Genomic DNA, 72,089 nt, shown 5'->3' with positions numbered 1-72,089 from the left:
TAATGCATAACCCAGCAGCTTGGAGCAGAAAAGTGAACGGGCTATGCGTTAATCCAGGCCATCAAGTCTGCCAGAGGGGAAAGGGGGTTGCCCCATTTGCCCTCTCTTCTCTGGTAAGAAGGATGGCAGCCTCATGGGAGCCTTGTGGACAGCAGGTATGAGCCGGGGGTGTGGGGGCGACTAAAACCTCATGGGAAGGGGGGCGTTCCGGTCCGTCCTTCACACCCTACCGAGGTCACCAGTTGCCCCCCGCAAGCGGTTCTCCAGCACGGCCACGGCCCCAGAATCACAAGGACTTAATGCAGAACCCAGCAGCTTGGAGCAGAAAAGTGAATGGACTATGCGTTAATCCAGGCCATCAGGTCTGCCCGGAGGGGAAAGGGTGTTGGTCCCTTCCACCCTCCTCCCTCTGGAAAGAAAGATGGCGGCCACATGGGAGCCCTGTGGACAGCAGGTATGAGCCGGGGGTGTGGGGGCGACTAAAACCTCATGGGAAGGGGGGCGTTCCGGTCCGTCCTTCACGCCCTACCGAGGTTACCAGTTGCCCCCCACGAGCGGTTCTCCAGCACGGCCACGGCCCCAGAAACACAAGGACTTAATGCAGAACCCGGCAGCTTGGAGCAGAAAAGTGAACGGACTATGCGTTAATCCAGGCCATCAAGTCTGCCGGAGGGGAAACGGTGTTGCCCCAGTCGCCTTCTCCTCTCTGGAAAGAAAGATGGCGGCCGCATGGGAGCCTTGTGGACAGCAGGTATGAGCCGGGGGAGTGGGGGCGACTAAAACCTCATGGGAAGGGGGGGGCGTTTCGGTCCGCCCTTCACGCCCTACTGAGGCCACCAGTTGCCCCCCACTAGCGGCTCTCCAGCACGGCCACGTCTCCAGAACACAGAAACCAATTTCTTAACTATCTGACTTTCAGTAGAAATACTTCTGACTTTCAGCAGAAATCCAAAACCAACATATAATTCTTGAACCCAGCTGTAGAAAGCAAATCACTTCACAATGCTTTTTCAGCATGTCTGATTTGGGGGGGGGGGGGGGTAAACTCTAAATAATAGTGGTGAATCTTTTATTGAAACAATGAATCTAATCAAAGCAGATAGAGTGTTAACTAGAATTCATCTGCCTCACAGGGACGGGGAGGGGTGGGGGTGGGGTTTTATTGGGGTTCTTCATGGTAAAAAATAAGTTTTGGTAAAGGGAAATGTGTTTGATATTTGCATGACTGAGACCTAAACCTGAAAGCTTTGTAACCTTTCCCATGGTGATTCAATAAAGAATTAAAAAAAATAATAAATAAATGAACTTCTTCATTTGTCTACTGGACATCTGTGGGTCCTCTTTGCGGAAAAGGACTGTTCGTCTCTTCTCAATTTTTGATGGGGTTATTTTTGTTGTTACTGCTGAGCTTTCTACTATTTACATTTTGGATATTAGCCCTTTATCAGAAATATGGTGTACAAATATTTTTTCCCATTCAGCACACTATTATTTGTATTTTGGTCTCTTCTTTTGCCATGTATAATAGAACCTGGATCAAAGCTAGGTTAGCCTCATGCAAGGCAAGTGCCCATCCAACTGTACTATTGTTCAGACCCCACGATGGTCATTTTGATTTTTTCCAATGCATGAATATGGAATACTTTTTTGCTTCCTGGTGAGAGACTCTAACCCTGGCACCAAAAGATCATGGAGCACTGCCAGGTGTGACCCTGGTATCACCTACCACTGCTGGACCAAAGAGCATCACACAGAAGGCCCCACCTAGGGATTGAACAATGAGCTTCACACCTTTGGGTTGGATATTCTCAGATGGGTCCCCATGGCCGATAACTACTGCTATTGGTACCCAAAATAGAACTATTAAATGTGACTCAATTCTATTTCTGAGTATTTATTAAATAAAAAAACACTTAAAAAGAGATGCAAGTCATGTTTATTGAAGCATACTCGATTAATTATAATGATTATAATGATACACATGCACATTGACACATAAACACATATACACAAAGGAATATTATTCCGTCTTTAAAAGGAAATCCTTTTATTTGCAACAAACATGGACAGCTTAAATAAAATGTCAGCGATTTCACTGATATCTTGGATCTTGAAAAAATAAAATAAATTGGGGGGGAAATGTTCATGGAATGTCAGAAAACATCATCTTTGACTATAACTAAAACAAAACAGGGGCCATGAGATAGCACAGAGACTAAGGTACAAGCCTAGCATGCACCCAGCCCAGGTTCGACTAGTGGTCAGAATATCCCCAGCACCAAAGGGTTAGAGGAGCTTTGTATCCTCAGGTGCTCACACTGAACCCCTCACTCAATTGATTGAGAATCACCGGTGGGAGCTCAGGCCTTCTGAGCACTACTTTGGGGGCCCAAAAAACAAAACAAAGCACAAAATCTCACAAGTATAGACAGGTAGTTACACGAAGTGCGGATGAAGACAAGGGTTGCAAAATGGGTGAAGGTACAAAGGTGCAAACTTCCAGTTCTGATTAAGTGATGGACATGGACTCCAGAGCATAGTGACTAGAGTCGTATTGCTTGGATTATAAGACTGGACAGTTGCTGAGATTGTACTCCAAGAGGTTTCACCTGAAGAAAAATGTTGGAGCTATCCATGATGATGGATATTAACTAGTTACGGCAATTATTTTGCAATATATCACTGTCACTGTCCTCCCGTTGTTCATCGATTTGCTTGAGCGGGCCCAGTAATGTCTCCATCGTGAGACTTGCTGTTACTGTGTTTGGCATATTGAATACGTCATGAGTAGCTTGCCAGGTTTTGCCATGCAGGCGAGATACTCTCAGTGACTTGCCAGGCTCTCTGAGAGGGGCGGCTATATACAAATATCAAATCGTGAACTGAACTAATACTGTATTAGTGGTCCATTAGTTGGGGCTGGAGTGATAGCACAGCAGGTAGGGCATTTGCCTTGCACGTGGCCGAGCTGGGTTCGATTCCTCTGCCCCTCTCGGAGAGCCCGGCAAGCTATGGAGAGTATCTTGCCCACACAGCAAAGCCTGGCAAGCTCCCCGTGACGGATTCAATATGCCAAACACAGTAACAACAAGTCTCACAGTAGAGTCGTTCCTGGGCCCGCTCGAGCAAATAGATGAACAACAGGAGGGCAATTAATTTATAAACAAAAAATACCATTCTGAATGAAAATGCAGTGAATTTAGATATTAATTTGGGAGGAACTATTTAAATATTAGAGGTTTTCAATTTCGTTTTCGGGTGAGACTTCGCAATGCACAGGGAACACTCTCGGCTCAGCTGTGTTCTGGGTCCACTCCTGCCATGCTTGGGGACCAGAGGAGGTTCCAGGATTCAAATCAGTTGGCTGCAGCTGCACGCTAGGCAAGCACCTTGACCTTTGTATTATTTCTCCCGCCCAATATTAGGTATTTTCATGCAGGAAAAATATCCCTCCATTGTGATTCAGGATAATTCAGGCTTTTTTTTTTTGGAATTTTTTAAAATTATTTTTTTATTTCGAATACCCATCCCTCCACCAGTGCCCATTTCCCACCACCACGGATCCCAGTATCCCTCCCTCCCCCCATACTCCCATCCCATCCTGTCTCTGTGGCAGGGCATTCCCCTCTGTTCTCTCTCTCCTTTTGGGTGTTGTGGTTTGCACAAGAGTTAAGCCTGATTTTCAAGGAGAAACGTTGGATGATTTACTTTCCATTGATCACTTTGTATATATAAGGAGATGTCGCAAATGTCCTGGTTCCTGCATGCCCGAGCTATGCTTCTAAAGACTCATGGTCACCAGGGTTCCATCTGGAGAAGGCAGGATGCGGCACCTACCCCATCTGGGACCTCCTCATGGGTGAGATAGGCTCTGTTTGGGACCTGGAGCATTCTTTGGGAGCTGTGGTGCCCTCCAGCGGTGTTCTTTGTTCTGATTTAGGCTTTTAAAATGAGGATTTGTATCTATATAGGCATTTTTTTGACATTCATTAAACTTATAACAAGAAGTTCAATGCTGTGTCACTACTTCAATTTTTTTGTTACTTCAAATACAGACTGGAAGATCCACTCCTTCAAAAGTTACTATTATCCAAAATTTTGTTAATTTTGACCTTGCTCTTTTTATTTTTATTAGTGAATCGCTGTGATGTACAGTTCCAGAGTTACAAACTTTCGTGCTTACGTTTCAGTCACACAATGATTGAGTGCCCATTTCCCACCACCACGGATCCCAGTATCCCTCCCACCCCCCATCACCCCCACCCTACCCCGCCTCTGTGGCAGGGCATTCCCTTTTGCTCTCTCTCTCCTTTTGGGTGTTGTGGTTTGCAATAGAGGTATTAAGTGGCCATCATGTTGGGTCTATAGTCTACTTTCAGCACGCATCTCCCATCCTGGCCCTTGCTCTTCTTTCATGTTACCAGCTATCTATCCATAATACACTTAGTTTTTAAACTTTAAACTGATATTCTAACATGCTTTTACACTCCTTGTGGTCCTGAAACTACTGTAATTGCATATAAGTAACATGTATTCATTTTCACCAATCTGACATTAAATTGTATGACTATGCTATAATTTGCTTATCCATACTGCTGTAGATATTTCAATTGCTTCCGATTTGAGACTGTTTTAAATATTAATCCTAGGGTCACCGTTGCACCTAATACCAGCAGACTCGTGTGTTAAGTTTCCCTCGATGGCCAGAGATGACACAGTAGGATGCTTGCCTTGCATGTGACCCTGGGTTCAATCCTTTCCATTCTCTAGGGTTTCCCAAGCACAGCCGGGAGTAACTGCTGAGTGCATAGTCAGGACTAAGCCCTGAGCATTGCTGGCTGTTCCTGCCCACCCCGCCTCCTGCCATCACCCCGTCCGCCAAAGAGCTTCCCTCCAGATACAACTTTAGGGTGCAGTAAAACTAATTTCTTTTCAATATTCACCAATTTATCTAGCCCTACAAGCAATGCACTTTGGGTGGGGGGACATGATTTCTATTACGGGCCTCTTGCTCTATTGACAATGTTTTTTTTTCATTTCCCCTCTTATATTTTTTTACATTTTTATTGAATCACTGTGATAGACCCTTACAGAACTACCCATAATTACGTTTCAGTCCTACAGTATTCCACCAGTTGAAATTTCCCAGCACCAATGTCCCCACCAAGGTTCCTTCACATCAACTTCCCCACATACACTTAAAATTTCAGCGTTTTTGTTGTTGTTGTTTTTTAAATAATCCCTGCACAGATTAGAATCTCCACTTTCAAAGGCATGCTTGCATTTTACCCCCCTCAGGAACCTGAAAGGAGTATTTTTAAGATTTCATCATGATGAAATCTTTCTCTAATAGTCTTTCCCTAATGAACATCTTTTATTATCTTAAGGTAACATTAATGAATTTTCTAACCTCTATGTGCTATTGCTATCACATAATTTTCCCTTTACCTATTAGTGTGGTGAATTACATTGATTTTGTATTGTTAAAGCAATCTGAATCGAAACATACTCAACTTAATCACAAGACATTCACCTTTTACAATGCAGAATTGATAGCTAATATTTAGAATATCAGCAAACTTAGATTATTTTTTTTTCAATTGGTAGTCCTGGATAAGATTAGGCTAACTTTTTCTTTCCAGTCTTTTATACTAAGATAATTGTTAAACTTATTAGAAATGTTCTTTCTTCAGGGCCAGAGGGATAGTATAGTGAGTAGAGTATTGCAAACAATCAAACTGGGTTTTATCCCTCACACCACATCAAGTCCTCTGAGAGAAGAACCAGGAATAGACTGAACATTGTCAGGTGTGAACCAAGAACAAACAAAAATCTAAAGAAACAAAAGAAATATTCTTTTCTCAATCTCCTTCTTGTATTTGGGGTGTAGCACTGCAGCACTGTCCTCCCATTGTTCATGGATTTGCTCGAGCAAGAACCAGTAATGTCTCCATTATGAGACTTGTTACTCTTTTTTGTCATATTGAATACATCACAGGTAGCTTGCGAGGCTTTGCTGTGCGGGCGAGATACTCTCGGTAGCTTGCCGGACTCTCTGAGAGGGGCAGAAGAATCGAACCCAGGTCTGAGTGTCTTTATTTCTAAAATAACTTTAGTTTTGTACTCTATTCTTTAATAATTAGAAACCAACCAGTTTCTGACCCTCCTTTATGTTTTCTTTTATTTAACAGTTTCAAAATTCACACAGGTCATTGCATAACCATGACAGAATATGCTATTTTTGTCTTCTGACAATTTTTCTATTCCATTTTCTTTTGAGGATTGAGTTTTAAGAGTCCTTAAGTAATACATGTGAATACTTATACTTTTTGTGGCTTTTGTTCATTTCCTTCTCGTTATAACTTGCACCCCTGCCATCCCCTATATAATCTTTTGTTTGAATTTAAATTAAATGCAAAGGTTAACTTGGAGAAAAATTCACGTTCATGTTAAAATTTCCTATTTATTAATATGCTAGGTAAAAGTTTCCATTATTTTGTTTCCTTTTTGGGCCACACCTGGTGATGCTTGGGACTTACTCCTGGTTCTGCACTCAGGCATTGCTCCTGGTGGTGCTTGGTGGGCCATATGGGATGCTGTGGATTGAACCCTGATGGGGCCTGTGCAAAACACGTACCCTACCCACTGCACTATCACTCTGGCCTTCTTCATTAATTTTTTCCCTAGACTTTGTCATTATATTGCTATAGATTTTCTTAAATATCCTACTTAGTACTTGATGTGCAGACTTGATTTTAAGTTCCAGGAATTTCTACAATTTAGAAAATTCAGCTATTCTCTTTAAATAATGCTTTCCACTCCTTCCCACAGTTTAAATATCTCTTTCTCACTATCCTACGATGGCAATGTTGGATGTCACATTGTTTTATTTATTTATTTTTGTTATTTCTTACATCTTTTAGTCCAACTCTGTAAGAGCTTCTGGGTAATTTTCTCAAGTTTTTCTTTTAGGTTACCAGTTTTTTCCTCAGATGTGTCTCTATTTTTATTTCTAGAAGTTCAACTTGGTTCTTCAAATCACGGCTCTAAACTTTATTTTGCTAAAATCATGTTGGCTTTTATCCACAGCTTTTCTTGTTCAAAGAGTTATTGTATAATGTACTACATCTAATTCTTCGAGCATAGATTTTATTTGCTACTTGGTTCACGCATCTTTTTCTCTTTGTTTTCAACTGAGATCTTCCCTTCAGTCAGGCATTTTCTTCTTCTTATTTTGGGTTTCAATTGGGCAACTAGGGGCTGGGGGATTATTCCTGGCTCTGTGTTCAGGGATCCTTCTTTTGAGGGCAGAGGGGACCATACGCGGTACCTGACTGGCTGCATGCAAGTGCCTTACCCCTGTGCTAAACAATTAAGACTGTTGGTTGACTCGGCATAACTTCTAACGCATTCATATAATAGGGAATTAATTTAAGATGTGTTTCAGAGTAACAGGCACTAACTCCTATGCCTCTAACAAGAAGAGGCAGATCCCTTCTCTTGCTCATTAAAGATTATATTTTGGTTTCAATTTCTCCCACTCTACCATATATATATATATATATATATATATATATATATACAGTCTAAACTCATCACACTGGCTTTCATTTCTCTCAATCTCCATATGCAAAAACATCTTAATGAAAACATATGCAACTGATATATTCTGAGTACAGTCCATACATTTCCAACTTCATTTCCTAGCTCATGTCATTTCCTCTCCCTGGAAACTCCACTTTTGGAGAAAAGCGCAGTTGTATCGCCAATAGAAAGATAAAAATGCATGTGGGGAATGGAGCGGAGGGTCGGTAAGATAAAGAAGGAGAAGGTAGCGGGATGGCAATAATAGCTGGAAATGATCACGTTGGACAAGAACCGAATGTTAAATGTAGGTAAAGGGATATACCTGCTAGCCTTTCAGTATCTGTTTTGCAAACCACAATGCCCAAAAGGGGTGGGGGTAAGGGGGGGGGGGGGAGAGAGGGAGAGAGAGAGAGAGAGAGAGTCATAGTGTCATAGAGGCAGATGGGCGGGGGGGGGGGGTCAGGAAGGAATCTGGGGACACTCTTGCTGGAAATATGTCCACTGGTGGAGGGATGGGTGTTGGAACACTGGATGGCTGAAACCTAATCATGAACAGTTTTGTAAGGGTCTATCTCATAGTGATGCAATAAAAACACTGTTTTTAAAAAAATATGTATATCTGCCATGGGTGTGTGTGTATATATATATATAAGCACAGATAAAAACAATTTTTACATAAAATATCACAGAACTCACACTATCTGCATTCTGCAGATTCTAGATTTTAAACAGAGTGGAGGGCAGAGGACGTGGCTCAGCAGTAGAACACTTGCGTGGCAAGTCTGATCTCCAGGGCCAACCAGTCTCCTGAGCATCAAGCCAGGAATAACTCTTGAGCACAAAGCCAGGAGCAGCCCCTAGTACCACAGGTAAGAGCCAAACACAAAATAAAAATTAGTGGAAGAAGGAATCAACAAATTTGTATGCAAACATATAATAGAATATAAATTGAAAAAAGTACCCATAGTAGTCTATAAAACTTTGTTGAAAGGAATTGCTTAAACATACGACATAATAAAAACACAGATTTTAAGTATTTATTTACAAATCTCTTACTAATACAACTGCTTTCAAAATATATCAATAAAGGGTCATTTACTATTCAAAGATATTACATACATGGCATAGAAAATAAAATCTATGTAGCCCAATAATAAAGCAGATAACTGAAAATTGTTAAATGACAATTATAGATTCGCAGTGCTCTCTGAACAGATACAAAATAAAAATGCATTTATTCATAGAAAGCTATTCTTATACTACTAATTACCAAGAGAAACGGTTGTAAAAGATAACATCAGGGCTTAAAAACTATTTTACAAAAGCAAATGGATATACTTCCATTTTATATTTAATTATATAACCACAATACAAAGTTGACCACACACATGTTTATACATTTATAATTATAGGTGATTAGTGTCACTGGTGCCAACATTAGAATTACTTCAGAAAGAATATGAACAATCTTTACCACAATTTCACCATGGTCTTATCCTTCAAAATAAAACCCCACGTACTACCCAACTAAACTAGGACTTGCTAGCAGATGCTACCACTATGCATAAATCCCCTCTGAAACAGCTATTAAGTATAAACCAATGTCAAATTTACGCAAAATATACAGTATTTTTAAATCTCTTTGTCTGTATCTGCACTTGTAAAAATATTCTGAAAGAATCTCCTGTGACTTACTTAGTAAGGTCAAATCTCTTTTAAACACATACAGATCTTAACATTTGAGAACACAATATAGGAGCAGCTAAACACTTCGAACAGCACAGGTGAAACAAGATCCCACCAACTTAATCCATGTAGATTCATATCTAGTAAGTACTGTAATATTACCTAATTTCTGCACAAGCAGGAATATACAAAAATGTAGTTCTAAAATTTCATTCATGGGCATTACACAACTACAGTACGACACTACACAGCAGTGTTTCACATTCACCAGCAAAATTTACTCTACCAGGTTGCAGGTACAGACATTACAAATAACAAATTGTTGGCCTCCAAATGAGGGATCTGAGTAGACATAAGTTAAATCAAAATCAATTTTGTTTACCTGAGCTTAACTTAAAACAAATTTTTTTAAAGAAAAAGTCAAATGGCATCGTTTAGTGTTACCAATCTTCTGATTTTCCGCTTTGACCAAATGTTAGTAACAAGTACCATTTAAAAATTAGTTTCTTATTTGAATGTGAGGTGTTTGTAAGTTTCTATAAATTAGAAGTTCTTGCAAGCTTCATATCAAATGAGTTGTAGATCTACTTAAAGTATGGCTTCGTCTTTCGAAAAAGGAAGGAAGGTTGACAAGTGAGGGAGATGGAATGCCCTGTGTAAAGACAAGGAAGCGACATTTAGTTTTTTTCTCTTAAGAAACTTTAACATAGTTCAGCATCATACATATCGATTTTAATAAATCAGCACAGAAATTGATTAAAAACACTTTAACGTACCAAACTTCTTGATTAAATACAAGAAATTAAAATTAGGGAAGCAGGTGAGAAGAGAGCAAGTGAAACTATCTTAGTCTCGAAAACGAATGGCTAGACTAGTTGACTGCATTCACTTAGGTGAAAATTAGTTACTGGGGGGCTGGAGCGATAGCACAGTGGGTAGGGCGTTTGCCTTGCATGCAGCCAACATGGCCAACACAGGTTCGATTCCCAGCATCTCATAGGGTCCCCGGAGCACCGCCAGGAGCGATTCCTGAGTGCATGAGCCAGGAGTAACCCCCTGAGCATCGCCGGGTGTGACCCAAAAAGCAAAAAAAAAAAAAAAAAAGAAAGAAAAAGAAAATAGATACTGGCTTGCTGTTTCAGATTTTTGTTAAATTATAAATTATTAAAGATGCTTTGAAGCTAAAAAATAAGAAAATCCAAAACACCCTGGTAGCTTTCTTCTTAATAATATAAAAAAAATTAAGAAATAACTTCATGGGAAATAATCTTCTAAATTTTGAAGTCATATATTCCTAGAAACTTTTTGTTATGTGTGTGACTGTGGAAATGTGTATATAGTGCATGCATGTGTCTGTGTGGGTGTGTAATTTTGCTACATGTAAAATCTGATCAAGATGTTACTAAAGCAGTGACTGAAGCCACATACATGAATGATTTGATGCTATTTTGTCTTTTTCATGTGTACAGGTATAATCAATCTCTTTTTTTTCCCCCCTCTTGAATTTTTCTTGATCATCATTACTGGTATTGTAAATCACTGTGTCTCAATAAGTGAATAATGCAATAAGTGCAATCACATCATTTGTTGGCTAAGTGGACGGACCTGCAGAGTCCCATGATGAGTGAAGTTAGTCAGAACCAGAGGGGCAGACACGGAATGGTATCTCATCTGAGGGACATAAAGAATACTAGTAGGGAAATGACAAATGTCCAAAGGTAACAGAAGCTAAAAACGGGTCTTCGATAGGAAACGTATCAGAGGGAAGAGTTGAAGGAAAGGGATCCGGGATGATGAAGAGAGCAGACACTCTGGTGGAAGACATATGGTGCTGGGATGGTCCATGTATCAATAGTACTAGTAAGTATTCTGTAAACCATGGTGCCTAAAATAACACAGAATTTTTAACTCCCAGTTAAAATAACTCCCAGTATCTCAATAAAGTTATAAAAGAAAAAATAAAGAAAAACTTCTTTGGACCAAAAAGTTCTTGAAAAGAAACTTCTGAAAAGAAACATTAATTTGTTTAGCTGTCTAAATTTACTGTTTCAGATGTCAAAGCTAAACATAACTAGAATATGTAACAATAAGAAACATGCACAAGAATACAAACACTTAAAAACCACAGTGTGTAAAGAAAAAGAATTAGAAAGGAAGGTTTTATTTTGTTTTAACATATACGAATGAATAATTGTAAACTTAAGTGCCAAAAAAGTAGCAGGGCTACAAGTAATCAATGAAATAGTAAAATAAAGTGTTTATAGAGTCAGGTTGGTATTGTCATTCAAGTGATAATATATTGTTAATTTAAGTAGGCATTACAAAAATTCAGATTTTTCCTAAGGTGAAAATTATGACTTGTCATACTAAAAAAATAAATTTATATAAATGTCACAAATCAAAAATTAAGAATATGTTTTGGACTATAAAACCTTATTTAAAAGAAAATCATTACTTTTTAAAAATGGATCACTTCCATAAATAAAAAAAAAATCTAACGGAACTGAATTTTTTTCTGGACTTAAAAACAAATTACTGAGCAAAAATATTTTTATGTGCCAAGAGGCAAAAAAATTCTTTTCAGACCAAGTTGTTGTGAATTCAAAGCAGTCATAAAGTTAATTCCAAAGTCTTCACCCACCTAAATAATGATTCTAATGAAAAAGCATACTTCCTATTTTTAAAATATAAATTTTAAATAGCTAATAAGCTCACATTAAACTTCACGAGGCTTGTTTCCATTACTGGCTGGCATATCTCCTAATTCTTCACAAATATCAAAGATGACTTGGATAGATCTTTTTTTGAGATTTGAAAAATTAACATTTCCTTCTAGTATCTCTGAAAGGCTAGATCGTGAGGCAGAATGGCGTACAGATCGAAACCAGGATTTTTGAGAACGCCCACAAGTAGAGTTTGAATGCTGAATATAAACATGCTTAGAAAATCCAATTACACTGCTTGTGGAAACAGAATGTGTAATCTGTTAGAACAGAAATAAGCAATTGAGAAGAGGACCTGAATGGCTTAATTTCGGTACTACTTATGTATATTGTCTACATACATGTGACAAAAATATAATATGATTTTCTAAAATTATTCCATAAAACCCAATTATCTTTACTTGAAAAATGTTACAAGTTACTTCAGATGTATAAAATACGTACGTGATAGTGCATTTTATAAAACTTATAATCTGATCTTAATGAATTTATGCTCACTTAAAGTCAATTTTAACATATTTTTAACGGACCAGATTTCTTGATGTATATCTATATTACCAGCTGAGTACAACTCTCCCATTTGGTTAAGATTAACCTTGATCAAAAGTCCGTATAAACAGACTCAAAGATTTATCTTGAATTCTGGAGTATTACTTTTTTTTTTTTTACTGTAGGAGTACTGCCATTGATTCAGCCACTGACTAAGCAGATTGAACTGGGCATGAACTCCACATCTGTGCATTACTTAAAGACAACTAGCTTCTTAATAAAAGCATTTGACTATCAAGTATAAATTTTATAACATAATAAGTAGCCACTATAAAATAAAACTCACAATGGACCAGGTACTACTCAAAGCAGTTTACATGTAGTAATCCTTATAATTACTATCCTAGATTCATTTCAAGACAGGAAACGAAGAGAGAAAAATCACAGGGACTGGAAAGATAGTACAATAGGTAAGGTGCTGATCTTACATGCGGTCCACCTGAGCCCACCAAGAGTAATCCCTGAGCACTGTTGGGAGAAGGGAGAGAGGAAAAGAGGGAGCAGAAGAGTGAGAGACAGAGATCGAGAGAGACAGAGAGAGACACGGAGAGAGAGAGAGAGAATACAACTTGTAAACAACAGAGCCAAGATGTGAACACTGAAGTTCAAATGCTACTACTGAACTACTACTCAAACTGCTTTTTAGTATATAAATCAAATAACATCTGTGGTATGTGCAAATGCATGTATGAGTACGTTTACTTACAAGAACTGGTTTATTTATCCCTTTCAGTAATAATAAAAAATAAGCAATATTAACTTTTTTCCTTTCTCATCTACAAAAATAGGAATAACAATAAGAAAATGATTGAGGGTGACCTAAGTCCTAAGTGACAGCTACCACTTTCTTTTCTCCTTTGGGACCATCTCCAGCAATGCTCAGAGATCAGTCCTGGTGGGGCTTGGGGGACACGGAGTGCCAGGATCAAAACCAGGTTGGCTACACACAAGGAGAGTGACCTGCGTGCTGCACTGTCACTCAGGCCCCAGTAACTCCTCCTCTTACCCTTGGGAGGGTAGACTGAAAATTTTATAAAAAAAAAGAGATATATTACTATATATATATATATATATATATATATATATATATATATATATATATAACTGTACTATCTCTGGCCATGAAACATGGTTCTTTTCTACAGAATTTAGAACATATCTCAACCCCAGTACAATTTCACAACAAATCAACTACAAATGAATAGATTTAGTTCATTGAGGTTTTTCTCAGCTGCCTGTCAAACGATGAGGTACTTCACGGGCTGGGGCACTGAGATTCGGAGGCATTGGGATTTCAATCCTAAAGACTTGAACAACTCCATGAATCTAAGTTATTTACCCTTTAAATCAAACTGACTTACGGCTAACGATGATGTGCTAGACAAACGACTCAATACATGCTTGTCACTGCCGGGAGGACTTCTTCCCTCCACAGAACTTTGGGATGTCAGAAGAGCTCTCCGTAGGGCTCTTTTGGGTGTTTTGGAAAAGGAGAAGGCTCTTGTCACCTAGAGGATAAGAAGACTTACAGTGAAGTGAGCTAGACACCTAGCTGGTAAGAATCACACAAACAGAAAGCCAAAGATCCATCATTTTTTTTCTACCAACGATCTATGACTGAATTTAGACAAAGTAGTGAGAAACTGCAGTATAATGTAGGCCGTTCCACCATGCATTCACAGAGCACAACAAAGACATAAAACAGAAGGAAATAGGATCAAGGGAGGAGAATTTGGGTTCTTGCTTGATTATGCTACAAAAGAGTTCTGAGACGCAAGTGCAAAACCACTTAAACTCAATTTCTTTATTGATAAGGTACAGAAGGTCATTTGAACCATCATTGAAAGTTTTTATCTAGTATCATTCATGCTAAATGCTGGGAAAATATAAAGATGATTAAAATAAAAGGCCTCCCTTTGAAAACAAAGAAAACAATAAATTTAAGTGAACCCAGCAGCAGAACAATGACTGCTAATCTTTCTTGAATATTTAAATTCTAGTTCTACTTTTAAAAAGCCCTGATGGTAGCATTCTTATGTTGCCTTTAACAATTCTGAAAAAGGTAAACAGGAATGTTCAACATTAGAAGGAAAAAAAAACACACAACAATAGCTTCAAGGTTTCCTGATTTTGTTACAGACATTTTGCTGAAAAATACCAAATATTTAAAATGAACGGACACATTTTTAACTAACTAGTACATTCCTACAATTCTTTACTAAAAACCATTAGCACATTCCTACAAAAGTATAATGCATAGTAGTATCACTATAACAAGAAGATGAGGGACAAGAACTTATAATTACTGTTCAAAGAACGCACTGAACAAAACTCATTAACTCCACAGGTCATTGCCTGAAATCAAATAGCAATGGTAATTTAATATGCTCTGAAAAATACATATTGGAGATATGGTAAATAATCATTTCATAAGACTCACTCTTTTTGAAGTCTTCTTTATTGCTCTAGACGCTCTACTCAATGTACTATCCATATCTTTTGTATTTACTTCAAAGGCTTCAGGATCAGCAGTGTAAATAAGGTTCTCCTGTTATAAAGTTTAAAAATAATTTTAAAATGTAGAAAGAAAAATACACAACTACCTCTACAATCAAACCTTTAAAGCACTTAATAAGATCCTCAGGGCTGGAGCAATAGCACAGCAGGTAGGGCATTTGCCTTGCATGCAGCCAACCTGGGTCTGATTCTTCTCGACACTGTTTTGATTCTTCCGTCCCTCTGGGAGAGCCCAGCAAGCTCCCTGTGGTGTATTTGATATGCCAAAAACAGTAACAACAAGTCTCAAGATGGAGACGTTACTGGTGCCTGCTGGAGCAAATCCATGAACAATGGGAGGACAGTGCTACAGTCAGATCCTCATAAGGGTATTTATAAACTCTACACAGTATTTTTGCTGATATTATTTGTGCAACATGCCATTAGTCAACACTGATAGATTCTAAACCAGTGGTTCTAGATAGAGAACAATAATTCCTAGAGTAGCAATGGACAGAAATTAGAAGTTTAGGTAGCTGCTTCCGACCTCAAAACTTGGTACAAAATTCTGTGTATACATACGTGCAAAGCGCATTATGGAGGCAAGGGTAAATCTGAGACAATATTAATCTCTTGAGAAAGTTAACATATTGAAACTTATACTTGGACTTTCGGGCTGGAGCGATAGCACACCGGGTAAGGCCTTGCACACGGCCGACCCGGGTTCGATCCCTCCATCCCTCTCGGAGAGCCCGGCAAGCTAGAAAGAGTATCCCACCCCCCACAGCAGAGCCTGACAAGCTCCCCCTGGCGTACTGGATATGCCAAAAGCAGTAACAACAAGTCTCACAATGGAAACGTTACTGGTGCCCTCTCGAGTAAACTGATGAACAACGGGAGGACGGTGTTACAGTGCAGTGTTACTTGGGCTTTCAAAAGAAACAAGTTAAATGACATGCTTTTGCATATTCCTATAGTCAATTTCACTTTAAATATATAAATCTATGCTATTAATTGGCAAGCTGCCTCACTATTCTAACACTATGAATTATTTTCTTGAACTGCAATTCTATGACTTGGAGAGGATTTTATACAACCTGTGATTATTGGTTTATCTCAAAATTTTCTCATCTACAAAATGTAGAAAATTCCTAGTATACTCAACCCATAGTAATCATAAGGCTAAAACAAGATAAGACACCAAAGTCCTTTGAAATGAAAAGTTAAACTCTCTTATAAACACAAGATGTTAAACATTATACTTTGGGTCTACAATTTTGCCTTAGTTCTCCACCACTAACACTCAGGCAATGAACCTTTTTTTCTTTTTCTTGGTTTTTGGGCCACATCCAGTGGTGGTCAGGGCTTACTCATGGCAGGGTCCAGAGGACCATCAGGGATGCTGGGGACCAGAACCAGATCATCACATGCAAGGCAAGTGACTTACCCACTGAACTGTCACTCCCTCTCAAGAGTCTCAGTTTCCTAAAGCTTCTCTAATTTCGCTGGAAAATCAAATCCCCCTGGCTGATACAGGTCTTTCTTACTTGATTCATGTGTTAACTGACCAATGGTTACTTATCTAATCCTAACCAAGCAAGAGTTCAGCACTTGCCATCGATAGTTTTTTAAAATGTCATTTAAAAAAAAAAAAGTAGCCACATCCCAAGGTGCTGAGGACACAGATACCCTGGGCAGCAATACTCAGGTACAGGGGAACAGGCCTCTTGGTTCAGTGCTGTGCCTTCAGAAGTACTCAGGGCCACCAGGGTGGATGGTACTGCTTGAAGCTGGAGTGACATGAGTGCCAGGGATCAAACGTGCCCTATGGATGCTAGGCATATGCTCTATCATTTGCCTCATTTCCCTAGCCCAAAACTACTGGTTTTTTGTTTGTTTTTCAAGTTAAATAAAACACGAGGGGCCAGAGCAATAATACAGTGAGTAGGGCACTTGTCTTGCATGTGGTCAACCCAGTTTTGATTCCCAGCACCTCGTATGGTTCCCCAAGCACCACCAGGAGTAATTCCAGAGCCAGACGTAAGTCCTAGGCATTGCCAGTTGTGGCCCAAAAACAAAAACAAAAAAGGGCTAGAGAGATAGCACAGTGGGTTAGGTGTCTGACTTGTATGCGCCTGACTTGGGTTTGACCCCTAGCAACCCCTATAGTTGCCCAGGTCTGCCAGAAGTGATTCCTTACTGCAGAGCCAGGAGTAATCCCTGAGCACCATTGGCTCAGGCCAAAAAAACAATACATACATACATACATACATACATACATACATACATAATGCTTTAAAACACAAGAGGAAATTCTGCCATTCAAAGTAGTTGGTAATTACCAAGATGTGGGCTCAGGAGGCTGAAGACAGTAGTGCACCCTTAGCATAGAACCAGTAATAAACACTGAACACTAACAGATGTGTACACCCGCCTCATCCTCCCCCCCCCCCCACGCCCCCAGATGTGGGATAAGCTTGATTTGTAAAGAAATATATATATGTTCTCAGGGGCTCTTCCCGGTGCTTGTGGTCACCCTCTAGCAATGTCTTAAGGGACCAGGGACCAGGGATGGAAGCTGGGCCTTTGGCATGTAAACCATGTACAACAACGCTGCGATCTATCTCCTTCACCCCTCGAGATGATTCTTCAACTACCCAGAAGAGTAGGGGAATAGAAGCACCGCTTAAATACATTTGGTCATGGGACTTCCGCAGAGCGAGCATCTGACCTCGGGCGATGTATGGAGCGCACAATGAAAGATCACAGCTCAGCAAGAGATCAAAAATACGTATTCTGAGAGAGAAAACCTTGTAACAGATTAGAACTCTGACCTTCGATGTGAAGTGACAGGACACAGAACATCACATCCACAAGAAGAACAACTATTCGGGGGTTTAAGCAAGGATACCTCTATTCTAGTCGTTCAGCTGTTGGCCGTAGTTTCACGTGTAAAGCGAGACTAGATTGTTTCCTTCCAAACTGAAATCGTTTGGGGGCCACACCTGCTCAGGGGATCTCACGCAGCAGCAGGCAGAGAAAGTACCTAAATCCTGTACCATCCTCTCTTCAAACCACGTGTGAAGTGTTCTTTCACGTTTTTCTTAAAAGGACGGCCATTTACCAAGTTACAGATAGTTGAATTTCGGGCGTAGGTTCTAGCGCCCACGCAAGGATCAACTTCCCTCCACGGGCGTTCCCAAATTCCTCTCCATGCCGTCGTCCCCTCCACCAGGCCCTGCCACACTCCCAACAGCCTGGGACCTTGACGGACACATTTCCAAGTCTGGTGATTGTGCTGTCTGGTGTGGTTGAGCCTGTGGTCTGGAACACTCGCCCACATTACCAGTACACCAGAGGCCCTGTACCTCCTTTCCCTCCTTACTTTATTTTTTTAAATTTTTTATTACACGCACAGCGGTAGGGCGTTCGCCTTACAAGCGGCCAACATGGCCGACCCGAGTTCGATTCCTCCGCCCCTCTCGGAGAGCCCGGCAAGCTACCGAGAGTATTCGATATGCCAGACACAGTAACAACAAAGTCTCCAATGGAGACGTTACTGGGCCCGCTCGAGCAAATCGACGATCAACGGGAGGGCCTTTACCTTTACCTTACCTTAATTTTTTATTAGTGAAACACCCTGAGGTACAGTCCTTACTTTCTTTTATCATCTTCTTCCTCCCCCACTTGATTTCTTTCCTGCTCTGGCCGGAAAGGGTGACCTAGACAACCCCCTCTTAAAACAAATAGGAGCAAATGCTCCTCTGAGCAACTGAAGCCACTGAATGTACAACTTACTTCTTAAAGAAATAGATTTTACCATCAAAAATATTGTCATTTAATCCGAACATTGTTAAATGTCTGCTGCCATCTTGTGGTTAACGCTGTGAATTTTTTTTCATTAGCTACTCATATTTCAGTTCTAAAATCACTGGCCATGTTGTGACTAGTAATTCAATAAAATGTATTTGAGAGGAAATTTCTTTGAACTCTATAGACTTCAGTACTGTAGTTATAAATTTGGAAAGAACTGCAGTAGCCGTCTAGCTATTGGCATCCTGATAAAGGCAGGAGTAATTCTGCAAAGGCAGTCCCTCCTTATATACAATCCATTTTTATAGAAAGAACTAAGAAAAAAATGTGAGCTTGACTGAAGGGTGTAAATTTTATAACAAAAGATGTCTGCATCATTTTTCTAGATACTTTTCTACTGCATATGCACTAGAATTAGTTTTCTCCATGAACTTTTTAATGGAACAAATTCTAATTTTTATCAATATTCTTGACCCTTTTTCATTTTTTAAAAACAAGTGAAAACTCTGACTGTTCTAAACACTTAAAGGCTCTTAATAAACGACGATCTCCTACATGTCATGAATAGTGCGCTTCAGTACCTTCCAAGGTCAGAATTAACTATGATAAAAATAAATACTTATTCCCCCAGCAAAGTTCAACTCAATCTCGGTCATGGTATAACGCTGTCCTGAAATGGAAACTCATCTATGCATTCTAAAGTTATGTCACCTGTGCAAAGATGAGGGGTTCCTATGTGACACTACAACATGGACAAGACATCAAATTCCTCACCTAGAAGCCTAAACTTCATTCAAGATTCAGTACAAATTACCTGATTTCTAGCAAGTCATGTAACTTCAATAATTTGACTTTCTCATTTATCTTCACTTCACTCTGTATTGAGTAAATGTAATCATCTATTTATGATGGCATTTGACTTCAAAGGTTGGACTGAGAAAACGAAATTGGCAATTTGTCTGACAGGAAGAGCAAACTGCTACAACTCCTGAATAAAAGAATAAACTAGGGGGCTGGAGAGATAGCACAGCGGGTAGGACGTTTGCCTTGCCCGCGGCTGACCTGGGTTCGATTCCCAGCATCCCATATGGTCCCCTGAGCAATGCCAGGAGTAACTCCTGAGTGCAGAGCCAGGAGTAACCCCTGTGCATCGCCAGGTGTGACCCAAAAACAAAAAAAAAAAAAAAGGGGGAAGAAAGAATAAACTAAATACCCTCCATTTTATAAAAAGTGAGGTGGTCAAAGACCAGCAATGAAAAGCACCTAGCATATTACAAATCCCAGAAGCCTCCCTAAATGAGAGCCACAGGAGCAGTACGACTGTTAGGGCATGCATGTAAGCAAGACTCTCAAAGGAACCTTCATGTTTCTACTTCAAAAGCCATTCAAATCACCAGTTATATCTCCTTCAGATACCCATAGCTAAAACTCTCCTGCATTCGTAATTAACAACTCTTAGAAACATACAAGTTTACTCCTTACGCATTGCCGCAAAGTTTAAACTTCCATTATCACAGGGTTTTAAGAACTTACAGCATCTGCTTTACAAATGGTGTTGGCTACATGTCGACAGAGCATCTTCAGCCAATTTTCCTTTGGAAGTTCCTCTGATATCATCTGGAAACTGAGCAGCACATTCGCTTGCTCTGTTGGTGGTCTCACAAGCAGAGCAAACGCATTACGGCAATCTAGGGTTGCAGAATAATCATAAACATTAAGTTTTACTCCTTGGAAAATGGCGAGATTTACGCTAGCTCCCAGAAAGCAACAAAATTCCAATGAAACTATCTCTTCTCTATTCTCACCCTCTCGATTTTTGGAGAGAGAAAAATCATTATATCAAATTGAAACACTGGAAAAAATTTAAAACAGGAACTACCACCACATGACCATGTGAGAAAACAAAAATGACAATCTGATGCCATTAAGTATGCAGTACTTTCTCCATGGCATTTAGTAATTTTAACGAAGCTTCTTGTATGTTTTTGTTCACACCCAGAACTGCTCAGGACTTACTCCTGGCTGTGCTCAAGGACCTCTCCTGTTGGTGCGTGGAGGACTTGGTGCCAGGGACTCGAAATGCCAACTCGAAAAATGTTGGCCCTAGAACTACGTTTTTGGCCCCAATGAAGCTTTTCCTAGGTTTCTTACAATGTGGAATTTATGTTTTAATTCAACATGGCATTATAATATTTGAGTAACTGAATCTACTTACATGAAGTTCAAAGAAATAAAATAACTAAATACTAAAACTGCGACAAAATGTTTTGTGTTCGACATGCGAAAATAGAACCTACTGTAAAAACTAAGTTTTTATAATTGCTAATTCCCCACAACGGATTTTTAAAAAATGATTATGTAATCCTTATTAAATCTCGTATTTAACAATTATGTACAAAGATAACAGTGTGAGTTGTTCAAATTTCTTATGAAATACCAATTTAAAGATACGTGTACTCCTATACTCAGAGTAGCACTCTGCAAAACAGCAAGAAGTATAACAGACGCTTACCAGAACTGTGTGACTTAAGCAAACAATTTCAAGGTTGAAAATTAAGTAAGGCGGTAAATCTAACCTACAGCGAATGTGGACAATTTTCATTTCCCAACGGTTCATCCAATGAGCATACCTTCTGTCTCTCTTATATCCAATACCTTCTTAATTTGAGAAAGCGGCATTAAATGAATATGCTTGAGAGAAGCCGTAGGTCGGGTATTGCCATGAGGACTCCTGAAAGTGCCTATAACTTTGTGCCGTTTTCTTGCTACCTGATTATTAGGGAGAAGAGCAGTCAGTAAAATGAATTTAAAGAAATACAAAATACTTAAAAATGGCATTAATCACAAATCTATATGTTCAACTGACAACTAGTCATTGCAGAATTACTGTTAAGAAATATACAGTAATTTCTTACAGTACTGTTAGCATGTGACAAAAACTCACAGAAGTCTCTGTGTAGCAGAAACGTACATATTTACATGAAAAAGCTCAAAACTAGAAAATAGGAGTAGGGTCTGCAAAAGATCTCAAAGTACGAAATGACTTAGAAGCATTGTGAGTGTAGTAGGAAGAAAGGAAAATTCAGGAATTGTTGCTCTGGGATCTCTCTCTTAGGTTCAAAACATAATTGATTTCAGTTTAAGAACAGAATTCACAATTATCTCGGATCCTCTTCAAGGTTCTGTGGATTAAGAAGTATTACATAGAAATAGTTCAGATTCTCAGTTTATTTACAACTAAGAAAGGTTAAAGTAACTAAAGAGTACACAGAACACACGAACAAATTCTAAATTTAAGGTGTTCTATTTAGCATATATGTTAAATAGTCAAGTCTCATGAAAGGAAGAGATCAAGTAGAGAAAGCCAGCAAAATCAGTAACTTGTGATTCATGATCTATTTTTCTTCTCTGAATTCTGTAAGGTTACTTAAATTATTTTTCCTTTCCATGAAAGCCTTGCAAAAAGCACTTTTTCCCCCAAGGTTACAAGTATCAAATCAAAAACATTAACACAAATTATTTAAATTAACTTAGTCAATGAATTGTGACTTGTTACATCATGAATATGACAAAATATGATGAAAAATGTACTACCTTGTATTAGCTAATGAGAAAAGGTCAAAAGGAAAAGTGTCACAATCATATTGAAAAAACTTACATAGTATGCTATATATCACTAATTTACAATAACAGTGAAAACAGCAATCCTCAAATTTTCTACGGTAATATTTTAGTATATTCTTGATTCTCTAGGTGCGGTAAGCAAATTGAAGATTTTATTATTTTTTTTATGCTATCCAAGTGGTGCTCAGTCGGTCCCACTAGTCAATGATTTTCAGTTAACTGGGCTGACGAGTCAATAAAGGGGCATGAGAACACTGCCCTGCTCTAGCTGTGGTGCTGGGGACTTCCCAGATCACCACAGTGATGCTCGGGGCCTCTGCAATGTGCCCAGCAATGCTCAGAAGACAATGTGGTACCAGGATTGCCAGGCAACCTCCCAGCCCTGAAAAGCTGATCCTGTTAATACTGATAACAAAAATGCTAGTAGGTTAGAGGAAAAATACAAAACTAATATAAATATAGAAAGGAGACTATAACCTTAAACCAAAAGCTAGTTTCTGATCATCAACGGTCATATAGACTTTATCCATTTTTCATGCTAAAACACAGCATCTTTTTAAAAAAAGTTTTTTGGAGCAACAAAATAGTAAACCAACACCCAAGAGTGGCTGAGATTAGTACCAGGAGGTTTGCTCCATGGCTTGGAGGCCAGCCACACATGCTAGGGGAAAAGGGAGCTCTGACAGAGAAGGGAGCACCAAATAAAGGGTGTTGGGAGGATCCTTCCAGAATGGGAGAAGCATGCTGAAAGTAGACTATAGGCTGAACATGCTTGCCACTCAGCGCCTCTTTTGCAAACCACAGCACCCAAAAGGAGAGAGAGAACAAAAGGGAAGGCCCTGCCACAGGGGAGAGGTGGGGTGGGGGGTGGGGGGTAGGAGAGATGCTGGGAGCATTGGAGGTGGGGAATGGGCACTGGTGGAGGGATGAGTATTTGAGCATTGTATAACTGAAACCCAAGCACAAAAAATTACCGTCTACAACGGCACCTCATGGTGTTTCACTAATAGTAAAAGTAAAGTAAAGGCCCTCCCGTTGATAATCGATTTGCTAGAGCGGACCCAGTAACGTCTCCATTGGAGACTTTGTTGTTACTGTGTCTGGCATATCGAATACTCTCGGTAGCTTGCCGGGCTCTCCGAGAGGGGCGGAGGAATCGAACTCGGGTCAGCCATGTTGGCTGCATGCAAGGCAGACGCCCTACCCGCTGTGTACTCAGAGGGACTCAGAAATCACTCCTGGGAGTTCTCTGGTGACCTTATTATTTCAAATTTACTAAAGAATTCTCTAAAAAAAAATAAATCACATTCTCAATTTAGAAAATCATTGTGAAATCCAGGTTCAAGGTTAAAAATAGACCTACTAGGGCCAGAGAGAGAAGCAGGGGCGGCGAACGCTTGCCCCGAGAGCAGCTGCCCCAGTTCTACCCCCGCACTGCTCCCCGACGCCCCACCACGGGCGATCACTACTCAGAGTCAGAAGCAAGCCAGCGATGATCCAAATTACCCACTCCAACAGGGAAAACATTAAATTAGATGGAATCTTAAGATTGGAATCGTGGCAGCCCATCTTATAAACTCACCACTCACTCTAAAATTTGCTGCTAAAGGAAGAATCGGGGGGACAATCCATAATAAATAACCAAAGTTTGTCTCTGGCTGCTTCTCTTCTGGAAAATTCTACTTCTATTTCAAAATAAAAGGCTCATACTTATATTTCAAAATTTAGATAAATTTAGATACAAATTCTTAAAATTCTCAGTCTAAATTTAATTATTTTAAAATAAACTAAATGTTCATTTTTACTTCGATTTGAAGTCAGAAACTTATCATACATTTACCTTTTAGGTTTTCACCTAATAGTATTCTGTTAATAGCCCAAGACCAACTTTTATCAATTAAAATTCACTTAAACCTTATAGTAAACATGAGTTTATTTTACACATTATGTGTCTGAGCATGGCTTTAAACACAAATGAGCAGTGTTTTTATGCTATAGGAAGAACAATTTTACCTCCAAGCAATCATTGAAGAGAAAGAGAGTCACTTGTTCTCCTCGGTCGCAGGGGTGCTCACCTAGGGAAACTGTTTCTATTCGTTGAACTAAGCTTCGGTGGGAAGATAAAAGGTTAGCCTGTCGAGATTGAAGGTATGGATGAAAAAGATTACTTGATGGCAAGTTTTAAAAGTTGCAATTTAAATTAAGCAGTGCAAAGATGCTGTTTATATTAAAACTGAAGACTCTAGCAAAAAGAGAAAATAATAAAAATGAGAACTTACCGGGCATCCGTCTACTTCATAAACAACATCAAAAATCTGTTTCTGGGCTTCAGTTTTTCTTTTATCCTCATTAATATGCCTAAAATTAATAAGTTTATTTAGCTAAGATTTAAAATAATATAAAAACACATATACGTACATTTCATGTTCCCCAGAAAAGTCCTTTATGCTAGTGTATGATATGTTTCCTGAAAATATCCCACTACATTAAAATAAACTCCAAGAAATGATTTAGATGTTTTAATATATTCCATATTATACTCCATTTTTTTACCGTATATACTCAATATACACAACCTAAAAAGCCCTAAACTACAAATTTTATAAGCTAACGGTTATCCAGACCCTGAAGGCAATTCCTATGAGATAGTGAGCAAATAAGACAAACCCAATTACATACTGTCTGTAGAGACACACTTTAAATTCAGACAAAAACAAACTGAAAATACTCTATACCACAACAGCACATCTCTGCTTCTCAAGAATACATGGGAGCATTCTTAGAGTAGGTCACAAAATAACCTCATAAAGTTTGAAATGATCGAAAGGCCACAAATATCTATATTAACAAAGCAGAATGAATTCAAAATTAGCTCTTAAAAAGGAAACTTAGAAATTCATAAAATGTCTGAAATAGGTAGAGAAGAAATCACCAGGGAAATTAGGAAAACTTTTAGATAAACAAAAGCATCAAATATAGTATACCAAAATTTACACTCTAAAGCTACAGTAGTTTTTGAAGGGAAATTTATAGCATAAATGGGAATTTAAAAATATTCTCAAATCAGAACCACCTTTTCACTCTAATGAAATCAGTAACTGTCCATTTTAACACTCTGGAAACAAAGAGCAATCTAAATCTAAGGCAAGAAGAAAATTACAAACTATTATGACCAGAGTGAAAATTAATCAAAGAGAATAAAAGGGAAAAAATCAACAAAAGCAAAACTTGATGTTTTGATAGCTAAGATCACAACATTTCACTGTGCAACGGTTGTATCCTCTTTTTTAGAAAATACCAAGACTATTAATAAAAACTAACTTTACATAATGGCCAAACCCTTTTGGCAAAAATTGGATGAAATCTGTGACAGAAAGGAGGGTGGTGTCAGGAGATAGGGTACATGGTAGGCACCCTACCTTGATTCAACTCCCAGCACTACCTGCCCCCCGCTCCTCTCACGAATCCCTGGGGATGGCCCGGGATGACCAAAGCAGCACCCCAGATTGGACCTCCACACTGAACTGCTGGTCTCCTTCCTCCACTAAAATAAAACTCCATGATCATTATGAAGTGAAGTGTGTATAGATGGTAATCCGCTCAAGTTAGAAACAGTTTCCTACGACACTGCCACAGCCATGCTGATGGAACCCGTGCCAGGCTGTTTCACTGGGGCACCCCAGAGGGCGGTGGATAAGGATCCTCCCTACCCCTCCCTGCCCCCAAGGGACCCAGCCCTGGCAGCCACAATCCTGGACCCAGCAACCATTTAGTTCATACATCGCACCACTCATATTTTAAGAGTAGCACACCATATTAGATGGGGTTTAATTTAGCAACGTATTAGTAGTATCTTATAGATGGGCTTAATGGCCCTTAGGTGAAATATGATACTCTTCACACACCCTCCCCTAAGGTAAGTTTTTGGGGAGCACTTTCAGTGGTCTATTTATAACAAACACTACAGAATAAATTATTTCGGTTCTGCTTTGGGGCAGGGGTTGGGGTTGGGAATGGAAACATTCAAAATATGGTAGTGGGAAGGAAGGGTGACGGTGGTAGGATTGGAAATATTGTAAACTACTTTATAAAAAAGAAAATAAAATTTAAAAATACATAAGTGGTTTCCTTTTATTTTAAAAAAAATCACATATTACACTGCTGTATGAATCAAGTCATTCCTACCCCCAGGATTTAGGCTAAGAGAAATGAAACAATGTGCACATACAAAGGCCAGTTCATGAGCCTTTGCAGCATTTTTATTGATAATATCTAGAAATAGGAAACACCATGTGTCCACCAACACATGAATAGACAAACGGTGCATGTCCATGATACAGGAAACAATATAAGGAAACTAAATATTGCTAAAAGTAATTTTTTAAAAATTACAAAATACAAAATTACAGAATTACATCCAAAATAACAAATGTGGCAAGAGAGGGACTGTCCTTCACTGCTGGCAGGAATGCCAACTGATTCAGCCCTTTTGGAAAACAGTATGGACGATTTTAAAGAAATTAGAAATAGGGCTCCTATTTGACCCAGCAATATGACTCCTGGGAATATATCCCGGAGAGGCAAAAAAGTATAGTCGAAGTGACATCTGCAATTGTTTGTTCACTGCAGCACTCTTTACAACAGCCAGAATCTGGAAAAAACCTGAGTGCCCAAGAACAGATGACTGGTCAAAGAAACTTTGGTACATCTACACAATGGAGTACTATGCAGCTGTTAGAAAAGATGAAGTCATGAAATATACATACAAGTGGTACTACCTGGAAAGAGTCATGCTAAGCGAAATGAGTCAGAAAGAGGGGGACAGACATAGAAAGATTACGTTCAACTGGAGAATATATAATAACAAAATGGGAGACTAACACCCAAGAATAGCCGAGATAAATACCAGGAGGTTCACGCTATGGCTTGGAGGCCAGTCACACAAGCTACAGAAAAATGCAGCTCAGATAGAGAAGGGAGCACACCAAGTAAAGGGTGTTGGGAGGATGCTCCCAAAATGGTAGACGCATGCTGAGAGTAGACTATAGACTGGACATGATTGCCACTCAATGCCTCTTTTGCAAACCACAGCACCCAAAAGGAGAGAGAGAACAGAAGAGAGTGCCTTGCCACAGAGGCGGGGTGGGATGGGGGGGGGGGGGGGAATGGGGGTTCGGAGGGATACTGGGATCCGTGGTGGTGGAAAATGGGCACTGGTGGAGGGATGGGTACTCAATCATTGTATAACCGAAACCCAAGCACAAAAATTTGTAAGTCTACAACTGTACCTCACGGTGTTTCCCTAATAAAAATTTAAAAAAAAAAATTACAAAACAATATGCTAAGTTAAAAAAAATGGCATAAAACAATATACTATGGGGGGGGGGGATGAGAGGGATACTGGGATCATTGGTGGTGGAGAATGGGCACTGTTGGAGGGATGGGTGTTCAATCACTGTACAACTGAAACCCAAGCACAAAAATTTGTAAGTCAACAACTGTACCTCATGGTGTTTTCATTAATAAAAATTTAAAAAAATAATAATAATACACTATGTGATTTCATTTAGATAAGTGTGAGGAAATGCCAATTAGAGGGATGGGTGGGAAAGGAAGCAGCAAAGAAAAACGATTCCTAAAGGGTCAGAGCCAACTCCGGGAGGAGACGGACATAGTCCTCAGGTTGACTGTCAGGATGGCTTTATGGCAATTTCTAATTGCTAAATTAATCACATTATATTTTTTAAAAAGTGTTAAAAACATACTTAAATTATTAAAGTATATATCTATTAATGAATCAAAATGCTAATCTTCAATAACTAATGCTATTGGAATCCAATTTTAGTGGGCTTGTTTTGTTTGCTTAAATGGAAGAAACTAGCTAATTAAAGCGCTCATTTCTTTTATCTAACAAATTATGGTTTTAATAAACCATAGTAAGCATTAATAATTGTTTTCATCAACTATATATATAAGCATTCAAGAATTCAAACATGGTAAAATCCTACATTTATAAATCAGCACAGTCCAATATTAAATGGTAGATTCTTGAAAATCTACGGTGAGGGGCTGGAGAGAGAGGTCGTTTGCCTTGCATGTGGATGATCTGGGTTCGATTCCCAGCAACTCATATGGTCCCCTGAACATTGCCAGGAGTGATTCGTGAGCGCAAAGCCAGGAGTAACCCCTGTCTATCACCGAGTATGACCCAAAAGTAAAAAAAAAAAAAAAAAAGAAAAAAGAAAAAAAGAAAATCTACTGTGAGCATGGGAGTTTGGGTAGGTATCTATAAGATTATAATTTCTCAGAAAATTTGCTGAATAAAGAAATCCTTGTACATGTCTTATCAACCTGGCTTATACCTAGAGCAGCCAGTGTGACACCATAATGAGGTGACATGTCAAGGACTAGCTTATTTTTTACTTTAGATTATGAAATTATCTTTTTCTGGACCACAATGTTATATCTAAGTAATAGCATATTCTACCATCAAATAATAATGGTAGAGTAATTCTACACACTGAAAAAAATAAAACTGGGCAAGTAATATGCCCTCAGTTTCTTTGTGAAAATATGGTAATACCAAAGTCTAACTTCATTTGTTTGTTAAAAGGACTAATGGAAATAACATGATAAAATAAAATAACCATGTGGTATTCAGCAAAACTATTGCCCTAGCCCACAAAATAATAAATAAAACGCAAAAAGTCTGCCTGATAAACATGAAATAATGTCAAAACATACCGAATGCCCTGAACAAACACCATGGCCCTTTAGCACCTGCATTGCAAATCATAACACACAAAAGGAAAAGGAGAGGGAGAGAGAGAGCAAGAAGGAACGTGCCTCCCACAGAGGGGTGGAGGGGGAGGTGGAGGGGGACGGTGGCAGGGAAACAGGGGACACTGGGGGGTGGGAAATGCACACGGGTGGAGGGATGGGGCTGGATCACTGTAGGACTGGAACCCAATTATGAGCCCCTTTGTAATGCTCTATCTCACGGATAGCCAATCAAAAATAAATGTTTTTAAAAAGTAATGTGGAGTTCATGCCCAATTCAATCAGCTGAATAAGTAACAATACTCCTGCATAAAATGTGTGTGTGTATATATATATATATTTAAAAAAAATCAAGCCATTATTACCTTCGATTCATAATAATCAAAAATATTCAGAAACGTTCCTTATGAACAAATTCTTTAAATATTTATTTTAATACAATATTGTAGCACTGTAGCACTGTCCTCCTGTTGTTCATTGATTTGCTTGAGCGGGCCCAGTAAGGTATCCATTGAGAGACTTGTTACTGTGTTTGGCATATCGAATACGTCACAGGGAGCTTGCCAGGCTTTGCCACGCGGATGATACTCCCGGTAGCTTGCCGGGCTCTCCGAGACGGACGGAGGAATTGAACCTGGCTCGGCCAGCCTGGCCTCGCGCAGGGCAAACGCCCTACCGCTGTGCTATCATATTAGCTAAATAAATTATTCTATTGATATTTCTCAATTTATAACTTTTATCAATCCATAAATTAGTTATTTTAATAAAAATTTGCCATTGATATTTTTTCTCTAATTTATGACTATTCTATTGATTCCATTCCAAGTTTTACAAACAACAGATCCCAGAAATAATAAACTTACGTCATGACTTCCTTTAGTGATCCAATAGCTTTTTCGAGAGTGCTTTTGTCAGGATTTTCTTCAGCTGTATGCTTCTTAAGATCTGTATAGAGTAAAAAAAAATTTTTTTTTGCATGATTAAGAGATCTTGAGACATTTGCTAAGGTCTCCACATCAGTTTTTAACAACTTTCAGAAGATATAGTAGATTTTAGAACAGAGATGCAATCCCTTACAGTAAAGTTTAGGATCTCCTTAAGTCTTCAAATTCTCTCCACATAGAGCTGAATGAAAACTCCACATAGAGCTGAATGAAAACATGAAACTCAACTAGCTAAAAATCATTATATATGTTATATATCATATTTCCATGACACAAATCATTTGATGTTTTTAAAAGCAGATTTGGGAGGTTCATGAAAAGCGTATATTCAGCCTCTTCTTATCCAGGTTGTTTATAGTGTTTCCTATATCATGTTCTACTTAATATATTGCTCACTAGTCCCTATTTTTTTTAAAAACAAGAAAAAGGCTGAGAGCAAATTTGTTTTCAAAAATATATGAGGACTGCTTATAACGCTGAATGAAACAACAATGAATATAAGAAAAAAACTAGTAAATTATAAAGTTAAATTTGCTTATTCATATATTCCTAAAATCTCTAAACTAGAACAGCTTTAAAGAATGGAAAAATTTTATAAGCTACTAATCCTAAACTGCTTTAGACAGCCTCAAGGTTACTATTACAGTTCATGTTAATAAAAAATATTATAACAAAATAGCTCAACAATAAACAGTATTGTTAATTGCTTATATATATCTACACATATAAGTCTCCACATATATATGTGCATATATAACTGACATTTGTTTTTATACTAAGTATAAAGATATAAAAACTAACATGCTGAAAGTAGACTACAGACCAAACCTGATTGCCACCCATTGCCTCTTTTGCAAACCACAGCACCCAAAAGGAGAGAGAACAAAAGGGAATGCCCTGCCACAGAGGCAGGGTTGGGGAGGGGGGATGGGGATGGGTGGGAGGGAGGGATACTGGGATCTGTGGTGGTGGGAAATGGGCACTGGTGGAGGGATGGGTATTTGATCATTGTATAATTGAAACCCAAGCGTAAAAATCTATAAGTCTACAACTGTACCTCAGTGTGTCTCACTAATAAAAATTTTTAAAAAAAGAAAAAAAAACTAACACTGTGTGAGAAATATTCACTAGCTTAGTAAACCAAATACAAACATATACATTTGATTTTCTTGTATCACAGGCAAAATTTATTCATAAAAAATAATTTTGGAGGTCTGGCGTATGCAACTGCAGAAAAAACATCAGCCTCGTGAGGTTGTGATTCTGATCCCTGATGCTACCCGGCGTGGTAGGACCAGCAGCTTAACTGTCAGAGACACAGAAAAGAGTCAGCTCTCTGGTACAAAGCGAGGTGTCTGGAAACACTCCAGCACGCAGATAAGCACTCCAACTAAAGCTCCAACACCTGGCAAGTAGTGCCACTAAACATGTCCAACCCCCCCACCCAGCAAGCATATGCCCGAGCACCTCAGCACTGTGTGCGAGCACCCCAGTGAAATGGAACTGGCCTGGGGGAAGTTCCTGTGTAAGCAATGCAATGAAGTGTGGAACTCCAGTAAGTCCCAAGACTCACCGTGCTAGAACCGCAACCAGACACGTAAGACACGACTGTTACCGTAACAGCAGCAACAAAAGGAAAAGGGGGAATCAATGAACCCTTTGCTGAAAACTCCCTTCCAATCTCTGTAGATGAAGGAAGGAAGTAAGGATATCTATGTTTCGAGAGTTTTCCATATACTCTAGAAGAAGATTCTATGGAAAAGGTGGCAGCATAGCATAAGAACAAATATATACAACTTTAAACCTAAGAAAATATTTCATATGAGAGTTCCAACTACCTAAAAACAAAAAAAATTTTCATAAAAATATGCAAAAGTGGGGCTGAAGATAGCTTAAAGAAATGAACACAAGCACTGCATATAAAAGATCTATCTGGGTTCTATCCCTGGCATCACACAGTCTCCCAAGTACCAAAGGGCTAGGGGTAATCCCTGAGCACTGCTGGGCATGGGTCAAAATACATAAACAAACAACACAAAATACTCAAAATATTGGACAGATACCATTTAAAAGTAATACAACACTGGGTAACCTCTGAACTGGTCGGATAAGAAGTTCCACAAGGCTTTGTCGTCCACATTCTGGCTTAGCTTGATTTATCTGCAAAAAAAAAAAATGTATTGAAAATTTTTTTTCAAAAGGTATTCTGCAAAGATCAGACATCCTAAACTATTATGTTCCACCCCATAACCAGAGCCCTAAAAAAAAAAAAAGGGTAATAGAAGAGGTGGGATGATCTAACAGTAGCTAATAGAGGAGGCGAGGTGCTAGTGGTCTATTACTATAACGAAATTGTCTTTCAAGGCCTGAAATGATCGCCTGGAAAGTCAAAGGGTTTAGCATTTCTTAAACAGAGCGTTTTCTACATACTATTCAATGTCAGTTCATATTTCTTTCAAATATACATCACTGATAAGCACTGTAGTTCTGTCCTCCCGTTGTTCATCGATTTGCTCGAGCGGGCCCAGTAAAGTCTCCATCGTGAGACTTTTTGTTACTGTGTTTGGCACATCGAATACATCACAGGGAGCTTGCAGGCTTTGCCATGCGGGCAAGATACTCTCGGTAGCTTGCTGGGCTCTCCCGAGAAGGGCAAAGGAATCAAACCTCGGTTGGCTGGGTCTGCCACGTGCAAGGCGAACGCCCCACCCGCTGTGCTATCACTCGAGCCCCACTTATAAGAAAGGTTTTAAAATATTAATATTGTTCAGACTATGTAAAAAAAGGCAGTAATAAAAGATCTTTAAAGACAAAATAAAATACCACTGCCAAAATTTCAGGTGTTTGAAAACTAAGGTACGTAAAATGCAATGTAATGCAATGTCCTCCCGTTGTTCATCGATTTGCTTGAGCGGGCCCAGTAACATCTCCATTTTTGCGACTAGTTGTTACCGTGTTTGGCATATTGAATATGTCACGGGTGGCTTGCGAGGCTTTGCCATGCGGGCGAGATACTCTCAGTAGCTTGCGGGGCTCTCTGAGAGGGGCAGAGGAATAGAACCCGGCTTGGCCGGGCTGGCTGCACGCAAGGCAAACGCCCTACTGATGTGCTATCACTCCAACCCAAGGTACGTATAACTTAAAAATATTAATAATAAACATACACAACATTCTTATCTCAGCTGCCTCTTGGATTCTATTCCACAGTACATCAAATTTGGTGTTAAATATTATGACTGCCACACTAAGGTACAGCTAAAACCATCAAATAACATCAAAGTATTCATACACAAATACATAAATTTTTACTAACAATATGAATCTCTTAATAATTCTGTGATTTGTATGTGGAAGAAATATCCATTACCTTCAGAAAAGCATGAAATCTTGGTTTCTGTTTTTCACATTTAATAATTGTTTCTTTGCTCATTTCAAAGAAGTTTACAAAGGGAGGGTAAGTTTTCACCAAATCTTTTGACTAGGAAGAAATAAGAGAAAAAAATAACGCATAATTCATTATGCATGCCAAGCCTAAAAATTAAAACTTGAAGATGAAAAATCACAATCTGACATACTGGATGTAAAATTTTAAAACACATTACTTATAATAATGTAAATTAAAATATACAGGTTTAAAACAATAAGTTGCATATTTTAAATCTTCAACCACCCAGAAAAAAATAATTGAGGGCTGAAGAGAGAGCTTAATGAATTATAGCACATTCTTCACCTACAAGAGACCATGATTCAATTACTGGCACCACACGTGGTTTCCTGTGCACTGCCAAAGTATAATCAAAACACAAAAATGAAAAGAAAAAGAAAAATTAAGACTATATGGTTAAGGTTAGAAGGAGGCCCCCAAAAAACAAAATCTGTGTGAAAAATCCAAGGCTGTGAAAATTATAAATCCTATTTACAATACTTCCTTCCAATGAATTTAACTAATGTATGTAGATATCATCATCATAAAGAAGCAATTTATTAGAAGTCTTTATGTACAGCACATAGTGACATCAATTGAGAAGAGGGGGAAAAAAACAAAATTTAAAAAGAAATCATTGTGCATGGCCATTTATGAAGGGCAAATGATTTCATATATAATAATTAACATCAACAGATGATCAGTATTCCTAATGATGACTTAGGACTAATAAGAAAATGTTACTTATATAGAAAAAGGCTACTTTAGAGGATTAGAATAGAACCAATATATATTATAGGTAGAACTATGTCAAATTCTTAAAAACTCATTTATTTCATTATTTTTATGTGTAGATGGTGCCAGAATTGAACCCAAGTCTCATGCAGACAAGGGATGAACTTATACTACCGAGCCAAAGCTCTTATTAAACAGGTAACCATAGGGGCCAGAGAGATAGTACAGAGGGTAAGGGGCTTGCCTTGCATGTTGTTGACCCAAGTTCAATCACCAGTGATCCCACATAGTCCCCCAAGCACTGCCAGGAGTGATCCCTGAGTACACAGCCAGGAGTAATGGCCTCCAAACAAAACAAAACAAAAAACCAACCAAACAAAAAAAATCCCACGTAACTTCATTTCCTGCCCTTAATGAGACATTTCAATATGAAAACTTACAAATTACTTACATATTTAAGAAAAACATCACCAATGCTTTTGCTTTCATCCCAATTAATAATAAGGTCTTCAAGATCATCCTGAAAGAGAAAAAAAAGTCAAACATTTAAGACTGCGCTTGGGCTGGAGTGATAGTACAGCAGGTAGGGCGTTTGCCTTGCATGTGGTCAACCTGGGTTGGATCCCCAGCACCCCATATGGTCCCCTAAGCACCACCAGGAGTAATTATTAAGTACAGAATCAGGAGAACCCCTGAGCATGGTCAGGTGTGACCCAAAAGCAAAAAAAAAAAGATTGTGCTTAACAGTCCCTTAAAAATTTTTAATATTATAAAAACAGCCATTTGAAATAAATATTTAAGTGTCTTTATTTAATGTGCTAAATAATAACACATTTTCTCTTTGGTAACAAACTTAACTTTTGACTCTCGTTAAAAAGAATTTAAGAAGTAGGGTCCTGAGATAGAGCTTGCTTTGCACATTGCCAATCAGGGTTTAATTCCCAGCACCCCATGTGGTCCCCCAAACCTCACCATGAGTGATCCCTGAGCAAAGAATGAGGAGTAAGCCCTGAACACTGCCAGGTATGGCCCCCAAACAAAAACTAATTAAAAAAATACGAAATTACAAGTAGTATCATTACCAAGTCAATAAGATTAAGCCTAACTCTCCAATAAGATGTGATAAGTTATTTTGTCCTCTTTTACCACTAAGAAAACTTTCAATCCTGCTACTGATGCATTTTATGCAACATCAGAAACTGTTGTAACCTATCACTTGAGGGTCATCGATAAACTTTAAAGGGTAAAATGGTAAATATCGTCAGGCTTATAGGCCATTTGATCTCTGTCACAAACACTGAACTCTTACAGAGGAAGCAGCAGCAGTCGTAACAACTAAGTGTGCCTCTTTACCAAAATAAACAAAATATTACCAAAATCTAAAACTGGTTGGATCTGGTTCACGGATAACAGCTTCCAAATCCCCGGTCTACGTAATGCATCTATTGTCATCCTAAAATGTTACATATATGTCACATGAACAGAGATGTTCAAATCTATTATTAGGTATATGGAAATCAAAATCACAATTAAATCACCTCATCACTGTCAGAATAGCTAGTGCTGAAAAAGCATCAAGTAATGGCAAGAACAAAGAGAAGAGAAAAATCACATAGTCTGCCTGGTAGCAATGTAAATCTGATGTAAACAATATAGATAAGAATATGGTAACTTCTCAAAAAGAACAACTTATGGCCAGCTATCCCACTGATGGGTATTTACTGGAAGGGTCAAAAACAATATTCATCAAATAAAATTCCAAGTGAATTAAAGAAGAAACTAATCAATAAGTTCTTATACTGGAGGTTGTCAAAACAGCATTAACGTAACTCCCCAGATACATTTTTCAGTGGGATTTCTAACATTGAAACTATTGTCATTATAACATTTAAACATATTTGACTTTCTAATCCTCTCACAAGTAGTCAACAGTTTTCTAGAGGCTACATGGCATATCAAAATATAATTGACTGAATTCAGAAGCAGACATGAGAAATGGTCTTCTATTTAGCCAGAGAAAAAATTGTAAATGATATGATTCTTCACATTGTTTTAGAAATTTTTTCATAAGTGTTTGATTACCATATAGCACACTATTATTATATCAAATGACAGTATTTACAATGCGTAAATTTAGGACAGAAAATCCAAGCAGTACTCAAAAGTCCCAGGAGCTGGTCCTGGTGAGTCTCAGTCAACCTCGCTGGGATTGTCCGGGTCACTTGAGCAGTGCCGGGGGCATTTCCTAGGCCATTAATGTCCAGAACTGAGCAATGCTTAAGGACCCAGGTGCCAGGGAACAAACCTTGGTCAGTCACATGCAAGGGATGATGCTAACCCCTGATATGATCTCTCTGGTCCCAGCAGTTATATATTTTTAAGCATATATTCACATATAAAAGATCAATTCTCACGCTGTGCATGATCTGTAAGGCAATATTTGGCAGAGGGCGATGTGGTCAGGATTTGTATGTGAGACAGGGACCGTGACTGGGGTGCGATCTTTCTTTATGTATCTATACCCTTAGATCTGCTGCCCTTTTGTCCCGATTGTTGGTCTTACTGAGTTGTAAGAAAGAGTACTTTCTCTGTGAATTCTAGATAACTTGGAAGCGTTTTCTATAAATTCTAGATGAAAGAATCCATTAATGTGTTTTACAAATATTTTTTATCTTTTCACCCTCCTTGCCATTTTTGGGGGCTGGAGCGAGAGCACAGCGAGTAGGGCATTTGCCTTGCTTTTCTTATTTTTATTTTTTTTTTCTTTTTGAAGAAACCACTGGCCCTGGGCTTTTGTTCTTAGGGCAACTTGATTACTACTTTGACTTCTGTGCTTGTTCAAATTTTCTGTTTTCTTCCTGTTTGGAATATTGTGAGTAAAAGATGTTTCATTCTTGGTTTTCAATTTTCATTTGGATATACTTTTCATTTAAATATTCATATTAATCTCTTATTCTTTGTATTTATGTAAAGAATCATAGCTATTTTTCATTTCTATTTTTTATTTTTATGTATTTATTTATTTGCTTTTTGGGTCACACCTGACGATGCACATGGGTTACTCCTGGCTCTGCACTCAGGTGTTACTCCTGGCGATGCTCAGGGGACCATATGGGATGCTGGGAATCGAACCCAGGTCAGCTGCGTGCAAGGCAAACGCCCTACCCGCTGTGCTATCTCTCCAGCCCCGCATTTCTATTTTTTAATAAGGGTTCATTCTCTCTTTTTTTGTATGACCATAGTCAATTTTATTGATTCATAAACTGCTCTTGCTTTCACTGATCTGTTATATCATCTTTTATTTTCTATTCTGAAAAATGAGCACAGCAACGATTCCTAACTCTTAAAGGATTAAATTAGCTCATTCATGTACAGTACCGAAAAGAACGCCTAAGAAGTAGTAGTACTCAATAAGGTCTTGTTAACTATGATGTATCCATGTGTTTCAAATAAAGTAGGAAGATATTTGGAAAACTGTGACACAGGACCAAAAAAACATCTCCTTGAGGGGCAGGCCAGGCCTGGGAGAAGTTAAGGAGTCCCTAGAGCGACACCTGGGTGAGCTGGGGTGAGGGTGGGGCCACGCAGAGAGAGGGACAAAACTCGGGTCTTGAACATGTTTTTAAAGTGTACACAACTCCTACGCAATAACGGTATGTATCAACACAAGAACACTGCTATCAGGAAGTAAAATAACCTCTTAAGTACTGGAAAAGAGAGTCCACTCTTTTGTGGTAGACCTTTAACTCCTAATGCTTGTTGATTAAATAAAGATTTCTCAATTAATCAACTGTTAGCAAAGGAACTAAGTAATACAGGAACCAAGGCTCAGGGAGATTAAGAAATTTGCCTCAAATCAGAGCTGCCAGACCAAGATTCAAACTCAAGTTTGTCAGACTCCAGATTCCATTGAAACTGTGCCACAATTCCTCATTAGAAGTGGGGAGTGGGGCTTGAAGAGCCAGTCCAGGTGTTCTCCCTTCAACATGCATCTCGCTTGCTTGTCTCTCTACTTGCTTTTTCCAGAGTTGGAAAAAGCCTGTATTCTCTATTGAACACACTGTTTCCTTTCTTTCTCTCCTCTCACATCTTTCTGCACTGCACTGCACTGCCCTCCCATTGCTCATCAATTTGCTCGAGCGGGCCCAGTAACGTCTCCGTCGTGAGACTTGTTGTTACTGTGTTTGGCATACTGAGTATGTCTCAGGTAGCTTGCCAGGCTTTGCTGTGCAGGCGAGATACTTTCGGTAGTTTGCCGGGCTCTCCGAGAGGAGCGGAAGAATCGAACTCAGATCAGCTGCACCAGCCGCGTGCAAGGCAAACGCCCTACCAGCTGTGCTATCGCTCCACATCTTTCTAAATTGGGGAAAAAAGGGGGGGGGGGGGTGGCGAGAGAAAGCAAAGAAATGGGAAATGAGGTGTACAGCAGGCCTCCAAGAGCATTATTTATAGTGCTACCATTTTAAAAATATTTTTGTTGGAAAAAAAATCTTTACCCCAGTTTAAAGTCGGTCACTGTATTCTGTTGGCTGAATAAACATTGATGACCTTTAAAAAATATAATTCATACAGAGAAAGAGAAACATGATATAATTCACAATATAATACCACTTATGGTAAAATAAAAAAAGCAAATGGATGAACAAAATAAACTCAGACTACAAAAACAAAACAGTGGTAGGACCTGAGGAGACATAACAGCGGGAGGGCTGTACTATCCCGGGCATCTGGGCTCCCCTAGACCATCAGGAGTGATTCCTGAGTGCAGAGCCAGGAACAATCCCCAGCACTGCCGTGTGACCCCTCTGCCCCCACGCCCCCCCACCTAAAAACCAAACCAAACAAACAAATCCAAAACAGTGGCAGTTACAAAAGGGGAGAACAGAGCGTAACTTGGGTTAAATTGATGGAATTATAAGGTGACAGATGGAAACCAGACTTTTGATAAAAAAAATATAATTTAGCCTCTCTGGGCACGCGCAGCTAGAAACAGCCCCTAGACAGCCGGTTTTCAACCCCTGATCCGCGTGGGACGGGCACAGAGGCCCAGCTCTGGGCAACAAAGCTGAACGGCTCCAATTCCAACAGGTACAGCCCGCCCCCAAGAGCCTGGGTTCCTCTCTGGGCACGCGCAGCAAGAAACAGCCCCTAGACAGCCGGTTTTCAACCCCTGATCCGCGTGGGACGGGCACAGAGGCCCAGCTCTGGGCAACAAAGCTGAACGGCTCCAATTCCAACAGGTACAGCCCGCCCCCAAGGGCCTGGGTTCCTCTCTGGGCACGCGCAGCTAGAAACAGCCCCTAGACAGCCGGTTTTCAACCCCTGATCCGCGTGGGACGGGCACAGAGGCCCAGCTCTGGGCAACAAAGCTGAACGGCTCCAATTCCAACAGGTACAGCCCGCCCCCAAGGTCCTGGGTTCCTCTCTGGGCACGCACAGCTAGAAACAGCCCCTAGACAGCCGGTTTTCAACCCCTGATCCGCGTGGGACGGGCACAGAGGCCCAGCTCTGGGCAACAAAGCTGAACGGCTCCAATTCCAACAGGTACAGCCCGCCCCCAAGAGCCTGGGTTCCTCTCTGGGCACGCGCAGCTAGAAACAGCCCCTAGACAGCCGGTTTTCATCCCCTGATCCGCGTGGGACGGGCACAGAGGCCCAGCTCTGGGCAACAAAGCTGAACGGCTCCAATTCCAAACAGGAGACATTCCCAACTCCTCGCCCAGTGCCAGGGACTCTTTCCGGAGCCGCGGCCGCGTTAGCGGCCGCGAAATATTTTCCCACTACATATGCCATAGGAACCATAAGCTAACTTCTTAGATGGAAACTTCTCTATTTTAGCTCAGCCACTAGAAACACAGTTGCCAATAACTCATAAGCCTATCTTAACTCACACTGCATATCAAGCAGAATAGTAACACTGAACGTGAAGGACTAAACCACACCTCTCACAATGGTAAAGCAACGCAAAAGCCCACCAAACATTCACATTGAAGAGTCTAGCCCAGATGACACCAACAGTACTGTAGTGTTAGACAACCTCTCTGACAAGGAATTCAGAAGGGAGCTACTTAGGATGCTTAGGGAATTAAAAGAAACAATGGAAAGCAATGCCAATAGAAGACAAGAGGATCTGAAGGCAGAAATGAGGAAAATGCAATCAGAAATGTCAGACCTGAAAAATCTCGTAGGCGAATTGAAAAGCTCAGTGGAAGGCCTCAGCAGCAGAGTAACAGCGGCTGAGAACAGAATCAGTGAGCTCGAAGATGAAGTTCAGAGACTCTCCAGAAAAGAGCAGAAAATGGAAAAGAGACTCACAATTCGGGAACAGATGGCAAGAGAAGATCGTGATGAAGCCAAGAGGGGTAACATAAGAATTATTGGAGTCCCAGAGGGACAGGAAGAAAACCTCGATGAAGAAGAAACTGTCAAAGACATCATTGCTACAACATTTCCAGAGCTGAAGAAAACTTGTGACCACATTCAGGAGGCCCGAAGGGTACCAGCTAGAAGAAATCCGAATAAAAATACCCCAAGACACATTCTGATCAAAATGACCAAAACCTTAGACAGAGACAAAATTCTGAAAGCAGCAAGATCGAAGAAAGAAATCTCTTACAAAGGAGCATCCTTAAAATTCACAGCTGATTTTTCTGATGAAACCCTCATGGCCCGAAAACAGTGGTGGGACATAGTGAAAAAACTCAATGAAATAAATGCCTCTCCAAAAATACTTTACCCAGCGAGACTCTCATTCATAATAGAAGGAACAACACACAGTTTCACAGACAAACAACAGCTCAGGAACTTCATAGACTCAAAACCATGGTTACAAGAACAACTAAATGGGCTACTTTAAGGCAAGAAAGCCCCCTCAAATACACCAAATTTTAACAGAACAATGGGACAAAATCCCATAACAATAATCTCTCTCAATGTCAATGGGCTAAATGCACCAATTAAAAGACATAGAGTGGCAGGATGGATTAGAAAATTGAACCCAACATTCTGCTGCCTGCAAGAAACGCATCTCAATAGTCAAAGCAAACACAGACTCAGAGTCAAAGGCTGGAAAACAATTCTACAGGCAAACAGCTCCCATAAAAAAGCTGGGGTAGCCATCCTTATATCAGACCACATCGATTTCAGAGTGAGGAAGGTCATAAGAGACAGTGAAGGCCATTTCTTAGTGATCAAAGGATCTGTACAACAGGAAGAACTTACAATAATAAATGTATATGCACCTAATGAGAGACCAGCAAAGTACTTAAAACAACTACTCATAGATTTGGAAAAAGACATCAATAGCAACACAATACTAGTGGGAGACTTCAACACCTCTTTGTCACCTCTAGATAGATCAATCAGACTCAAACTTAGCAAGGACATACTTAATCTGAGGGAAACAATGGAATGCTCATCTAATCTTTGATAAAGGTGCAAGTAATGTGAAGTGGAGTAAGGAAAGCCTCTTTAACAAATTGTGCTGGCATCACTGGACGGCTACATGCAAAAAAATGGGCTCAGAACTCTGCCTAACACCATGTACAAAAATAAGATCAAAATGGATTAAAGACCTCAACATCAGACCAGACACCATAAGGTACATTGAAGACAAAGTTGGCAAAACCCTCCATGACATTGAGGCTAATGGTACTTTCAAAGATGCCACGCCACTGGCCGAGCAAGTAAAAACAGAGATAGATAAATGGGACTATCTTAAACTAAGAAGCTTCTGCACCTCCAAAGAAACAGTGACCAAAATACAAAGACAGTCTACAGAATGGGAAAGGATATTCGCCGAATACACATCTGACAAGGGGTTGATATCCAGGATATACAAAATACTGGTTAAACTCCACAAGAAGAAAACATCCAACCCCATCCAAAAATGGGGCAATGAAATGAACAGAAACTTTCTCAAAGAAGAAATCCGAATGGCAAAAAAGCACATGAGAAAATGCTCTACATCATTAATCATCAGGGAGATGCAGATCAAAACCACAATGAGATACCATCTCACACCTCAGAGACTGGCCCACATTCAAAAGAACAAAAGCAACCGATGCTGGCGTGGATGTGGCGAGAAAGGGACACTCCTTCACTGTTGGTGGGAATGTCCATTGGTTCAGCCCTTCTGGAAAACAGTATGGACGATTCTCAAAAAATTAGAAATTGAGCTCCCATTTGAGCCAGCAATACCACTCCTAGGAATATATCCCAGAGAGGCAAAAATGTATAGTCGAAGTGACATCTGCACTTGTTTGTTCATTGCAGCACTCTTTACAATAGCCAGAAACTGGAAGAAACCTGAATGCCCAAGAACAGATGACTGGTTAAAGAAACTTTGGTACATCTACACAATGGAGTACTATGTAGCTCTTAGAAAAGATGAAGTCATGAAATTTACATACAAGTGGTACAATATGGAAAGTATCATGCTAAGCGAAATGTGTCAGAAAGAGAGTGATAGACATAGAAGGATTGCATTCATCTGGGGGATATAAAGTAACAAAGTATGAGATTAATACCCAAGAATAGCTGAGATCAGCACCAGGAGGATTACTCCATAACGTAGAGGCCAGCCGGGTATCCTAGAGGAAAGGGCAGTTCAGATAGAGAAGGGAGCACCAAATAAAGGATGTTTGGAGGATCCTCCCAGGAGGGGAGATGCATGTCGAAAGTAGACTATGGACTGAACATGTTTGCCACTCAATGCCTCTTTTGCAGACCACAACACCCAAAAGGAGAGAGAGAACACAGGGGATTGCCCTGCCACAGAGACAGGGGGGAGGGGGGGATGGGGGTAGGAGGGATATTATCCATGGTGGTGGAAAATGGGCACTGGTGGAGGGATGGTTATCTGATCATTGTATAATTGAATCCAAAGCACAAAAAATTGTAAATCTACAACTTTAAAAAAAATAAAATAAAGGGGGAAAAAAAAAAAAAAAAAAAAAAATATAATTTAGTAATGAAAGATGAATTCACACACTAGAAATGTTATAAACTGATGAAAAAAACATAAAAAATTTTAAAATTTCACAACAACTTTTATGCCAGATACAGTAACAACAAAGTCTCCAATGGAGACGTTACTGGGCCCGCTCGAGCAAATCAATGATCAACGGGAGGGCCTTTACCTTTACCTTTTACAACAACTTTTAAGTCAGGTATCACTACACCCATTTTAGAGAAAATTTAAAATAGTCACCAACTTTTCAAACTGGTTTTATTTCACTATACATATATACATATATATGTATGTATATGGGCTGGAGCTACAGCACAGTGGGTAGGGCACTTGCCTTGCACATGGCCAACAGGGCCAACCCAGGTTCGATTCCTCTGCACCTCTCCGAGAGCCCAGCAAACTACCGAGAGTATCTCGCCCACATGGCAAAGCCTCTGGCAAGCTCCCCATGACATATTCGAGATGCCAAACACAGTAACAAGTGTCACAATGGAGACGTTACTGGACCCGCTCAAGCAAATCGATGAACAACTATTGATGACAGTGACAGTGATATATGTGTACATATATACGTATATATTTTTTTTAAACCACTATATAGTGCTATAAAAAGAAGCACCAGGGGTCTGGAGCAATAGTACAGCAAGTAGGCTGTTTGCTACCTACAAGTAGGTTCGATCCCCGGCATCCCATATGGTTCCCCAAGCACTGCCGGGAGTAATTCCTGAGTGCAAAGCCAGGAGTAACCCCTGAGCATCGCTGGGTGTGACACAAAAAGAAAAAAAAAAGAAAAGACATCAATGCTTCAAGAACACCATATTAAATCGTATAAATTTAAACCACACCATTTACATACTAAAATAATGTATCTAATGAATGATAATCATTATGTCACTGTCATCCCGCTGTTCATAGATTTACTCAAATGGGTTCCAGTGACGTCTCCATTCATTCCAGCCCTGAGATTTTAGCAGCCTCTCCTTACTCGTCTTTCCCAACTCTGCTGTATTGGAGGCTCTTTCAGGGTCAGGGGAACGAGACCCCTGACTGTTTTTGGCATATCAAATGCATATGCCATTGCATAACCATGAGATTGCTCAAGAACGCTATTTCCATGTCTGAGTTATTAAATCTACAAGGATTATCATTATTGTTATCGATATCATATCAATAATCCTCATAAATTTAATAACTCAGATATGGAAATAGTATTCTTGAGCAATTTCACGGTTATGCAAAGACCAAGGGCAACTACCAATCCTAGATGCTACGGGTTTCAGCACACTTCAACTCTATTTATGTACCACCATCAATATGTTGTGTGGATATTTCAAAGGTATATTCTTATGGTGGCTAAAGACTGTGTAATAGGAGATATTATCCAACCATAAAAAAAGAAAGAAATTATGCATACTGAAGTAAGTCAGATAAAGATAAATACTACATAGCACTATACAATCTTACCTAGAATTAGAGTCTAATACAAAGAGACTGCTAGTTGCCAGAAACGAGAGCAGAATTGAAGGTGGGTCAAACAGAAGGTAAAACAGTCACAAACTTTCACTTATACAGCACACACGTCAACTGGGATGAAAAGTACAGCATGGTGACTGCCGCTGATTAAAGTGTATCTGACAGCTGCTAAGAGACTAGATCTTACGTTCTCACTAAAAGGAAAAAGGTCTCATTGTATAGTGATTAGTTAACTTCATGACCATTAGCTAAACTTGTGGAAAATTTTAATTGTGTGGTGATAGGTGGTAAGGAAACTTACGGTGGAAATCATCTTGGAATCTATACATATGTCAAAACGTCACTTTACATAGTTCAATATGTAAGTTATCTGCTCTTTCTTAAGAAGCAAGATAGTATTAGGGTTTAAGAAGAAAGACAAGGGAAGGCAGTTTCAAATCCAGGATCTCGCTGCTATTAATGACCGACCTGGAAACGTGGATCTCTGTGCCAGTTTCACTTCTGTAAAAGATGTGGACGATAGACTAACGAGTAAACCTCAGAAGAGCTGCAAAAATTCATGAGTGCACTAGTCTACCAGGTTAAAACTCTAGGGTATCCTCAGGAGGCGGCAGGAGGACCGAGTCCCTGCCCTGCTAAAGCTCTAGCAGCCACACCCACAACCGACAGCCACCTCCAGGCCAAGGAAACAACTCCACTGCTTCCCCACTGATCTGCAAAGATACCAGACTGACAAAAATCCCAGGGACACTGGCATTCAGGCTCAAAGTTTGGGGGTCATCTTGGAGTGGGGGCAGGCACCATGGAACTCACGGCTCAGTTCTACAAAACCTGGAATTTCTGAAGCGTGGAGTCACATTTGCAGCTGTGCAACTCCTCTAAATTCCACAATACTGACATTCCAGTAAAAGCATGACAAATTACTTGGGGAAACTAACATAGAAGCCAACTGAGTTCAATAAACATGAATACAAATGACTCAACTAACTATGAGCAGCTTAATAAATCCTCAGACAAGGGCTGAATGACCCCTGGCGAGATAGGACAATTTTCACAAATTTTCTTTCACCTAAGTATGTTCTTATATTCTACTAGCCATAAAAAATATGTAAGAATCCAAAAAAAAATTACTATAAACCTAACACAAAAATTTACCTTTATGGTGTTAAAACCAGTGTATTGTAAGTGACAAGTAGAGTGACAAATATTTGAACAATTTCTGCCAGAGTAATTCTTACTACTGTACTTGAAAACCCTGGGAAATGGAAGGAGAAATGAAGTTTGTCTAGAATGACAAAAAAAAAACTTACCTTTATCTTAGTGTGCACATCAAAGATATCTGGGATACTACCAAAAATAGTCTTTATTTCCTCCGGTGCAAGGATAGGTCCACCACGTTGTCCTTCTTCTTCCAAAGGTATCTGAAATAACTACAAGGGTCAAAAAAGACTAGTTTGAGTAGACTGCAGAAAAATAAAACAATAAAGCTAAAATACGCAGTGATAAAGGAGAGGTGAGAAACCAATAGAAAATAAAAACTTATTTTATTTATTTGTTTTGTTTTTGTTTTTTGGGGGTCACACCTGGCATTGCACAGGAGTTACTCCTGGCTCATGCACTCAGGAATCACTCCTGGTGGAGCTCGGGGGACCATATGGGATGCTGGGAATCAAACCCGGGTTGGCCACATGCAAAGCAAATGCCCTACCCACTGTGCTATTGCTCCAGCCCCTAAAAACTCCTTTTAAATGCTTCTTTCTAATTAGAGTGAGATTTTTCTTTTAACATTGTTTATTTTATTCTACTTGTGCTTTTATATATGTGCATATAAATATATATTTGTAATAAAATACTTATTCTACAGTTCTAAAACCATTAAACTAATTAGAATGATATAAGAATAATTTCTATTTTTAGCAGAAATCCAAAACCAACATTTAATTCTTGAACCCAGCTGTAGAAAGCAAATCACTTCACAATGCTTTTTCAGCATGTCTGATTGGAGGGGGGGGGGAGGTAAACTCTAAATAATAGTGGTGAATCTTTTATTGAAACAATGAATCTAATCAAAGCAGATAGAGTGTTAACTAGAATTCATCTGCCCCACAGGGACTGGGAGGGGTGGGGGGTGGGGTTTTATTGGGGTTCTTCATGGTAAAAAAATAAGTTTTGGTAAAGGGAAATGTGTTTGATATTTGCATGACTGAGACCTAAACCTGAAAGCTTTGTAACCTTTCCCACGGTGATTCAATAAATAAATAAATAAATAAATAAAAGAATAATTTCTATTTTTTAAGTTACTAAAGAAGAAAGCAATTAGTTATTTCCAAGCACACACTTAATACAAGTGACTAAATATTTTGAAATGTTAGTGACGAAAACCGGTTTATTTAAGACTAGATTTGAAGCTAAAAGAGACCTACTTAATATCCAAGTTGTTTATATCAATCTCAAAAAAAGGGGGGAAATCTCCTAGAACTATTGGGTTTAGCCAAGAGGACGTAGAGCACCCACCTACACGGACACACTAAATAAATCACCTAATAAGTTACAGGTGGAAACTAATACTAGAAAGCAGTAGTTATAATTTTAAAAAATTAATATATTTGTTTGGGGCAACAGCTTAAACAGCTAAAGCATATGACTTACATGCAGAGGCCCCGAACTCACTCAATCCTAGAATCCCATGGTGCCCCCAAACTCCAGCAGGTCTAGCACTGGTGGCCCACGGCTCTCCTAGGCCCCAGATCATGACATTGCCAGGTAATTGAGCCTCCAGGTCTCGAGAGCCAAGTCGAGAATCACTGGTGAAGTGGCCCCTGGCTTCCCCTACACGTTGCTTAGGAGCCAAACACTGAAACCCCAGATCTACAATTTCCAGGCCAAGCATCACGTATCACACTAATTAGTGAAGTGGTACGGGTTTCCTCCGAAGCATTACTGGGAAGGCAAAAACAAATTTTTTTAATTAACTAAAAGGCACGCACATGATGTTGAAATCTATAGAACATTCATGTGAGAACCGAAGGAACTAAAGATCTAAATAAAAACATAGATTACAGACCTAGCACTGAAGTCAATAACCCCCAAATCAATTTTTCAGCTTAACTATTGTTGACCAGAATTATAGGACTTTTAATGGACAAGAAAAAGAAATTTTTGAAATCTAATTTTTACTACAAAGCAATAGTGTTCAAGACTGTGTAGAACTGATAAAGGGAGAAACATTTAATATTAGCAGAAAATAAAAAACAAATCCATGCAAATACGGCCATGTAAATTCTGACCACAGTATAAAATCAACTGCAAATTATCATAACATCACTTGTCACAGGAATGAGTAACTGCAGCCTAAATATAACATCTTAGTTTATTTATTTATTTGTTTTTGCTTTTGGGGGGGTCACACCCGGCAGTGCACAGAGGTTACTCCTGGCTCTGCACTCAGGAATTACCCCTGGCGGTGCTCAGGGGACCCCATGGGATGCTGGGAACCGAACCCAGGTCGGCTGCGTGCAAGGCACAAGCCCTACCCGCTGCGCTATTGCTCCAGCCTCTAACATCTTAGTTTAATAATTAATTCAGAATAGGTCAGACACTTAAAAATAAAACCTAAATAACATTTAGAACAAAATACTGGAGAAGACCTGTGACAAACTTAGCTAAGGAAATTTTAAATATAAAATTTTAAAAATAAAATTTAAAAGAAAAAATATTGTTAAATGCTGTACTTCATCAAAATTTAAAACTTTTCCTCAGCAAATAAGGCCTCATAAAAGAAGGCACACTCCAGAAGAAAAAAAAAAGTTTGCAAATCAATCACCTTTTCAGTCAAGAACTAGTATCGAAATATATTGGGAATTCTCAAAACTCAGGAAGGAAACAAACCAATTAAAAACTGGGAAATTCTAAATAATTAGTTTAATAAAAAAAATGTATCAAATAGCACCATCCGTCCTCCCATTGTTTATCGATTTGCTCGAGCGGGCACTAGTAACATCTCACAACAAATTTTAAGACTGGTTACTGTTTTTGGCATATCGAGTACGTCATGGGTAGCTAGCCAGGCCTTGCCATGCAGGCGAGATACTCTCGGATATGTCAAATAAGGACAAAAATGTATTTTTCAACGTCATTAATTACTATGGAAACAGGTTAAAGTCACAATGAGAATATTTCACATATTTCACTACTGATTCACCTTTCCAATTGTTTCTCAAATTTACCCTCTGTTCATCTGCATAGCTAGCCCAAGAAGTTCAGGTACACAAAACCAACACTACTGAAATCAGAAACTGGTCTCCCCTCCTCAATTTCCCCTCTTTCATACCTTCACAATAAATCAAGTTATCTTTCTAAACTATCCTGAGATAATCTTTCCTTCGAAACAAATTTTTTTCTAAAGTTTAAAGACGACACAGCATAGCAAAGGCATAGGCGTTTTTTTAAGTCTCTGCATGACACACCACATGCAACAACCCGGTACTCTTAATCTAGCCTAAATTCACTTAAATTCCCTAAGATACACAGAGTATTTTGAATGACAAACATCTTCACACAATCACAACCATACTGTTATTCTTTGATTGCCTCGAGCAGGCGCCAGTAATGTCTCCTTCGTCCTAGCCCTGAGACTTTTTAAAAAAAGTGCCATATTCAAGGCTCTTTCAGAGTTAGGAGAATGAGACCATTCATTGTTACTGGTATTTGGCATATTGGGTACGCCATGGGGAGTTTGCCACACTCTGCCGTGTGGGCAGGTCACATTCAGTAGCCTGCCAGTTTGTCCAATATCTTAAGTCTGATGAATTATCTGCAGAATCTATATACACTTCTCAGGGGCCAGAAGCAGGCAGGATGCTTGCCTTACACATGGTCTACCTGGGTTCAAACACATCAAATATGGTCCCCAGAGCACCTCTGGGTATGATCCCTGAGAAGAGAGCCAGGAATAATCCCTGAGCATTGGTAGGTATAGCCAAAATGGAAAAAAAAAATGTATTTCCTATCCATATTATTTGAATATACCAACCAAACTCATACTTTAAATTTCATTTTAATTTTTATCGTCTTTGTGATGTGCCCCTCCAGTGTTTAACCCACCAGTTGCCTTCCTTCAAGTGCCAATGGAGTAAACCTCCCCTCTCACCCATTTCCAAACACTGAACCTAAGTCCCTCTAAATGGGCTCATTATCTTCTGCTTATTTTATAGTTGGGTTTGTAAGCTTTATCTTCTCTCCCTATCTAAGGTTGTTTAAAATCAAAAATCCTCTTTAACATTTGGCACAGTATTTACTTAAGCCAAATAGTACAGGCAATGATGAAAACATTTAAGGTTATATTAAAGGGTTGGAAAGATGGGTGTAGGGAGCCAAGCACTTGCCTTGCACGTAGTCACCAGCACAGCCTGGCCCCCAGCCCACAACACCTGTGGGAGTGAACCTCTCCTCACCAGCAGTCAGAAGCCCCATGCACCAACTACTGTGTGTCCCCTGCCCCCACCCACCCACCCACCAGAGTCATTCCAAACCCAATCTCAGAAACAACACATTCCTCCTAAAACTTTAAAGGAACACTACCATCAATTCAGTCCAGCATCTTTTACATGAAACATTAGATGCGTTTATAGGAAACAAAGTGGAATGAAACTACGTAGTCTAATAACTCAAAACTTTTCTAAAAGCATTTTAGTGGCTTTAATTGATAGGCAAATTAGAAGTCAGAAATTTTGAAATTTGCCCTGGCCTGAGAGGATTTCTCTAAGTACACTGGGAAAGTATATGAACGGTATACGCCAACGTTTTTCTACTACTCAACAACTTTTTGACAGACTATAAGAGACTCATTTAGGATGATTTCCCTTGAGGAAGCAAAGGAAAAGCTGACAGAAAACAAAGTTCACAAGCAGAGGGGCTCAGATAACTTTGACCCCTGCTAAACAAATTAACCGGGAAATTCAGACAAGTAAGTTTGATATTAACTTTACCATTCTATATCCTTCCACTTCTTCAGTCAAAATGCTCTATCCCTATGGCTAAAAAACCTTGAACTGCAGGGGCTGGAGAGACTGTACAGTGTTTGCCTTGCATGCAGCCAGTCTGGGTGCAATCCCCAGTATCCCATCCGGTCCCCAAAGCACTGCCAGGAGAAATGGCTGAGTACAGAGCCAAGGCTGACCCCTAAGCACTGCTGGGTGTGACCCAAAAACAAAACAAAAAAAACTTAGTACATTTTAATACTGGCAAACAATGAGTGAACATTTATGAATAATCACTACATATGTAAAGAAAAGTTGACACACGAAAGGATCACTGAAAAGCTTTACTGACATCGATGTCATTACTGTCATTGCTATTGTTTTGTCAAATACATATTTTAAATAAATAGAGCAATGGTTCTTGAACACATTTTCAGAAAAAAAGCTATCAACTATTTCCAAAAATAAATGCAGTTTTCTTTGTCGTTGTTTAATGAATAACTCAGTCTGCACTAGGATCATCAACTGAGGATCCTTCTCTTAAAATCACTATGAAAAGTAGTGCTTTTTCTGCATGAGCAAAAAAAAAAAAAAATACTACTAGTTACAGCATTTTCCTATCAGCAGTTTTTGTCACATATTTTCATTTTTAACATTTATTTACAAATGTTGTGCTTATGTAATTTTCTTGTAGGAAAAAACGCATCTTAGATTTTTTTTCACTTAGGAACAGAAATCATTTTGCAAGCAGTCTTACCTGAATAATTGTAGCCAAAATATTTACATAATTATTTTCAGTCTGATAGAGCTCTTTTGCAACCTGCCACCTGGCTGACTGTTTTAAAGGAACTGGAGTGGAACTTTTAGAAGATTTGGAACAAGACTTAGGAGTATCTAAAAGATAAAAAGATTTCATGGAAGTCAGATGTACATACCAAATATTTTACATATGAAATAGAAACAGGGAGACAAATACATTCTTACAACATTACTATCCTATTCATTAGAGTAAAATTTCACCGCTGGATAACAACAGGTAAAAATAACACCCCCAAATATCAGTAACTGCAAAAGACAGAAATTCTGCTAAACAATTTGCCTGTACTCTCAAAATGTCAAGGTCATTATAAAGACTCAAGAACCATTATAGACTAGAAGGAGCAAATAGTTCTTTAAGCACGTATCCTTCCTTGAACACATATCTCTCTTGTTTCTCTCTATGTGCTTTTGCTAGTTTGCAGAAGCAGCTTGAGTTCCCTCAAACATGTTCTCTCTCGCTCTCTAATTTTGCCAATTTTTCACAATATGAAATTCATTCCAAATAAAGAAATTAATAAAGTAAAATGGAAGGCAACATAAAGATATACACATCCAAAAGAAATAATTGTTACGATTACAGTATAATTACAATAATAAAAACTTTTCATTTATGGAGGGAAGCTCTTTGCCAAACAAGCAAACAAAACACCAGCAGCAAATTCCTTGTCAGTTTGAAGTATCTTATTAAAAAGACATCCAGGGGCTGGAGAGATAGCACAGCAGGTAGGGCGTTTGCCTTGCATGCGGCCGACCCGGGTTCGATTGCCAGCATCCCATATGGTCCCCTGAGCACCGCCAGGAGTAACCCCTGTGCATCGCCAGGTGTTACCCAAAAAGCAAAAAAAAAAAAAAAAGACATCCAGTTTAACTCACAGAAGGATGTTTTAACATATTTCACATAAGTATCTCAAGAAAAAAAATTTTTTAAAGAAATTTAATAAAAGCTTAAAACATTATCACAATGTTTTAGATCACTTCAATATCACTGTCACTCGTCTTTATATAAGTCTGACTAGCAAATTTTTCATAGCTATATACAACAAATAGAATGGCATGGAAGATATAGTCCCAACATATTAATTCTACTCAATAAATAATTTTAAGTATTATTGAAACAATAATAATTGTTTATTATTTTATTATTATTACCGCTCGAGTAATTCGATGAATAACCGGGTATCAAGCGATCAAGTGATTAAAACAATCATGGTTTACGGAGTTTCAAATACTCCACAAATATGAGACTTCAAAGAAATGTCCCATACAAAAATCAAATTACATTCAGACTCCCCTTACCACAAATCTGGAAAATTTTGTGGAGGAAAAAAATTGATGTACTTAGCCCTAGTACTAGTGTACAACCTGGCTATGAACAAGTGAATTGTCAGGCCAACATATCTAATCAGAATTCCCTGCTCAACTAGCTGGGTCAATCTTCCCAAATGCTACTTAAACTACCCTGTTTTTTTTTTTTTTTCTAAAATTACAAGGTGTTGCTCTAAATATAAACTTCGTATTTGGGTCAACCTAATATTTCTTGCATTCATTATTTTGCTGTCATCCCATGCTTTCCCTTCCTGTCACTCAAGTCTATCAATATTTTCCCAAGGAGTCTTATTTTTCTTTCCAACTATCACCAATTCTTTCACCTTACGACCTAAGTCACTGGGTTAATGCGTGGATTAATTCCAAACTGCCCTCCTTCTAAAGATTGTTCAAAAACAAATCCCGTGCAAATTCCTTACTCAATCATGCTGCTGCTCAAGGAAGTTTCAGAGAAGTTCCTCACTGATGACAACAGCAAACAGTGTAAGCACCCCATTCTGATTACAAAGTCTTCTAGTGAAGCTCCCCTTATTCCCATTGGCTACTATCCCCACACACTCCAAGCAAAGTAACCTACATAAACTATTTCCTAGAAATTCTATCTGTATTCTCGTTCCTCTGACATTCTCATATCCACCTCGGTTATCTTGGTCTACTCTAAAATGACTTTCAGTTCCTTTCCTGTGTACTTAACAAATATCTATCTACTCTGTACCAATCTCTTGGAGTAAAGCAGAGAATGAGAGAGGCAAAGTTTATGTTTTCATAAAGTTCAATTTACATTCTGGTGAAGCAAATAAAAATAACATGATTGAAATATATAACTATTATTGAAGACAACAACTCAGATGATAGGTTGCTAGGAAAGAAAGGCAGAATAAAGATTCAACTTTGCAGAGAATCCAGCAAGACTTCTTTCAGGAGAGAAAGTAAGTATAAAAATCCTGCAGTGTGGAGATATTGAAAATATTTAAAAATAACCAAGATTGGGCTGGAGTCATAGTACAGCGGGTAGGATGCTTGCCTTACACACAGCTGACCGGGGTTCGATCCCCAGCATCCCAAATGGTCCCCCGAGCACCGACAGAAGTAATTCCTGAGTGCAAAGCCAGGAATAACTCCTAGACATCACCAGGTATGACCCAAAAAGCAAAAAACAAACAAACAAATCCCAAGACTGACAAGCATAGAGATTACTGGAGAGCATGCTACTACAGGTGTTGAAGGCAAGATTATCAAAAGAATTGTAGGAACAGGGCATTCCCTTTTGTTGTCTCTCTCCTTTTGGGTGCTGTGGTTTGCAAAAGAGGCACTGAGTGGCAGTCATGTTCAGTCCATAGTCTACTTTCAGCCCTGCCACAGAGGTGGGGTGGGATGGGGGGGATGGGGGATGGGAGAGATGCTGGGACCCGTGGTGGTGGAGGGATGGGTACTTGATCATTGTATAACTGAAACCCAAGCACAAAAATTTGTAAGTCTACAACTCTACCTCATGGTGTTTCACTAGTAAAAATAAATAAATAAATAAATAAATAAATAAAAATTGGAGGACTATTGTAATACAAGGTCGTTGAATGACTTTAAGCATAGAAGCAGCATGATTCAATCAAAAACTTTTTAGAGACTTCTCTTATACAAAGACCATCTAGGGGAGCCAGAGGAGACAGCTCACAGGGTCAAGCAACACTTAGTGTGCAGGAGGCCTCGATTTGAGTCCTGCACCACATACAACTCCCCACCCCACCCAACCCCACCAGGAGTGACCCCAACTAGCAAACTAGGAATAGCCTCTTAGCATCATCCGTGTGGTGCAAAAAAACAAAAAAAGAAAAGAGGAAATCAAACAAACACAGATCGTAATTTTTGGGGATACCAATCCCCAAAGATACCAATTGGTGGGGAAAGAGCAGAGGAGGAGAGGGACCACCTGAGAATTCTATAATCAACTAAGAGGACCATTTTCAAGAAAGAGTTGATAAAGGAAGGTGGCAAAGGAATAGAGTTAAAAGCTATGACAAGAATTAAGAGCTCCAATTTGATAATAAACTTAAGATAGGTATTAGGTATAAACATCAACATATAAGTGTTTTAAAGCCACGGATTTCAACAAGATCATTTTAGGGAGAACACAATAAAAAAATATGTGCAAATCAGAAATAAGATTCAATTTAAGAGTTGGAAAAAGAAGCCAGACAAAGGAAAATGAGAAATAAGTGATGCACTGGGTGGAAAATCTTTCCCAAAAAAGAGGGGGCTGAAGCAATAGAACAGTGGGTAGGTCGTTTGCCTTGCACGAGGCCGACCTGAGTTGATTCCCAGCATCCCATATGGTCCCCTGAGCGCCGCCAGGAGTAATTCCCAAGTGCAGAGCCAGGAATAACCCCTGTGCATTGCCGGGTATGACCCAAAAAGCAAAAAAAAAAGTTTCCCAAAAAAGAGTAGTTGTATCTGTATTAAGTGCTGTTGATTGCATAAAAACGGTGAGTCTCCCCAGCTTGTCACTTATATAGGAGGGACCAGAGTTAACTGGAATGCATGAAAAAAAAATCAAGGAAATGAGGTCCAAGGATGTGGCTTAGTGGTGAAACCTTGCATGCATGAGACAAAGGTTTTATTCCTGGCGCCACAGTGGCGGAAAGAAAAGAAAGATTACGATCTGTGTTTGTTTGATTGGTATCAAGAATTTAATTTTTAAGCAGCTCTATCACTTTCCAATTCTGTGGTAATTAAAGGCAGAATCTGTCATAGTCACTACAGCCAGTATTTCATCTACGTTCTGATAATCATTCTACTTTATTTTTAAAGAGCAATTTTAAAAGGTGAATTACCTCCATAGTTAATGCTAGATTCCGGCGTGTTGGAGATATCTAGGAGAGACCCTATAGAGAGGGAATGTTCAGCTGATGGGCGCTTTCGGGGAGGGAAAGGTGACAAGTCTGTCTCTCTTGAAAGCTGAGCCAGTGTCTCTTTTAACCGACGTCTTTTGCGATTGCTGTTTGGGGTGTTTAAAGAAAGCAGTGACACGGATTTCTTCAATTCAGGACTATCAGCCTGCAATCAAAAGCACAGAACCTTGATTTACTTCCATAGTTCTTTACAGAAAAAAAACAAAAGAAAAACATCCAGAACTGATAAAATATAATTATCCCACAATCATTTTACAACTCTACATTCCGCAAGGTAATTCATTACTTACTGGGGATGTGGTACTTTGGGGCTACACCTGGTGGTGATACTCAGGAGACGCTTCTGGCCCTGCACTCAGGAATTACTCCTGGCCGTGCTTGGGGAGACATCTGGGATGCCCGAGATCAAGCCTGGGTTGGCTGTGCTCAAGATGACCCTACCTCTGGACTATCACTCTGGCCCCACGGTGAGGTAATTTAGTAGCTTCAAAAAATACAGTCAAGAGATCACGATAACTTCTAAGCTAGAGTAAACATTTTTTTCCTTCCCAGGGCACAATCACTATTACATCTTACTCCTCTACGTTCATAGGTACCTGATGGGGAAAGATGACTTTCACAAGGATGGGGATATTCACATTATTTTTTTCTTCACTGTACTCCTAACACTTAGCACCTCGGGAGACGTTGTGCTCCCCAGAATTTACAAATTAACACTTTCAGGAGTTCTTCCCCGAAAATCTAAATCATCTTTTTAAAACTTTGCTAAGAATGGGAAACATGAATAACTGAAAGTTTAAGAGGACACAATATAGTACCTGCTTCCACTTTGCCAAGGCACAAGCTCACACCTCATCTTCAATATTTCACTTAAAATGGCTAAATTCCAAACTGAAGTAAATCCTCCCTGAAGGCTGCTTCTATTACCTTTATGTCATATTTTGGTGGATAATACATTTTGGTGGATTATACACTGCTGCACCAAGATGCAGCATATAGACTGGGTTTTTCTTCCGAGATTCTACTACTAGGGTCATTTTTAAATAACACAACTCCTAATTTTTCCATGGATCCCAGTACTTAGATAGCAAAATACAAATCCTAAAATGACACATTGTTCTGTAGCTACACATAAATCTATCAACACATACATGGTTTTAAAGCAGTAAAAGTAAATAAGATCATTTGGGAAGCATACAGCAAAAAAAGAAACAACTCAGAAATAAGATTCAATTTAAGAACTGAAGAAAGAAGACACACAAAGGAATATAGAAAATAAGAGAGGTACCGGGCAGAAAAAAGTGTGCGGAAGAGTAGCTTAAGGCTTTAAGTTTCTTAAACATGGAAATGTTATTGTTCAGAATGGTACCATAACGAATTAGCACAGGACAGCTATTATATTAAAACATTTGTTACACTTGTCAAATTCAAATCTAAATTGTAAATTAAGAATATTACTAAATATCGAATGACATAATCATTCTGAAACAACTAAAATGACCAAAAAAAAAAAAAAGGCGGCAAACCATGGTCTTTTGGGATAGACCATCTTCACACAATCCAATGATGAAGAAACAAACCAAACAACCATACCTTTTCAAATAAGTACATCGTTTCTCCAGCCCGGGCATCCATCTGGATGCTTCCCCAGAACCACTATGTGAGAGAAAAGAATATTTTCATTAAGAATTAAATCTTTATCAGAAAAGTCTTTAGTACTACTCACAAAAACTAATCTTATTCTGGATGTACTTGCCTCTTGCTTGACAACATAAAGTTTCTTTGAAGGTTCAAATGGAATTTCTTTCACGATGTTCTCTTCAACTATGAGGTGAGTACATCTCTCATCTCCAACCGGTAAGTAGCTACCTCCTACAGAGGAATCCATATAAGCATAAGTGAGCATTTATTAATGCTTCTGAGAATTAATAAATAAGTCTACTCATCTTTGAACCCAAAGAGTGAGTTTATTCACCAGGAAGAGCTGAAAATTACAGGGACCAATGAACGCCTCACACAGCTCTAGATTAGATCACAGCACCAGAAAAAGAGAAAGAGAGAAAGAAAATATATACATATACAAATTTTTTTTAATTATGCAAAGTTCTACCTTGCATTTCCGTCATTTCTTCCATGTTGGTTTTCTCTTCATCTGAAAATCCCAGGAAACTTAAAATGCAATCTTGAAATGGAGGAACTTTAAATTCATTTCTAAAGTCATCAGCTGCTGCACAGAAATTCCTAAAAACAAAATACACTATTCTAAAGCCAGCTTTACTCAAATTCAGTAGGTTAGGTACGGAAACTTATAAATCTCTAATTCTCATAATTCATCTTATTGCAGAAATACAGAAATGTTCAAGAAACAAACTGACAAAGAAATGAGTATGCCCTCAACCACCTCAAAGTAACTTCTGACAAATCTGGATAAAGTCTAACCTTTCTAAGACTAAAATCCCCGCTCTATACATTCCAAAGGCTCCTTAGTTTCATGAATTTCCAGGAAATGATGAAGAACAATCACAAGGAATCATGAAGCTGGAAAGTTCAAAGTAATGAATTACTACTTAGAATGTAATGAAACAAAAGAAAAGCAACACTATCCAAATTCAGCTACATTAAACTGTTTAATAATTACAGAATACTTAGAATATTTAGAATACCAAAATTTCAAAAGGCACAAAGTTCCCACGTGGCTTTTCAACTTTCAAAAATAATTTTATTCTACCTATACTTTATTTCCTAAACTAACCAGACTGAATTCAATTTGTCTGTAAAACATATAAATTTAGGGATTTTGGTACATGGGTTTATCTTTACAATTTTCTATGAATAATGCATATAATGAGCTACTGAAATTCTAAATACTTACTGTTCATTCCGCCTTTCCCAAGCTTTATAAATCCATTCTGGCTTCATAATTGGAGTACCCAGGCTCACAGCAATCTAAAATTACCAACATAATTACAATAACCGCACTCATGTAAGTTTTAAGCAATTATAAACACCCATTTTCTTTCCTCACAAAATTTCAGGTCATTGTTCATCTGCTTTGTAACAACTTAAAATCAGAAAAAAAAAACAAAAACAAAACTGTCTTTCCAATTATACACATTAGGTTTAAATAACTAAACCAAGTTTCATCACATCTAAGATGTTTCTATTTTCTTAAATTTATCTCTAAATTTGATGAAGTTTCTCTTTATTATTTATCTAGTTCTACTTTTTTCAAGTTCACTTCTTTGGAAAGACAGGTCCAAGATAGCACTAGTGAAGACATCTGATAGAATCACTATAAACTTCTTTAAACTGGACAGTGTGCCTCCAAGGAATTCAGCATTATCCATCAAATAATAATCATTTGCACATAAACACAATAAGGAAATCTGGGAAAGACTGATAAACTCTTCCTAAGATATTCAAGTAGAATACTAAGTCTTTTTAAAATATTTAAAAGTTAAATCTTAGAACCATTCTTTAATATAGTTCAAATCTTAGAACCATTCTTTAATATAATTCAAGTCTTATTAAGACCATTTAGATAATTATGAAATATCTGCTCTGATCATTTCATGACCCACTCATTCACCAAATGCTGATAATTATTATTATACCGTTGCAATTACCTTTGCAATTATTATGTATTTTCCTGAAATTTTATCTATCTACCAATTTCCACAAGCTCCTATTTCAAGATCTAAATCAATTTCCATTACCTCTTTATGATCTAAAGGACCATGCTCTTACAACTCAAAATTCTTACTAAATGTTTACACAGTTCACATATAGTATGCAAATGTATACAATAACTGAATTTTTCATCCTTAATAACATGCTAGGTAAATAGAACAAGAGTGCCATTACTGAACCAGTTCCAAACAGATACATACCCTGAACTTTTCTCCTTGGGTACAATTTGCCACCAAATGTGTCACTTTTGAATTAAACTCTTTTCGAATCACTCCGCCCATGTGATGGACCAAAGTCACCAATTTAACCTCAAAAGAAAAATTAAGCAACATTGGCTTTATGGTTAACGTAACCAATTTTAAACTGCTTGAAATTCATTTAGCATTGACTATTATTTATAAGATGCATATAAGAGTTTTTCATAAAGCTGTAAATTCAATACAAAAGCTTTACAAATCACAGAAAAATGTTTGTAAGAATTCTCTAGAGCAATGAAAATAAGGCTAGAACTGCAATGTAAAAACAAAAACTTCAAATAAAGTGGCGGGCATATTGAATAAAAGACAAATGCTCAGATAACCATAAAAAATAAGCAAATGAAAGATGAGCTAGTCACAAAATCTTCCTGTTACTCACGTGGCAAATATCTGATTCCCTTCTGACCTTGTTTCCTTCCTGTGATACCCCATTCCGTTCAACCACTTTTCCCATGTGGCCCTTTTAGAATATTCAGAAGGCCCGCAGAGTCACACTCTCCAGCTGAGACATACTAATCTAGGGGCTGGTGCTAGTACAGCGGGTAGAGCGCTCGCCTCAACTGACCACAGCCAACCCAGGTTCCATCCTCAGAATCCCATACAGCACTCAGAGACCGACCAAAGCGATTCCTAAGCACGGAGCCAGGATTAACCCTGGAGCATTGCTGGGTGTGGCCAAAAAAAGGAGAGAGAAATGCTAATCTAGACCCCCCCCCAAAAAAATGCTTCTTCAGAAGACTCGTTCATCTTCACAAATATTAAAACCTGACATTCACAATTTCTCCTTTAGTATTTTTAAAATAAAGTAATGATATATGACCCAAAAAAGTTAATCTGGCATTCGTTCTGGCAGAGAAAATAACCTTGAATAGAATGTTTTAAAACACTTACCAGTTCTTCTTTCTTCCTGAATCCAGTAAAGCACAGGACGAGGTTCATCATACTTGTACAATAGAGTGGACGGCATGAAAATGGCAATGGCTGAAGGATACAATTTGAAATCTGTGAGTTATCTTTATAGAAAAAAAAAAAACAGAAGACATCTTTCTCAAGCTTAACATACTTCCCCCATAGCAAACCTTCCCACTTCCAAGATTTACCTTCATTTTCTACAAAACAATAAACTTTTTTAATGGCCAATTTCACAATAAAAATATTTCCAAGACTCCCAAATCAGATTTGATATATATTATCTAAACACTCTTCTACCATCAAATTACACATAACATATCCAAACGTTTAAGTCCAAAACACATTCTGATACATATGAACTCCTGCCTGTAAGATTTCATGTTCTGGGGCTGGAGCAATAGCACAGTGGGTAGGGCGTTTGCCTTGCACACGGCCCACCCGGGTTCAATTCCCAGCATCCCATATGGTCCCCCAAGGACTGCCAGGAATGATTCCTGAGTGCAGAGCCAGGAGTAGTAACTAACCCCTGTGCATCGCCAGGTGTGACCCAAAAAGAAAAAAGAAAAAGATTTCATGTTCTGCAGTGAAAGAGATAGCAGGGATTAAGATTCTTGCCTTTTATGTTGTCAATACTGGTTCAATAGGGTTCCCAGCACCCTAGATAGTCCCCTGAGCAACTCCAGAAGTGGGCAAACTCCCTAGCCCTACAAAAAGTAAAAGTAAGGCACCAGAACGATAGTACGAAGGTAAGAGCCCGCCCTGTATAAGCCCTCCAAAACCAGCATCACATACTGTCCCCCGCCTCCCTCAAGCACAGCCACGAGTGACCCCTAAGCACTCCTTTCCATGCTCTATTGCTCAGAGGCAGGAATAGATCCTGAGCACTGCTGGGTGCAGCCTAAACATTTCAAATAATAATTTAAAAATGGGTGTGGGGTGCAGAGTGATAGTACAATGGAAAGGGCACTTGCCTTACCAGGTTCGATCCCCAGCAACCCATATGGTCTACCAGGAGAGATTCCTGAGTGCACAGCCAGGAGTAAACCCAGAGCACTGGGAGATGTGCCCCCCCCCAAAAAAAATAATAATTTAAAAATATATTACATATTCCATAAATTTTATTTTTGTTGTGCCAGCGATAGCACAGTGGGTAGGGCATTTGCCTTGCACGTGGCTGACCCAGGTTCTATTCCTCAGCCCCTCTCGGAGAGTCTGGCAAGCTACCAAGAGTATCTCGCCCGCACAGCAGAGCCTGGCAAGCTCCCCGTGACATATTCGATATGCCAGACACAGTAACAACAAAGTCTCCAATGGAGACGTTACTGGGCCCGCTCAGCAAACCAATGAACGGGAGGACAGTGACAGTGACAGTGACAGTGCCAGCGACAGAACCCAGGGCTTCACACATGGCAGGCAAGTGCTCTACCACTAAGCTATATACCTAGCCTGCATGTGTTATTATAAATACTCCAAAGTAAAGTAAAATCGAGTCAAAGATGTTTCTAAATAAATTTAGAAAATGTTTCTAAGTAAATATTTCTAAATATTTACTTGTAAATAACAGAATGTTATTTATTTTTATTAATGAAACACCATGAGGTACAGCTGTAGACTTACAGACTTTCATGCTTGGGTTTCAGTTATACAATGATCGAGTATCCATCCCTCCAACAGTGCCCATTCTCCACCACCAATGGTCCCAGTAGCCCTCCCCCGCAACTCCCCCCAACCCACCCCACATCTATGGGCAGGGCATTCCCTTTGGCTCTCTTTTCTGTATGGTGTTGAGGTTTGCAACAGAGTTACTGAGTGGCCATCGTGTTCGGTCTATAGTCTACTTTCAGCACACATCTCCCATCCCAAGCAAGTCCCCTAAACACCCTTTACTTGGTGTTCCCTTCTCCATCTGAGCTGCCTTTTCCCCCAGCACGTGCTGCCGGCTTCCAAGCCGTGGAGCAGACCTCCTGGTACTTAAGTAACAGATATTTGAACCATTTATGATTTCTGCTTCTGAGCTAAAAGTGGAGACAGAAAACAATCTAATCAATGGTTTAATATATTTATGTACTTATCTCTCCACTTATATATTTACATGTCTTTTGTACTTCAGAGATCAAACCCAAGGCCTCACACATCCAAGAGGAGTGCTCTATGATAACCTACACTCTCAGCTTAAATATTAATATATATATATACACAAATTTGACATGAAAGCTTATATGCTTACATATGTTTACATATAAAGTCTGTATCTATGTAAACATGCCTATTTGGTTTTGGAAACACTTCTAACTCAAATGAGAGGATTAAATAATATCATGCATTTTTTTACTTGAATCTATTACAGAAGTATGAAAACCAAGGCCAGGTAAACACCCCAAAGGGATTCAAAATTATAATAGAATTAAAGGCTATATTCAGGTTGTCAATGCTGGCAACATTATAAATTAATTCATACTTTCTACTTAACTGTCGAAAATGTTTCTGCTTATTTTCACAAAACTCAACAAAAATTCAACCTTGAAAAATAACAATGAACACATATATTTTTTTCTTACCCCTCCATTTTGTGCACAGTTTAATACAACTGGTGGTCCAATAACTCTGCAATCAGTCTTGTGTAAGTCATTAAAGACACTGTTCTGGAAGTCCGTGACTATAAATACATTTTCATATTCTGGAGAATCCAAACTTTCGAATTCTTCCACTGATTCCATTTTGACAAAGGGCACTTTAATTTCCTTTTGTTCCATGTAATTATTAAAAATAAAAATCAGAAATAAAAACATATGATAAAATTTATTAACTCCAAAGGAGGTCTAAAATAAATTCAACATCATTAATTTTCAGCTTAAATCTGTAGAAAACTTAAATTTCTAATTTAACCATTATACTTCATAGCAAATAGTCTACTTGTTTGTGTGTGTGCGTGTGTGTATATGTGTGTGTTGCTAGGATCAGATCCAGGGTATCACACATGCAGGCATATGTTCTACCACTGGCCATACATTTATTTACATTCTAATACACACATATATCCAGCCACATTAAGATCTTAAGTTATGAAACTAACATTATACGATTTTAATTGATTTTATTTGTAGACTTTATAAATCATCTAGTACCATGAAATAAAATTAGAATGTTTTAAAGTACACATTCTGATAGTAAAGCAGGTATCAGAAATAATATATACTGTTTTTAATTTTGACTGAGAAAATCATGATAGATATACAACTCTTTCTGCACAATTATCTTTATAAAAATAGAAAAAAAACAGGGACTGGAGAGTTGCAGCAGGGATTGAAGTATGTGACTTCCATGTACTAAACCGAGGTTTAATCCCCGGTATCCCAAGGTTTTACAAACATTGCTAGGATCAGCCCCTGGAGCCCTGAAGCATCTCATGGTATGGCTCCGAGAGTTCCGAGTACCAGTACCGACTACGCGGGCTGAATAATCCCCAGCACCACAAAGCCTTCACTGCATATTGCATTCCTGAGTCTCTCTGGCAATGAAGCCCTGGCTGGCAGAACATCTGGAGTGGCCCACAGGGCCCTGAAGCATTGCTTAGAGAAGGCCTGGCCCCCTCAAAATAGAACAGAAAAAGAATAGTGGTAGTTTATATGTACGAAAATGATATAACTTAAGAATTTCAATATATAAAAGTCAAGTGAGAGATAAATGTGAAATGAGCTACAGCATGACATATTTAGGAGAGAACAAGACAAGTTACTGTTAAAAATGAATGAAAATAATGATAATATTCAAGTACCTTTCTATGATATGATAACTATGTAGAAAGAACAAAACCATCCACAAATTAATTGTAAACTAGTCAATAAATTATTCAGTTTTTTTTTCCTAGATTGAACTGATAGGCTGAATTACATGTACAAAAATTAATATTGAAGTAAAAACCCCCTTTAAACTCAGACTATGACTGTTTTGGGGGACATAGTCTTTGATGAGATAACTGTGGCTAAATTGTCACAAGAGTGGGCCCTATCTGACCATGAGCTTTGTAAGGTGAAATTTAGACACGCAAGAGATACAACGGGAGTAAAACCACGTGAAGTCATAGCAAGAAAGTAACGACTATATATAAGTCAAGATAAGAGGTTTCAAGAGAAACCAAACTTGTCAACACCTTGATGTAGGACTTCTAGACTCCAGAAATATAAGAAAATATAACTGAGGTGTTCACACCACCCAATTTGTGATATTTTGTGATGGGATCCAACAAAATTGAGAAATACGGCTTAAAATTAATATAGTAAAGTAGGTATTTACTTCACATGCTGAAGTAAATTCTCTGATCTTTCTCATTTAGTGTGATTTAAAATTTTGGAAACAAAAGCATGAATTGAGAATATAAAATAAGAAAAAAACACAGAATCTAAATATCAGGTTTTATAAAGAGCATGTCATTTGTAAGAATTTCATTATATAAAACATATGTGTTAATTTGAGGTTTCAGAAACACCATAATTTAAAAGTAGGAAATAGTTCTATTCATACAGCTTCAGAGTGCCCAAAATATAACCTGTGAGAAATTGAGATCCAATCACCATTAAGTGGGGAATTAATTATATTCAAGGGAAGTGCAGCATGCCACATGCAATGAAATGCTTGACCTACCATATTAACAACACTTTTTATTAATTTTTCATCCGATTTTCCAGCACAACTTTCTTTTATCTTTATTACAGGGACTTCCATTATCTTAACAGTCTGCAGAAAAGAAACTTAAGTGTGAGATTACGAAAACCAGTCAATTAGTGGCATACTAATGGAAGAAAAACAGCCTTTTTTAAAAAAAGAAAATTAACTGGAAAAAAAACTCCATACCTTTAAGGCATTTATAAGTTCTTCCTGTTTTCCAGCTTCTTGGACTAATACCATTCTTGTTTCAATCTGAGGCATTTCTTCTATTAAAATTCAAAATGTTCGAATATGATTATCAGGAACTAACAACAAAACTGGAATTTGCCATTCCCTCTTTTAGCTCTATCTGGTTATGTTTTTATCTTTGAGGAAGTCATAACACTTTCTAGAATAAGCTTGGCATATAACACCACTTTAGAAAGACAAATCATTGTACAATCTACAAATACCAGTGGCCCTCCTCACCCAGGAGCGCACGACAATCTTATTCCATAGTCATCTATTTTGACAACGCAAGCAGTCTTCAGAAAGAGCCATGTACAAAGTGGTATGAAATTATGGGCTCTCTACCTCATCAGTCATAATTAGCCAACAATGCTGCAACTAGTTTGTTCTTACATGCACACCACAAAACAGTTACCTAAAAGTAAAAAAAGCATTTCCCCTTCAAAATCGGGAACATTGATCCAAAGAGTAGTATAAATTCTATGCGGTTTGAAGGAATTCTGTTAACAAATACTTCTGAATATGTCCACTCTAGCTTAAAAACATCAACAGTCAAATCTTAAGAAAGTCGTGAGTGGGCCAGGGAGCTAGCTCGGGCAGGGGGTCAGGAGTGCAGGCTTTACCACGGAGCTGGATCTCTGACCCCGCAGGGTTTCCCAGGCACTGCTGGGTGTCACCCTGGAGACTGCCAAGCATCACCAGAATGGCTCCAGTGGCCCTGAGCACTGTTGGTTCTGCCAAGCCTCCCTAAAGAGTCAATGATAAATTGAGGGTTTAAACAATTTCTAATTATGTTTTAATAACTTAAACTTATGGAAAACGACTGTCGATTATATTTCAATAAAACTGAGTTAAGAACTGAACTGGTAGTGTTTTAAAATACATATACTATCTATCTATCTATCTATCTATCTGTCTATTATATAATATAGCACGGCTTACCATCAACATATGGAGTAGATCCAATAAATAAGTTTTCCTTAGAAGTGTCAGTAACTTTAGAATCAAAAATGGATGAGTTTGCCAAACTTGTTCCTTCAGTAGGGGATATTAATGCACTATTGTCAGCCATCTTTTCTATTCTTCTGTATTGGCTAAAAAAGTAAAATCGGAATTAAAAAAAACATGATTTGGGGGAAAAAAAAAAACAAAAGCAGTACCTGTAATTTATAAAGAGTCTTATCACCCGCTTAAAAAGAAACCAAAGGAAGTCACTCGAGTTCCCTAAGACTCAGTTTCCTCCTGTGTAAAATAAAGATACCGACACCCAACCCACCCAAAGTAAAAGCAAGTCCTCAAAACTACTAAAAGAACATTACCCGGTAATAATAAATACTCAAAGGGTACTCATAAATATTATTATACCTTTGCCTTCAATCAATGCATTTCTCTTCCCATATTCATTTGACACCACCATTCTCCCCCAAAATCATCTCAGTCAAAATCTGGATGCGGGACTGGACCACGAAGATAGTAGAAAGATTCAAGTCTATGTGCTATCAACCCAATGGTCCCTCCAGCACTCCAGGAGTAGCAATGCTGAGGGGGGTGGCCCTGTTGGCCCCAGCATCACAGGTGAGCAGGGCTGCCTCTCTAGCTCTGTACTGTCCAGGCCCTATGGCTAAGAACTACAAAAAGTAATCCCAGGCCTGAGCACCACCTGTGAGCATTCCATTCTGCCCCAACAGGGTGTGTCTGGACTCTCTTCTGCCTCATTCAGCTTTCCCAGAAATCCCAACCACCACATCTCAAGCATATTTGAAATCTAGCTCCTTCTCTCAAGGCCCACTGCCACAAAGTCCACTTGGTAAAATCTAACAGCTTCCTTCAATCAACCATCATCGGTTTTCTCAGAGGTAACTGCCTACATGATCGAACAAATGCTCCCGAATACAAAAGACTCCGTGGTTTTACAGGAGTGCTCCTTCCTACATTCACCTAAATCAACAGTTTACAATCTGATCCCAGTCTACCTGTTAGGCTCGTAGTCACCCAGTACACATCTACTGTAAGTTTCAGCATGTCTCAGCATTTTTCTGAAAAAAAATTACAATTACACTCCTTGAATTTAAAAGCGAGCAGTTCTCCACTTCACGTATCTTTCAACACTCAGTTTACCACTCTTGACAGAACCTTGGAGGGTTTTTCCTGAACCACTCAAATATTATTGGTCTCCCTATTTTTATTTTCTTATTAATTTACATGGGCCGGAGTTATAGCCTTGCACACGGCCGACCTGGGTTCGATTCCTCCACTCCTCTGGGAGAACCCGGCAAGCTACCGAGAGTACCTCACCCGCACGGCAAAGCCTGGCAAGCTACCCATGATGTATTCGAAATGCCAAAAACACTAACAAGACTCACAATGGAGAAAATCGCTTGAGAAAATCGATGGAGAAAACCCATTCAAGAAAATCGGTGAACTACAGGAGGACAGTGCTACAGTGCTATTAATTTACATGTGTCTCTCTAAAAGATTTTTTAAGATCGACACACAAAAACCAGTAATATTCCTGTACACAAATAATGAACTAGAAGAAATTTTGAAAGACTATTCCCCTTCAAAATTGTGCCCCAAAACTTCAACTAGGCTTCAACAAAGGACATAACGTGAAAACTGCCAGTTACTGCCAAGAGAACAAGATTAAAAAAAAAAAAAAAAGACCAGAAAATGGAAAGACATTCCCTGCTAATAGATTGGAAGGATCAACATTGTTAAAATGACCATTGTGGGACTGGAGTGATAGCACAGCAAGTAGGGGATTTGCCTTGCACGCAGTCGACCCAGGTTTGAATCCCAGCATCCCATATGGTCCCCTAAGCACCGCCAGGAGTCATTCCTGAGTGCAGAGCCAGGAGTAATCCTTGGGCATCACCAGGTATGACCAAAAAAGCAAAAAAATAAATAAATAAATTCAAATGACCATTCTATTCAAACAATATGCACAGGTTCCATGCAATACCCGTTAAAACTCCAAGGACTTTTTCTGGCATGGAACAAGCTATTCAAATTTGGAGAGAACCATACTGTTCCCCGAGTAGCCAAAGCAACCCTAAGAAAACAAGACAGGAGGCATTACTCTTCCCCAATTTGAACTATATCACAAAGCTATACTGCAGACCAACAGAACATACTTAAAGAGTTCTACATCAATGGCCCTAGATCAATGGCCAGCTTAACTATGACAAAGGAGTCAAATACATGAAGTAGAACAAAGAAAATCTCTTCAACAAATGGTGTTAGGAAAACTGGATAGTCACATGTCAAAGAAAAAAAAAAGCGGGGTAGGGCATTTGCCTTGCATGCAGCCGACTCCGATTCGATCCCCGGCATCCCAAAGCACCGCCAGAAGTGATTCCTGAGTGCGGAGCCAGGAGTAACCCCTGTGCATCGCCGGGTGTGACCCAAAAAGGAAAAGAAAAAAAACCTCAAACCCTTCACAAACGTAAACTCAAAGTGGATTAAAGATACTAGATCAGAATTTATAAATTATACTGAAAAAAAAATATGTCTCAAAAAAAACTGACCACAGAGGAATCTTCAAGATGACCGCAGTGGCAAAGACAACAAAAACAAATGGGTCCACAACAATAGCTTTTGCACAGCGAAAGTAACTCAAGTACTAATAAAAAGGCAAGCTACTAAACAGGAGAAGCCATCTGCACTTAGCACATCAGAGGGTTGATGACCATATCTGTAAAGCACACACAAAACTCGACAACAAAAAATTCAATGATCCCATCAACTACTGGGGCAAGGAGGGTAACAGACACTCCTCCAAAGAAGATATCCAGTCAGTGATAGGCATATATGCACAAGTGTTCGTAGTCACTCATGATGAGGGAAATCAGAATAAGATATCGTCTCACATTTTGTGAAAATAGCAGATATCCAAAATTCTGGAAATAGCCTTGGTCTAGTTGTGTTGAGAAAGGAACCCTCATTCATAGTGGGAATGTTGCCCGCTTGGAAAGCAATACGATGATCTCTTCAAAAACTAGGAACAGAACTACCTACCACACAATCCAGTGATTCTAATTCTTAGCATCTATCCCCAAAACAAAAAGAAATAATTCAAAAGGATATCTGCATATCTATGTTCATTTCAGGGCTTATTACAATAGCCAAGATATGGAAACGACACAAACACAAACTACCGATGACTGGATCAAGAAGTTGCACATATGCACAATGAAATACTATGCAGCTCTATGGAAAAAAATAAAATCACGTGATTTGCAGCAACATGACCAGAACTAAAGGAAGTCATGCTGATATCCTCTACTAGAGGACAGTTAGAAGGAAAGTCATAGATACAGAATGATCTCTCGCATATGTAGGATCTAAAGATACACAGCAAGGTAGCAGCAAAAAGTACAAAAGCAACACAATGGGAGAACTGGTCCACACAATTGAGTTGGAGTGGGAAGGAGTTTGGAAGGAGGGGTATCAGAACTACGTGCGTGAGAAACCATTGTTGACGGCACTGTAAATCACAGAATCTTAATTAAAAAAAAATAAAATTAAGTGCAGAGCCAGAAGTAACCCTCGATCATAGCTGGGTGTGACCAGTGCAAAGACATAAGCAGTAAAGACAAGAGACTTAAACAGGGGCTGGAGCGACAGCACACAGAGTAGGGCATTTGCCTTGCACGCAGCCAACCTGGGTTTGATTCCCAGCATCCCATAAGGTCCCCTAAGCATTGCCAGGAGTAATTCCTGAGTGCATGAGCCAGGAGTAACCCCTGTGCATCACCGGTTATGACCCAAAAAAAAAAAATAGACGAGCATAATTATTAGGTGCTTGTCTGAAGAGGGTGCTTTAGCACACCAGTCAGCTTTTTCAACTTTGAGGCTCAGCTCAGCACTTACTCAGTACCATCAGCTTTCACAGTGGTGAAAGAGGTAACGGGATGAGTCAAACCCGTCCTGAGGAAGTCTGAAGTGACACTTACTAACTCTCATATAATAGTCAGAACATGGGCACTTCTCACTGTCTTATCATAGGCTCATGTCTTTCATTCTTAGTTTATCTAAAGGAACACTTCAATGATTAGTACCGTAATATGATGTGCTATTCCTGGCATATCAGTAGAGTACGAGTCGTCGCATTCATGGCCGCACACTCCAGAATTCTAAAACTTTAAATCGGGTGATACAGCTGGAGTCAAATTTTTAACTGGGTGATGACGTTGGGGTCCAGAGGCATCTCTAAAAGTAAGCCCTTTATTTAGAATCCATAGAAGCTCTACTCAGCCCTTACTTTTGTTGTTTAAGTCTCTTATAATTGAGTCCAGTAAAAAAAAAAAAAAAAGGGTTTAAACAGTTTTGGAAAAAAATGTTGTTTCTGTGCCAGAATGATAGCACAGCGGGCAGGGTGTCTGCCTTGCAGACTGGGGTTCAATCCCAAGTCCCCAGAGCACTGCCAGTGCAGAACCAGGAATAATCACAGGGAGTGAACCACACCCCCCCCAAAAAGTGCTTCAAAAAAAAAAGAAAAAGAAAAAATGAAGAAATGAATTAATCTGGCTTTAAGGACAATTGAAATTTTTAATGAATCAGAAAGCCAGTCACAGTAAGCATGCTTCTCCCATATCTTCTGCATAAAGAACATCAACATCCAAACTTTCAAAATGAAAACTGCTTCTGATCCATGATCAATTTACTGCCTAAAGAGCCTCAAATTGGATCCTCCCAGGATGGGAGAAGCATGCTGAAAGTACACTATAGACCATGATTGCCACTCAATTCCTCTTTTGCAGATGACAGCACCCAAAAGGAGAGATAGAACAAAAGGGAGTGGCCTGCCACAGAGGCAGGGTGGGATGGGGGGATGGGGGTGGGAGGGATACTGGGACTGGTGGTGGTGGACAATGGGCACTGGTGGAGGGATGGGTACCCGATCATTGTATAACTGAAACCCAAGCACAAAAATGTGTAAGTCTACAACTGTACCTCATGGTGTTTCACTAATAAAAATTTAAAAATTTTAAAAAAAGAGCCTCAAATTGGGAGGAAGAGTGGGGGTAGAGCCTCATATTTCGGGGGGGGGGGGGGAGCAAAGTACAGTTAAATGATAACATAAACCACACTTTGGATTATAAACGTAAATTCAGGTACCCTGTAAACTTTTGAAACCCAACAGAATCCGTGTTCCTAAATGCCTAGCCTGCACGCACTCAAGTTTCTGACTAATAAGAATAGTAATCATACACTAGCAGGTGCCTCTTGGCGGACCAAATACCAAAAAAAAAAAAAGCCTCATTTCAAGTCTTCTAGGTTTCCTGTGTTCAAAAAGACAGACGGATCTTTCGGGAAAGAGGGGTCTTAAATAATCCAATGCAGCACCGGCTGGACGGATCCCGTGCTCTGCATGCACAGCCCTTGGCTGGGCTGCTCACCTGAACAAAGACAGACCCCCGGGCTCCACGCCGGCCCCCCACGTGCCAGCCACCTGCACGCCCCCCTCCCCGAGGAGCGCCCCTCTAGCATCTCGAGCTCGGA

At 39.1% G+C, this 72,089-nt stretch overlaps 1 protein-coding gene across 1 annotated transcript; it reads right to left on the bottom strand.

The window, feature by feature from the left end:
* Nucleotides 1–12,033: 12,033 nt before the first annotated feature.
* ECT2 (epithelial cell transforming 2) lies at nucleotides 12,034–66,674 on the bottom strand. The gene is given in 25 exon segments (XM_056110647.1): nucleotides 12,034–12,078; nucleotides 12,080–12,256; nucleotides 13,907–14,053; nucleotides 14,986–15,093; nucleotides 20,388–20,542; nucleotides 21,485–21,623; nucleotides 24,492–24,611; nucleotides 24,758–24,836; nucleotides 30,122–30,203; nucleotides 32,266–32,362; nucleotides 33,570–33,680; nucleotides 34,813–34,881; nucleotides 46,115–46,234; nucleotides 51,540–51,676; nucleotides 55,756–55,978; nucleotides 57,427–57,489; nucleotides 57,590–57,705; nucleotides 57,944–58,074; nucleotides 58,706–58,779; nucleotides 59,724–59,831; nucleotides 60,672–60,761; nucleotides 63,251–63,433; nucleotides 65,334–65,426; nucleotides 65,544–65,623; nucleotides 66,528–66,674. Coding segments are annotated over 25 exon segments (2,877 nt in total). The 5' UTR covers nucleotides 66,658–66,674.
* Nucleotides 66,675–72,089: the final 5,415 nt, after the last annotated feature.

This window comes from Sorex fumeus, unplaced genomic scaffold (genome assembly GCF_029834395.1).
Source record: "Sorex fumeus unplaced genomic scaffold, SorFum_2.1 ptg000010l, whole genome shotgun sequence".
NCBI lineage: Eukaryota > Metazoa > Chordata > Mammalia > Eulipotyphla > Soricidae > Sorex > Sorex fumeus.
The sequence above is the reverse complement of the archived record's forward strand: the minus strand, read 5'-3'. Positions and strand labels throughout refer to the sequence as shown.